Here is a 60,948-nt window from a genome sequence, read left to right on the forward strand (position 1 = left end):
CCCAGCCTCCCACTGTGAGTCATCACGCCCCATCACGGTGGCGTCCCTGCCAGCCGCGAGATGGGCAGTCACCGCGGGCACAGGAGGTGTCCCTGGAGGACACCCTCGCAGCAGGGGCCTCCCCGCAGCCCAAGGACTGACAGGCCACCACAGAGGCGGCTGCTGGCTGCGGGGCTGACCCTGGCAGTGACCTGTCCACACTCCCAGCTCAGGCCCAGGCGTGGGGCACGGGGCCTCGGGGCCCACCCGACTGGCTGACTGGCAGGAAAGCCTCGGAAGACCCCACCGACCCCCGGCCTGATTGGAGGGTTTCCCGTGCATGTTGCTGGAAATGCGGGCGGGCCGCGGCAGCCCGGGGGGCTGGGGGGAGTGCTGGCGGCCCAGCCCACAGAGTTCGAGTGGCCTGGATTGCAGTTGCGGGGGAAGCCCGGGACCCTCCAACCAGGGGGACGCCTGGACCTCTGGATCCCGAGACAGGAGACCCTGCCCGGCAGGCCTGCCTGGAGAACAGACCGACCCCCACCCCAGAGCTCGGATCAGGCCCTCACGTGGGGCCCTAGAGGGTGGGGCTCAGGCCCTGGCCCCCGTGGGGACTTCTGGGAAGCTAGGACGCTCCCTGACCCCCAGCCCCTGGGCAGAACATGGTCACGCGCACATCCCTTTACATCCTGACGCTAGGTGGGAACAGAGGGGTCAGCCCCAGCCAGGCCCTGATGGGTCCCATCCCCCTGGGGCTGTCAGTCCTGGGGCCAAGGCGGGCAGTGGCCAGGATCACGGCGGGGGCTCAGGGGTCTGCGGCCCCCAGAGGTGGCATTCCCCTGCACCCGCTCGGCCTGGGCCCCTGGGCCTGCCTGGAGGCCCCCTGCTTCCCAGCCAGGCAGTGGCGGGTGGGCTGGGGGCAGCCTGGGCAGGAAATGTCAGCTCCAAGGAGGGGTCTGGAATGCACGCTCAGCCGCTGGCAGCCCGTCCAGGACACGCACGGCGGAGGGAAGGCTCCGCTGGCCTGCTCCCAAACCAAGGGTCCACACTCTCCCCCCACGGCTGCTCCCCACCCCTGCCCCCACCAGCTCCTGGTGCCAGCGATACCGGGGTTTGCATTGGCTTCCAGCCAAACCCCGGAATGTGCCTGCTGGCTGCCCAGCAGCTGTTCCTGGAATTGGGGCGACAAAGCACCGCCTGTCTCGGAGTCGGGGCGGACGGGCCGAGCCCGCCCAGCGCCACGCATGAATAGGGCACAGAGCCCCGGGCCGAGAATGAATGGGCTCACAGACGCCCAGACACCCGTGAATGGGCCCTGGGCGTCCAAAGACGCAGTGGAACTTGGAACCGGCCACAGGGCCCGGAGACCTGGGACGTGGGGTGCAAACCACTCAGGGTCTGTACTGGTGAAATCCTTGGTGAAGGGAGAAGAGAGCCCCCCCCCCAACACTCAGACTCACAGCATGTGGGACTCGGGCACTCGGGAGCGGGTTGCAGGCCGCAGGGCCCTGACACCCAGGCGAGCGGTGGACACTTGCCTCCAAGGGTGCCTGGGGATTTGGAGGTGCGGGGGACGAGGCTCCCGCTATTACAGTCACAGGGTGTAAGAGTCAAGGCCTTTCGTGAACAGGGTTCATGCCCCTCAGATGCTCCAGGGATGGTGGAGGGTTCAGACCCCCGGAAGGGGCCTGGAGTCCCTGGACCCTTGACAGCAGGGAGCCGCCTGCCTGGAGTCACGGGTGAGCCCAGTGGGGACACCAGGACAGGATGAATGGAGTCACGGAGGCCCAGACCTCCGTGAATGGGCACTGGGCCTTCCAGTGGGGTTTAGAACCGGCCACCAGGGGCCCGAGACCTGGCACATGGGCTCCCCGAGACCCCGAAGAATGGAGATTCGGGCAACTGGAGAGAAGGCCTTGGGAACTGGAGGAGGGTGCATATCACCTAGGGCTCCCAAGGACGGCCAGGCTGTGGACAAGGGGGTGGACAAGGGGGTGGATGATGAGGGGGTGCGCGATGGGGGCAGACGCTGAGGGGGACAATGGGGGCAGACGATGGGGGGTGAATGATGAGGGGGTGGACAGTGGGGGTGGATGGCCCAGAGGTCCTGGAGACGGGGGTGGCAGGGTACCCTTCAGGTTGATGGTTGGAGTCCTTGTTACCAAGGTGATCAAAGAAGTGGGATCTAGGCCACCCAGATACTCAGAAAACTGTGGGTCAGAACCTGACGGCAGGAGCTGTGGGTTCCTGGGGCCTGTGGCTCCGTGGGAAGAGCCACACCCAGAGGGTGGTGGTGGGGGGTGAGTGGTCTGGACCCAGAACAGAGGAAAGGGTGGGGAGAGGCAGAAGCTGAGGGTCGTGGTAAAAAAGCAGTGGGAGTGTCAGTCGCTCAGTCGTGGCTGACTCTTTGGGGCCCCATGGACGATAGCCCCCTGCCAGGCTCCTCTGTCCATGGGATTCTCCAGGTAGGAGTACTGGAGTGGGTAGCTGTGCCCTCCGCCAGGGGATCTTCCTTGACCCAGGGACCAAACCTGGGTTTCCAGCATTGCAAGCAGCCTCTAGGGAAGCCCGAGGGGACGGTACCTGGCCTGATCTATCTGGATGAACCGATAGACTGGCCGGCCTAGGTGAGCAGGTGCAGAGGCAGGCAAAGGTGCCAGCCCCCCAAGGATGTGGAGACACTCAGCGTGCCAAATTCAGGTGCTGGGGTGCCAGCTGAGGCTCTGGGACGGGGCGGCCAGACCCTCCGATGGAGGAGTAGGAGACAGCCATCTCGCGGGGCTGGTGTGAGTGCCCAGGACTGTGTCCATGTCGCCCGATGCCCAGCGGGTGGGCGGCCGGGTGCCCAGTGTCCTGGTGTATATTGTCAGGATGACCAGATGACAAGGAACGCATCGTCATTCTCCAGGGAACGCGGTGAGGCCCCAGGGCTCCAAAACAGAGCCTGCAAGGACTCGCCCCCGAGGTTCCCCCAGGCTCTTGGTCTTAAGGGGACGTGGATTGGACAGTTGAGCTCTGCAGCAGAGTGGGACAGGGGGCCTCAGACACTCCACTAACGGGGTACGGGACTCGCATTCCAACCACTGGGGTAGAGGACCCAGACACCCAGACGAAAGGGGTAGGACCCTGACTCGTCTCTCGGGTGGCGTCCAGCTCTTGGGAAGCGTGGGTGCAGCCCCGGACACCTCGCCCTGCGGTGAGCAGGCACCAGCGTGGGGATGAACAGCACACACAGTGGAGTCAAGGGTGAGGGGGGCGCGCGCCGGTGGGGGCCGTGAACGGGGCGCGGGGCGTCCAGACCGCAGGAGCAGGGCCGTGGGGCTTGGCCGGCACTCAGGCCAGTGAGAGACGTGTCGGAGGGACGGTTCGGGCCCCCAGGGGGCCAGCTCATGCGTACAGGCTTTCCAGGAACCAGGCGACCGCAGAACAGAGAGCCCCAGTGTCCAGACCAGCAGGGAACGTGCCCCCTGCACCTTGGGTGTGAGAGGAGAGGCTGCCCGGCAGCGCAGAAGCCCCGCGTGTCTCCAAGAATCCCCAGGAGGGAGGAAAAGATGCTCTGATGGTGGGGGTGCCCACATGAATAGATCCCCCAAGGGAACGTGAATGGGGGCCCCAAAGCTGCAGAGGAACCAGGGGTCCCAGAGGCCCTTGGGAGATGCAATGCGGGGAGGGAGCTGATGCCGGGGTCACAGAGAACCCCTGTGTTCTGACACGGGTACTGGTGAGCAGGTCTCACTGCACACGCAGCCGGATGCCGGGTACAGGCTGCCTCAGTCTCCAGATGGACAGGGTGTAGTTCACCCAGATGCCCCAGGAAGCAGGGCTTGTATCCCAGGGAGACCCAGGCTCAGAGTCATCAGGGAGACCCTCTGCTGGAGAGGAGCTCAAGGAGCCAGCTCTGCGATGCGGACCCTCCGCGGAGGGGGCAGGCTCCTCGGGTGCCCGCGTGACACGCAAGGCCCCCCTCACACTCAGATGATGGGGTGCAGGCGTCCAGATGAAGAAGGCGCAGTTAGCCTGAGTCAAGGACCACCGGGGCACCCTCAGGCTGGGACCCAGAGGATGGGCAGCGCATACCCCAGCCCACGGAGGCCTGTGGCGAGCTGAGTGCCCGCCCCGCGCGGGTCAGCGCGGGCGGGGTGCACGCGTGCTGTCCCAGCACGTCTCATGGTTCCTTGCCAACAGCTCCCGGCTCCCCCAAGCCGGCGACTGCCATGAGTTCCAACCTCAAACATTCCCCCAGCAACCTCAAAGGAAGCATCCCGTCCAGGAGCCCCGCCAGGGTCTCCATGTGGCTCTTGGCTGCCAAGCCGCCGTCTCGGGGCCGCGGGGCTGGCCTGGGGCTGCCAGCTCTGTTTGGTTTTCCCCTTCCTGCCCTGGAACCTCAGACGCCCGTCTGGTCATGGAGGCGCCCGGATCCTGGGAAAGGCACAAAGACCCTACACAGCTGGGCTGGGGAGAGCCCCTCGTGGGGCAAACGCTGCAGGCGGGCCCGCGCCCCCGCGCCCACCCACGCGCCTCGCCCCCCGCAGCACAGGAGCCCCAGCAGGCCTCCTCTTGGCCCCAGAGCTGTTTCACTGCTCCTTCCGAGCCCCCAGCCCCGGGTGGGACAGGCAGAGGGACCCAGACCTTATACGGGGGAACACGTGCCCAGAGGGACACACACACTCCCAAGCTCCATGAGCCCCCAGAGCCACACGTGACCAGCCGGGACACACGTGTGCACATGTGTGTGCACGCATCCCATCGGTGCTGTCCCCAAAACAGCCTTGGCACCCGGGTCCAGTGTCCCAGAAGTCCTGCCCAACGAGCCCCGCGGGCTGGCTAAGCATTAACCAGCCCCACGTCCGGCCGTGGGTTGATAATGGGTTGGGAGACACCCTGACCTGGGTGGGCCTCTCAGAGCTGGACCCAGGGAGGAACCGGACCTGGAGTAACTGGACCAGATAAACTGGCCGGAGCAGAGTGCGGCTCCGCTGACCGGCCCTGCTGGGCCCGCAGGAGCAGGAGGCACTGAGGCAGACTGGAGCAGGTCTCCACCCGCTGCCTCCACAGCCGGGGCCAGAGGCTCAGACAGAGTGGGCTCCGGAAGGCTCCCTGGGCCCTGGGAGCAACGGAAGGGCCAACAGGCCCAGGCAGTCACCAGTGAGGGCGCCTGGCCCTGCTCACTTTGCTGGGTGCCAAGTGCCCCCGGGTTTGGCTCCAGCAGACCCAGAAAGTCACTCGCCTCCAAAGCCAGGCATCCTCCTGACTCGGGACACCGCCCCCCACACCCTGGTGTACACCTTTCACAAGCTGAGTGCAGCCCGACCTCTCCATTGCCCACCTGAAGGTCAGTCCCAGGGGGCTAGCACACCCCCCGGCAGGGCCTTCGGGAGGACCTGCGATGCCCCAGGGGAGCCCTGCGGGTGGGGCTCTGGGAGGGGCCCTCCTCCCAAGGGAGTTTCCCGGCCCCTGAGGGCCAGCAGTTCCGGCCCCGAGGTGGGGCTCCCCGAAGCCCTGCCTCCCACACCCTGCCACCCCCCCACCCCACCCGAAGCAGAGTTTCCAGCCAGTGGAGGCTGAGCAAAGCTGCGCGCTCGGGCGCCGTCTTCCAGAGCCCAGGGCCGAGGGGGCGGCCTGGAGGCCGGGCGTCAGGTGAGAGCACGTGGTGGCCGGGCGGGCCCGCTGCGCCCCAACATCTGGGGGAATCCTGTTCTTCTGGAAGGAGGCCCACAGGAGCTTTGTTTCCTGGAAGAATCAAACATTCCAGTTAGACCAAAGGTGGCGGGGTCAGTCAGCGCAGCTTTGGTAGGTGCCCGGCCCCAGGTGGACAGGGAGGCCCTCCCCCAGGGAGAGCTGACATGCCCGACTGGGGGAGGACACAGCGTGGAACCCAGCATCGCTCCTGCAGGTCCCAGGAAAGGCTTCCTGGAGGAGGTGGGGGGCTTGCTCAGGTCTCCAAGGCCAAGCAGGATGGGGAGGGGGCGGCAGCGGGAAGCTCATGGGGCAGCAGGATGGCTTGGCAGCTGCAGTAGCAAAACGGCTTGTGCCAGGAGGTGGGGAGGGGGACGCCACCCTGCCCGGAAGGGGAGAGCAGGGAGGCCTGGAGGGAACCCTGGAGGAGGTGGCGGGGGCTGAGACTCCACTCAGGAAGGACCCAGCCCCCGCTTCCTGGGAAAAGCAGCCTCAGCACCCGGGCGGTTTTCCCCAGCAGGGCCACAGAAGGTAGACTCCTGCAGGGACTTCCTGGCCCTCCTGAGCGGCTGAGGCACTGCCCAGGCAGGGAGGGCATCCAGAGGCCGGCACGGAGACAGGGAGGGCTGAGCAGGGCCCGTGAGGCTGCCCCTGGGCCATCTGCCCTCCCGGGGCCCCTGCGAGCGCCCACCAGGACCCCAGGCCTGGATGCCGGCTGGCGGCCCCGCCCGGCCGCTGGAGCAGACAGTGCCACCTGGTGGCCGCGTGCAGGCCGGAACCCTAACCACCGCAGGAACCGGGCAGTCCAGGGGGACCATGCGCCTGCCCAGGCCTCGGGGCCCCCACCACTCACGGCTGGTGTGCCCAGGGGCCCGTGGTCCCCTCAGGTCGGCTCCCAGGCCCCTCTTGCGGTTCTGGGGCTCCCCCTTCACCAAATCCCAGCGGCTTGAGGTCCACGACTCTCTGGCCAAACAGGAGGGGGACAGCAGCCAAGCGGGGTGCAGGCAGGGTACACGCATGCACACTCACAAGTGTGCACACACACACAAACACACACACACACGCACGCACACGCACCCACACGCACCCTCAATCAGGTAAAGGGCTTTCAGCCCCATGTGGGAGCTGGGACTCTGCGTCCACCACAGGGCAGCTCCAGGGGCCCGCGGGCCTGCGGCTCTGGGCAGCCCACCTGGGCGCTCCTCCAGGCGGCCTAGGAGGAGTCAGCGGGGCCGCCTGGTCCTGTGAGCGCCCCGAGCGCCCCCACGCTCCACCACCAGGGCCTCGCCAGCGGCCCCCGGCCAGGACTGGCTCCACAGTTGTGGGGCCCACTCAGGACTCATGCGGCCTCGTGCTCCAAACCTTCATTCTCCAAGCTGGCAGTGGCGGGAGTTAGAGCAAGCCCAGCCTCTGCCCGGAGTCCCTGCCGGCCTGACGCCCCCTCCTCATGCGGGTGGCTCCCTGGGGCTGGACTCTGCCCGCTGCGATCGGACAGCCCCTGTGGGGACGAGACAGGCTCATTTGGGAGGAAGGGGAGACAGCCGGGCTGTGCGGCCGGACCCCCGTGGCCAGGACCCCCTGCTTTGATGGTGGCCCCTCCTTCAACAGGCTGGGCCGGTGCTGGCGGGGGCCACTGAGGCCGTTCGTTAGACGGAGGGGCCTCTTCTGACCCTCCCGGCACTAGGCAGCAGGGTGGGCGGGGGACACGGAAGTGTGGGGTCCAGCCCTGACATCTGCCTGTTCCTGGGGGACTATGGCTGGGCTGGACCCTACGACCAAGCCGCCGCTGCCCCCGGGAGGAGGGGAGCCCAGGACAAGCTGTCGCGGGGAGCCGCAGAGTTTCCGGAGGAAAGCAGCGGCCTGAGAGGTGGATTGGGGGGCGTTGCGGCCAGCCTTGCAGGGCCGAGCGGAGGGTGGCCTTCTAGTGGCCTGGAGTTCTGCTCCGTCGCGTACCCGCTGCCTGCGGGTTGGGGGCTCCGATGGGCACAGCGGTCAGCATCCTCGCGACGCCACCCAGGTGCAGCCGGAGGTGGGTAACGTGGCATCTGGACCCGGGGGGCCCAGCAGTGCGTGCGCCTGCAGCTGTCCCTGGAGTGCGACTCTTGAAGCCAGGAGGTGAGGGGGTCCCAGAGGATGTGTGGGATTTTGGAGGGGTGACGGGTGAAGGGTGAGTGCCCAGTGCTGGGTGGCGCAGGGCTGACCGGGGAGGGGCACCTGGCTGAAACAGTCCCCTGGCTCCTAGATCAGGGTGGGCCTCCAGCAGGCCGCGGAGCTGAGGCCCGGGGCGCCGGGCGGCACGGCGGACCCCTGTGCCCGCCTGAGCCTGTCCCCGGACGCCGGGCGCGCGCACGAGCCGAAGGTGCACCGCGGCACGCTGTGCCCCGTGTTCGAGGAGACCTGCTCCTTCCACGTGAGTCGGGGCTGGGCCGGGGGCCGGGGCGGGGCGGCTCACACCCCTCCCGCAGGTGCCGCCCGCGGAGCTGCCCGGCCCGCCCTGCGAGTGCTGCTCCTGGACCACAGGTGCCTCTCCCAGCACCGGCCGCGGGGCGCTCAGCCTGCCGCGGGGCTCCGTGGATCTGCAGCGCCTGCTGGAGCTCTGGCGCCCGCTGGGCCCGCCCGCCCCGGGCTCCCGCCCCCCGCCCGGCTCCTCGTGCTGCGGGGGCGCTGAGGCCCTCTCCTGCTGCCTGCTGCCTGAGCAGACCGCGGAGCTGGGCTTCTCACTGAGCCGCGTGCCCGGCTCGGGCCGGCTGACTGTGGTCGCGCTGGAGGCCCGAGGCCCGAGACCGGTGCTGGCAGGCGAGCACTGGACCCGCCCCTCCACGTGGACAGAGGAAACCCAGGCCCCAGCCCTCAGACCTGGGAGGCCCCAGACCCCTTCTGTGCGCCCAGACCCCTACGTGAAGGTCCAGCCCATGCTGAACCAGAGGAAGTGGAAGAAGAGAAAGACGTCGGCCAGGAAGGGCACGGCCGCCCCTTACTTCAACCAGGCCTTCACCTTCCTTGTGCCCTTCAGCCAGATCCAGGTGGGCTGCCTGGAGGAGGGGGTCGGGGGGGACCTCACTCAGGGCCAAACTGACTGCTGTCTTTCCCCCCCTCCTCCTACACCTCGGCCTGCTTCTACCCAGGGCGTGGATCTGGTGCTGCCGTGGGCAGAGCCTGTCGGCAAGGTGCTGCTGGGCTCCCGGGCCTCTGGGCAGCCCCTCCAGCACTGGGCGGACATGCTGGCCCAGCGGCCCGGCGGCCCGTCTCCCAGTGGCGCCGCCTACAGCCGGCCAGGGAGATGGACCGGGCCCTGGCCTTGCAGTCCCACTGGCGTCTGCCCTTGCCCAGCTTCTGAGGCTGTCCCTGGGCCTGGGTCTCCCTGCGGGTTGCCCCGGGTCCCGCTGTAATAAATGCCTTCCCCCCACACCATGTGTCCTTTCTGAGCTCCGCCGGCACGGCAGGGTCAGGGTCTCCTGATACCGCCACGGCCCCTCCTGTGGATGAGGAGAGGGTCTCCTCTCATGGCTCAGCCAGGCCTTGAGGCCTCTGACTGGTGCCTGACCCCTGAGTGAGGGCAAAGGGGCCCCTCTAGGCCCGCTGGAGATGATCCTGGAGGTGGGGCCCCCTCATGTGTGATGACTAGAGAGTTAGGGATGGGTCCCTGGGGACACAGTGGCAAGAGGGAGATGTTTGGGGGTGGTGGTGACAGTGGATGAAGGGAACTCCAATTCCTGGGACCACCCCAGTTCCCCACAAAGCCCCCAAACCGACTGGATGGTGCCGGGCCTCCCCTGCACGTGCAGCAGGGGGCAGTAGATGCCTGCAGAAGCCACCCTGGGGCCTTTGGGGGCTTAGCCTGGCCCAGAAAGCAGCTCTAATCCCCACACATCTGGACGGCTTTAGCTCTCCCTGACCCTCCCCACGGCCGAGAACCCCCAGCTCGAAGGATGCCAAGTCATGGTCGTCTGGATGCCTCTGCTGGGCGGGGGCCAGGGCGGGGGGCCGCAGGCCCGGGGCTGGGATGAGGAGAGCAGTGCTGGGCCTGCCTGAGCCGCCAGGCAGGCCTGGGGCCCCCTCGAGTTAGGGAGAGCTTCCCAGGCCGGTGGCACCGAAATCTGGGGTTAGAAGGACGTGTTCCGAGCTGTGCGGGGAGCCAGCCCACAGGCACGGCGCTTGGGCAAGGCTGCATGTCCATCTGGGACCTCCCGTCCTGCTCTGGGAGGATGGTGGGGTCCCGCTCTGGAGGGCAGTCCCCCCACCCTCAGCCCAGAGTCCCCGGGGCTGCTTCAGGCCCCAGAGGCTCTGTCTGGGGTCTGGCCTTGCCCCCGGCCAGCTTGAGGCAGGGAGCACGTGAACAGTTCATGCCCAAGCTGCCCACTGGGCTAGAGGGGACAATGGACAGCAGAGTGTAAGCAGCCCAGGGCTGTTGTTTCCCGGGGGCCCAGAGGCCTGGGGAAGCCGAGGGGAATGCAGAGTGAACCCTGACTCTGGGCAGACAGGGCTGGGCCGGAGTGACCCTTCGGCTGACCCCTGAGCTGGGCCCCACAGCTGCTGAGGCCGTCACGTTGTCCTCGGGCTCCTTGCAAGATACAAGGGAGGCGATTCGAAGTCGTCACCTTGCCCTAAATAGACCAACCCAACCTCAGCACCCCCTCCCAAGACTTCTTGGCCTGGACGGCGGCAGCGGCGGCGGGGACGGGCCAGGCGGCCCGGCAGGTGGGGAGGTCCCTGTGCCCCCATTGGTCTGAGGAGGACTCCATGCCCTTTCTGAGCGGAGGCCCAGCCCGGGGGAGGCCATTTATAGCCCTCCCCCGGACCCACCAGCCCAGCTTGCCGCTGCCGGCCTGACCTCGGTGCCACTGCCGCTGCCCAGACGCGAGGTGAGGCCGGCCCGGCCCGCCGAGGCCAGCACGGGCGCATCTGGAGCGCTCCTGCAGAGGGACGTCTCCGGGGCCAGGGTGGGGGTCTGGGGTCTGGGGGCTCCGCAGAGCAGAGGGCTGCAGGGAGACACCCCTGGAGGGGGCTGGCGTGGCGTGGGGTTCCCGGACGGCACAGCGACGGCCAAGTCTCGGCTCTGGGCCGTGGGGAGGGGACTTCATGGAGTGAGGGACCCCAGGCCCTAATGGGGGGCAGTGTCTTCTATGCACTTGGGCCAGAAGCCGAAGGAGCAGAGCTAAAAATAACCAGCGCCTCGGGTGGCCACCTGCGCTGGCCAGACCCACCCTCCCGCAGGGACAGCTGCAGCAACTCCAGGCCCGTGGGGACATTTCGGGCACACTTTCTCCTCTTACTGCCCCCCCCCCGCCCCGGGGAATTCCAAGACGTGGCCCTGAAGGAGGTGGGGGTAGGGGGCGGGTTGGTGCTCCCCCCGCCCCGCTGGGTGCAGGGCAGGCGGGCAGGGGCCCTGACCCCCTCACCTTTCTCTCCCACAGGCTATCAGCCCAGGACCGCACGATGGGGGAGTAAGTGCAACCCTCAGCCCGCTGCCCCCGGGGCCCCCACCCCCGAGCGCTGGGTGGGGGTCTCCGCATGTCCCCACCTGGCCACACCGTGTGCCCACCCGCCCCATCACATAGCCCCGTGGCCCTAACCTCTCTTCTCTCTCCCCCACCCCCCGCCCGCCCTCCTGGGACAGTGAGGAGGTAAGTACTGGCTTGGGGGTGAAACACGGAGGGGATGGGACCCCCAAGTCAGAACAGGCCTGAAACTGGAGCTCCGAGGCCCTGGGAGACCGTCTGTCATCCTGTGGATGAAACTGCCCCACCCCACCCATCGAGACAGCGGGAAACAGAGGAAGTGGCCTCCCCGCCGGCCCCTCCCACGGGCCAGGGGAAGTGAGGCTGCGGCCTGGTCACCGGGGAGTCGCTTCTTCTTTCTCATGGCTGCTCCCCGCCCCCACCCCCGGAGCCCAAGGGTCTCCCCTGCCCTCCTCCCAGCCTCCCCGTCCAAAGTCTCTTCTCCAGACCCCAGGCCTTCCAACCTGAAGGGCCGCCCCGGCAAAGGGTCAGCACGCCGCACCGTGTCCCAGGCTCGTGTCCCCGCACCAGGCCCAGGCCCTGCCGTCCCTTGGGCAAGATGCCCTGGCTGGCCGGGTGGGCAGGGAAGGGTGCAGGGTGCCGGGATCCCGCGCCCCCTGCCAGCCCTGACCGCGCCTCCTCTCCCCTGCCCTGCAGAAACGCAACAGGGCCATCACGGCCCGCAGGCAACACCTGAAGGTAGGTGCGGGCCCGGGGGGGCGGCCCGGGGGGTCTGTGGCCCGGCCAGCCGCGGCCCCTCACCGCCCGCCGCCCGCCACCCGCCACCCCGCCCCCAGAGCGTCATGCTGCAGATCGCGGCCACGGAGCTGGAGAAGGAGGTGGGCCGCCGGGAGGCGGAGAAGCAGAACTACCTGTCGGAGCACTGCCCGCCGCTGCATCTCCCCGGCTCCATGTCCGAAGTGCAGGTAACACTGTGGGCCCCGTCCCTGGCCCGGACGGGCCTCCCCCAGGTCGGGAGGCCGAGCGGGGTGGTCAGGACGGGTGGAGGCCAAGCGTGGGGTCGCCCACCCGCGGTCCCCGCCGCCAGGAGCTCTGCAGGCAGCTGCACGCCAAGATCGACGCGGCCGAGGAGGAGAAGTATGACATGGAGGTGAAGGTGCAGAAGAGCACCAAGGAGGTGAGAGGCGGGGGCGCGCGGGGCCCGGGGCGCGGGGCTGCCCTGGCGGCGGGACCCAGGCTCCGCCGCCGCCGCTGCCCAGCCTCGCTGCCCGCCCCGCAGCTGGAGGACATGAACCAGAAGCTGTTCGACCTGCGGGGCAAGTTCAAGAGGCCCCCACTGCGCCGTGTGCGCATGTCGGCCGACGCCATGCTGAAGGCTCTGCTGGGCTCCAAACACAAAGTGTGCATGGACCTGCGGGCCAACCTCAAGCAGGTCAAGAAGGAGGACACGGAGAAGGTAGGATGTCCCCGCCGGCGGGGGCTCAGCCCCGGGGCCCGCCTGCGGGGCCAGACGTGGGGGGCCAGGGCGGCGGGGCGCCCGCCTGAGCCCCGTCCTCCTCCCTGCAGGAGCGCGACCTGCGGGACGTGGGCGACTGGAGGAAGAACATCGAGGAGAAGTCGGGCATGGAGGGCCGCAAGAAGATGTTCGAGACCGAGTCCTAGGCCCCTCACCCCTGGCCACCGCCCAGCGCCCCTGCAACCTCGGGGGCCCCCCGAGGCCGGCTTGGCACCTGTCAATAAAGGATTCCAATCCCCATGTCTGCTCCTCCCTGCACTGGTCCGGCGCCGCCCCAGCCTTTGTCCACAGGCGGCCCTGGGAAGGCCCTGAGCCTGGGCCTGGGCTTGGTGTGGGGGAGCCACGCGCGGGCTTTGGGGGTCCCGGCTGTCCTGGGGGGGCGGTCTCCAGGCCAGGGGCCCTCCTCCCTGCCCACCCGCTGGGGCAGCCGGGTGGCGTTGGCAGTCAGACCCCAGGCCTGGACACAGGTGGCCGGGGCCGTCTCAGAGCGACACCCTGAGATGACCGTGCGTCTTGTCGCTGTTGTCACAAAGGTCCCCTCGAGGCCCAGAGACACTGTCCTCAAGGCCCCGGTCCACGCAGGGGCCTGGGGGGCCTCCCTCCCCACGCAGGCAGCCCGTTCCTCCCAGCTGCCCCTCCCCAGACCCCAGGCCCCCAGACGGGCTTGGGGGGTGGTCCTGGACCAGACTCCTGGGGGCTTCAAGGGGCTGGGGTCTGTCTCCCCCCGGAGACTGGTGACTAAAGAAGGCAGCCCCACTCTAGGCCCAGCGGGAGGCCTGGCCCTCCTTCCTGCCCGACCCTGGCCCTGGCCACCCCTTCAGGGGATGATGTCCCTGGCATGCCCAGACGGGACTGTCACAGCAAGGCCGCCTTCAGCCTCCGCCTGAGGGATGACGGCGCGGTCCGTGAAGGCCCCGTGCTCAGATCTCTGGTGGGGAGGCCAGGCCGCAGTGGTGATGGAGCGGCTGTCGACCCTGCCCTTGCCCTCGGGAGGCCCCCGGGACTGATGCACAGGGGCCTGGAGCCTTGAGCCTCGAGGGAGGGATGTCAGCCCGCCCAAGGCCTTGGCCCGTCCCGCTGCCTGGCCCTGCTGCTGCAGCCCGGGGACTGGGCTCCATCCTGCGAGCACCTTCCTGCGGGCCCTCCTGCTACCCTGCAGCTCAGGGCGGGCCCAGCAAGCCCTCCTGCTCGGCTAACCTAGCGCTCCCGACGGCGGGCAGCTCGCGAGTGCGGAGCCCAGCGCGGGCAGGCGGCAGGCGGTGGGCTCCAGGACTAAGTGGGCTGCGGTGGCCAGAGCTCCCAGTGGCAGAGGCGGTACCCGCCCCCCACCCCGCAAAGTGAGCCCAGCACCTGTGCAGGGAAAGGGGGCGTGACTCTGTCCCCGGGGCTGGGGGCGGGGCACCCCAGGGAGGCGACCCCCACAGGCGGGACCCGACTCTGATGGTTTGGGGAATGATCTTCACCCCATGGACTGTAGCCCACCAGGCTCCTCTGTTCATGGAATTCTCCAGGGAAGAACACTGGAGTGGGTAGCCATTCCCTTCTCCAGGGGACCTTCCCAACCCAGGGACTGAAGCCACCTCTCCCCCATCTGAGTCACCTGGGAAACCCCCAGGCTCATGGGTGCTTGTTACATTTTCCAATGAACAAACGACATGACTGAGGACCATGTGAACCAAGCCAGACCGGCAAACACCCACTGCATGCAGCTCGGCCTGGCTCCACGCCCTCTGCCACCCTCTGAGGGTGACCTGTGTCCCTGCAGCCGTATGGACATGGGGCCAATCAGGGAAGCACGTAGTCCAGCAGTGGGCAAGTGGTGAGGACTCGGCCTTCTAGAAAGTTCTCTGCAGCGTGGAGAATGGCTGAGGCTGGAGGCAAGAAGGAGCCACTGTCGCTCCTGGGAGGCAGGGGGAGAGCGGCAGTGGGTGCAGAGAGATTCGAGAGGCAGAGCCCCCAGGACGTGGTGGACCAGGGAGACGGGGCACCCAGGCCTGTGCCCAGAGCGGGGGCAGGGCTGGTTCTGCGGGGGGAGGAAGCGGCTGCTCCCAGACAGACAGCTGGGCACAGGGGTTGGGGCTGAAGACGGGGTCTGAGCATCCTCAGCGCTGGGCAAGGTCCCCGACGAGTGGGGGGAGGCAGCGACTCCTGGAGCGCCCGAGCCGGCGCTGCCCGGGAAGAACCCCCGAGGGCAGGAGGAGGCGGCAAGACATGCAGGGGACGTGCCCACTGGGGGTGATGCTGGAGGTCAGGAAGTCCCAGGGGACTTGGCTCAGCTGGGCCGGGGGCCGGGTGAGGCTGGCGGAGACTGGCTGGATGCTCCCAGGAGGTTCGGGGTGTGTACGGCTTTGGGCCTGCAGCTCGCTCCATCCTGCCCCTGCGAGGGCACCCAGACACCCGGGGCCTCGGTCCCCACACTGTCCTCCAGGAAGCGAGCACGGCCCAGGGGCGGACAGCTGAGCACAGGGGCCGTGGGTGTCCAGAGAGCCTGGACCGTCTCGGCGCCAGAAAGGAGGAGGGCAGAGCGAAGACAGAGCAGACCCAAGGAGGGCAGGTGGGCGGCAGGCAGGGTGGCCGGCGAGAGCTCAGCGGTGGACTGAGGTTGGGCCTGCACTGCAGTCAGGGGAGAGGGCTGCTCCTGTTTTAGGAAAGACTGTGAGTCCCTAGGAGTAGAGGAGGCTGGAAGAGGGATAGAGACGGCAGGTGACAGAGCTGAGGATGTGCAGGGGCTCTGAGGGTCAGTCTTGAAACTTTTCTGACAGCCTGAAATAATTTCCTCCCAATTAAACCTTCTTTTAAAAATGTCAAACCAAGAAACCTCTTAAACAATGGCAAAATGGTTGTTCTTCAGTTGCTCAGTCGTGTCTGAGTCTTTGTGATCCCATGGACTGCAGCACGCCAGACTTCCCTGTCCTTCACTATCTCCTGGACTTTGCTCAAACTCATGTCCATCGAGTCAGTGATGCCATCCAATCATCTCATCCTCTGTCATCCCCTTCTCTTTCCCAGCATCAGGTGACCTGGGAAAGAGGTCTTTCCAGGTCTTTTCCAATGTGTCAGCTCTTTGCATCAGGTGACCAAAGTATTGTTGCTTCAGTCCTTCCGATGAATATTCAGGATTAATTTCCTTTAGGATTGACTGGTTTGATCTCCTTGGTGTCCAAGGCACTCTTAAAAGTCTTCTCCAGCACCACAGTTTGAAAACATCGATTGTTCGTCACTCAGCCTTCTTTATGGTCCGACTCTCACATCGGTACATGACTACTGGAACAACCATAGCTTTGACTATACGGATCTTTGTCAAGAAAGTGATGTCTCTGCTTTTTCATACACTGTCTAGGTTTGCCTAACTTTTCTTCCAAGGAGCAAGCGTCTTTTAATTTCATGGCTGCAGTCACCATCTGCAGTGATTTTGGAGCCCAGGAAAAAAAAGTCTCTCACTTGATGGTGGGAGGCCAAGGACCCAGACGGGGGTCTCGGGAGGGTTCCGGGCCCACCCTTCTTCAGCAGGTCGGGTGAGTGCGGTGGGCCAAAGAGATAAGGCGGGGCGAGAGGTGCCAGCCTCAGGGATGGGATGCTGCCAGGAGTCCACTCGGGAGCGGACAGAGCCCTGTGGACTAGGACGGGTGTCTTCCCTGTCCTTCACCATCTCCTGGAGTTTGTTTAAACTCATGTCCATTGAGTTGGTGATGCCATCCAACCATCTCATCTTCTACTGCTCCCCTCTCCTCCTGCCCTCAATCTTTCCCAACATCAGGTCTTTTCCAACGAGTTGGCTCTTTGCATCAGGTGGCCAAAGGACTGGAGTTTTAGCTTCAGCATCAGTCCTGCTAATGAATATTCAGGGTTGGTTTCCAAGGGACTCTCAAGAGTTTTTTTCCAGCACCACAGTTTGAAAGCATCAATTCTTCGGCATCCGGTGGTTTTTATGGTCCAACTCTTACACCCGTACACGACTATTTGAAAAACCATGGCTTTGATTGTTTGGACCTTTGTCAGCAAAGTGATATCTCTGCTTTTCAATACACTGTCTAGGTTTGTCATAAGTTTCTTTTCAAGAAGCAAGCGTCTTCTAAGTTCACGGCTGCTTACCAGCTGTAGTGATTTAAAGCCCAAGAAAAGAAAATCAGCCACAGCTTCTACTTTTCCCCCTTCTATTTGCCATGAAGAGATGGGACTGGATGCCATGATCTCCATTTTCTGAATGTTGAGTTTTAAGTCAGCTTTTTTACCCTCTTCTTTCACCCTCATCAAGAGGCTCTTTAGTTCTTCTTCTCTTTCTGCCATTAGAGTGGCATCATCTGTGTATCTGAGGTTGTTGATATTTCGCCAGGCAATCCTGATTCCAGCGTGTGCTTCATCCAGCCCAGCATTTTGCAGGATGCACTCAGAATATAAATTAAATAAGCAGAGTGATGATATACAGCCTTGACCTACTCCTTTCCCGATTTTTAACCAGTCTGTTCTTCCATGTCCAGTTCTAACTGTTGCTTCTTGACCTGCATACAGGTTTCTTGGGAGACAGATAAGGTGGTCTGGTATTCCCACCTCTTCAAGAATTTTCCGCAGTTTGTTGTGATCCATACAGTCAAGGCCTTCTTGTAGTCAATGAAGCAGAAATAGATGTTTTTCTGGAATTCCTGTGCTTTTTCTATGATCCAACAAATGTTGGCAATTTGATCTCTGGTTCCTCTGCCTTTTCTAAAGCTCATACATCTGGAAGTTTTTGGTTCACGTACTGCTGAAGCCTAGCTTGGAAGATTCTGAGCATGACCTTGCTAGCATGTGAAAGGAGTGCAACCGGACGGTAGTTTGAACATTCTTTGGCTTCCTGGCAATTCCAGGCCCACTGAAGCTGCCCTCCTTGCAGGGAGACCCAGCCAGGTGCCCGGGGTCCCAGGCGCACCCCTCGGCCTGACCCCCAGCCCCCATCAGGGCTCACGTGTGTGCACAGACACCCTGATCTGTTCCCCATCTCCGATGGCTCCTGTCACCAATCTGCCACCCCCGGGCCCCCACCTGCCCTGGCAGACTCCCTGCCCTTTCTGTCCCCAGGCCAGGACCCCAGGCTCCAGCTCCCCTGACGCGGGAACACGCGGCGGTGGTGGGGGGAGCTGCACCACCAAACCCCGAAGCTCCTCCCAGAGGAAAGCCCGTCCAGCGTTGCGCACGCTCGCTCGCGTGAAAGCCGAGCACACGATGAGGGTCACGGTGCAGCTGGAGACCCCGGGCCTCCCTCCGGCCTGCTCACTGCCGACCATCTCTCTTCCGGCGTCTCCCCGCTGTGCCCACACCCACACAACCCCCCAGGACGCCTCTGCTTGGGTTTCCGCAGTCGGCATCCATGTCCAGACCCTCTCGAGACACGACCTTCTCCCGCTTTCTGTCTGTGCTTGCTGATGTCACGCCTGGGTCCCCGGTGCCTCCAGGCACTCTGACTTCTCAACCCCGTCCCCAGCCTCTCTCATGGTCTCTCCACCCCTCCCCTGCCAGCCGGGGCTCCGAGGTCCTCGGAGGAGGGGCCTGGGGCCCCAGGATGAGTGTGGGCCCCTCCCCTCCCACCTGGATGGGGCTGAGAGTGACGCGCCCTTGGCGCTGAGCCCTGAGGTGCGGGGCTGTTTGTTGCAGCAGCTCCTTCCTTCCCTGACGGGCACATCCCCGAGTCAGCGTCCAGGGCACCGACAAAGGCGAAGCACAGCCCTGCAACTCAAACGGCAGGGCTCATGTCTCCAGGCCTGGAGGCCGGAACCCAGACCCTGGTGTGGGCAGGGCTGGCCCGCCTGAGGCCTCCCTCCTGGGCGTGCGGACGGCCGTCTCCTCCCCGTGTCCTCCAGGGTCGCCCCTGTGTGTGTCTGAGCCCTGACCACCTCTTCCTATAAGGACACCGTCAGCGCTCGGCCAGATCAGACGTGCGTCACCCTCTTCCTGCCTTGACCTGTCCCTGCTCTGACCACTTTCCTGATCTTGACCCCTGCTCCTCACACACCCCACCCTCTCTCTCATTCACCACCCCTGCCCCCAGCATCTCATCACCCGGTCCCTGGAGGGTGGGGTCCTGACACTGCTTTCCCCGGGGCCCTGTCTCACCTGGGCCTCGGAGGCCACCTTGTCCGTGGCCCGGCCTCCCCGGGGTGGTCTGCCTGGGCGTCTCGCAGGCAGAGTCAGTGCCCCTGGGCACTTCTGCCCCCGTCCACCTCGCCCAGATCTCCTCCCGGCCAGCACCTCGGGCTCGGGACCTGCACGCCTGGCTCAGAACCTCAGGGGCCAGAAGCCTCCTTGGTGCGCACCCCGCCCTCCCGCAGGACGCGCTATTTCCCCGGTCCCTCTTGGTGTTGCTGGAGACCCTGGCAGGCTGGGCGCGAGCAGGGGCTGAACGTAGCCTCGGCCTCCTGAAGGCCCCTCTGGAGTCTGTGTGATCGACGGCACGTCTGCTTCCTGGGTGGACCCTGGGGTCTTCCGAGGAAGGCCAGCTCTCCTCACCTGCCCCCCAGCGGGGCACAGGGGCCCTCGGGCTCAGGCACTGGGTCCCCAGCGGTGCTGTCTGCCTCGCCCATGTGGGCTGGACGAGAGGGGTGGAGGTGTGAGGAGGCGGGCCTGGGGCATTTCTGCCTGAAGGTGTGAGGTTCCAGCACATGCATGCAGAAACGGGCTGAAGGGAGCAGGGGAGGCTGGAGGCATGGTCAGCAGCTGGCTGGCCCTGGGACTTGGGGGCAGAGCCTCAAGGCAGGAGCTGGACCTCAGGAGGGGAGAGGGTGGTGGAGCGAGTTGCGGCCGAGGAGGGGGACCCTGGTGAGTGAGGGGACGCTGCCCTCCGTGGGCCCCAGAGCCCTGAGGCACCCTCGGACACGGCTGCCATGGGCCCCCACCTTCCAGGCGTGGAGACAGGGTGTCTCCCTTCCTTTTGTTTCGGCAAGTGTCAGGGCCACTTTGGTGGACGCACAGCGGGAGGCAGGGGTGTGAGCGTCCCCGAGTGGCTGCCACACCTCCCGTCCTGCAGCCCGGAGGCAGGGACCCAGCTGTCACAGGGGTTGCTTCTGGCCCCTCCCCAGCGGCTGGTGGTTTCCTGGGGCTTTTCGGTTGGAGACGCACCACCCACACCTCGCTTTCATCTTCAGTTGGCATCTCCCAACAGGCCAGTCTGCCTCCAAGTTTCCCCTTTTGGTAAGGACATCAGTCATCCTGAATTATGACCTAGTGACCTCATCTTAACTGATTGCATCTACAATGACCCTATTTCCAAATAAGGTCCCATTCTGGGGTGCTGGCCAGCGGGACTCCAGCCTACAGATTTGGGGACACAGTTCAACCCCTCCACAGGAGGGATCTGTTGTTTCTGGGCCTTCGAGGGTGGGGATGGGCTGAGAGGACACACTGTGGAGGGCTCTGGGGTCTGGTGAACCCTTGGTGGGGCGGGTCAGTCCCGAGTCCCCGGCCATGGGCGCTGGCAAAGTCCAGGGGCAGCAGAGAGACCCCAACAGTTCAGGAAAGTAAAGAAAACTGTGAGCAAACACGGGGGTGGGTGAGGGGGCATCTGCGGGCAGAGCAGCTCAGGCTGGGTCCTAGACGTTTGGAGAGCAGGGACCAGTGAGGGGTGAGCCAGGCGATGACCAGAGAGTCGGGAAAGGGGACCATGCTCTGGGAGTGCACACAGGAGACACCACCCAGGGAGGTCACCACGCTTCACGTGAAGGCTTAGGGACCGGGACCGTGCCCCCTGCTTGGGGACACCAGCCAAGCAGAGCTGGACTTCGAGGCCTGGACGGCGGGTGGGTGGGTGGCTCCGGTGTGGGGTCCCAGCCCCCACACCCTGCACCTCCGCCTCACCTCTGCCTCCGGGCCCTCCAGGCCCCTGCAACTTGCTTAACGCTTCCTGGCGACTCGTGTTTTTTTCTCTTCTCTTGCAGCAACAGATTAGAAAACAACACCCCAACCCCAGCCCCGATGCCTTCCAAACCTCAACCTGCAGCCGGAAGGGGGAAGTGAAACCCGGCTGGGGGTGGGGGCTCCGGGACGGCCGCCCCAGGAAGCGCCCAGAGCTGCAGCTCACACGCACAGCGAGGACCATGGCGGAGGCTCCCGGCAACCCCGGCTCCGAGGAGCGGCGGGAGCTGCTGGCGGAAGAAGACACAGGGTAAGGCCCGGCCGCGTGCGCGCCCAGGTCCGCACAAGCTTTTGCATCCGCACGTTGTGGGGTCACGCTTAACCGGAGGTCTGCGGCAGCGCGGGGCCGGAGGAGGCTCCAGGCTGCAGGGCGTCTTCCTGGGTTCTTGTCCCCACCCACCCCCCGGGGCAGCGAGATGCCTCCTTCCGTCTGCCTCTGCAGCTGGGCCTTGCTGGAGAGGTGGGTTCTGCCACCCACCAGTAGGATGCGAACAGGGCTCCAGGCGGGCTGGACGCCGAGGGAAGAGCCTGGGCCTCGGGCAGGCAGGGCGGAGACTGTGAGGGCAGGAGGTGGGGTGGGCCCCGTCCAAGAGGCCTGGCCAAGATGGGGTGCTCAGCCTCGGGACCCTCGAAGCCTGTGCCGGGAGCCCGGCCGGGCCCTCTCCCGGGCCGCCCCGCCCCGCCCCGCCGGGGTGAGCAGGCGGAGGGCTCCACGGGTTCTGAGCGCCCGGCTGGCGGTGGGCCGTGAGGGGCCGACCAGGGCTTCGGGCAGGGTGCGCGTGAGCACAGCCGGAGCCGGGAGGGGACGCTGGCGACCCGGGCGTCTGCAGGAGGCCGCTAGGCTCTGTGGAGCGCCCCCCACCTGAGACGGGGCGAGGAGGGGTCCCTGGCTGTGGGGGTCTGCTGGTCCCCGGGTGCGGGGGCTGGACACGGGAGCGGACAGGGCTCGCGGATGGACAGACGTCCTCACGGTCGGGGCTTGGGCAGCCGTGTGGAGAGAGACCACGGGCCCAGCGGGAGGATGGCAGAAAGGAAGGGCAGAGGGAGGGGGTGAGACGCCCAGAGCCACAGGACTGAGATGGAGCCGACCAACAGCCCCCCTACTCGCTCCAGAGCTGCTGGGGTTGGGGGGTGGGGCAAGGGAGAGCCCGCCGGCCCACTGGGACCCCCGCCGGCCGAGCCACCGCAGGCTGGGCTCCTCGCGGCCTCAGGCTTTCCTTGCAAAGTGGATTCTGACCCCAGCTCTCGCACGGGAGGCTGGAGGCAGTGGTACCCGGTTCCGTGATGATGCTTTTAGTGACGAGGAAGGGAGGCTGGAGCTGTTGGCGAGGCTCATGCACCAGCAGGTGAGGGAGATGCCCTTGCGTCTCCTCCCGGTCAAGTTCCAGGGGAGCTCTGGGGTGGGGGCCGTGGGACTGAGTCCTGGGGGGGCGGGGGCGGCTGGGCAGCAGCTGGGCAGCTGGGGTCTGGTGGGGTCAGGGTGCGCGTGCCCACCCTGGGCTGTCCGGGGTAGCCGGGGGGTGTCAGGTAGGACCCACCGCTTGCTGCAGAGGAAGGGAGGGAGGCATGACCCAGGCTTGGTGCCCCAAGGAGGCGGCCTGGCCTCCTGCGGGGGCCGGCCACACCGCACAGAGCAGGTGACGGGAACAGCTGTGTCCTTGCTCGGGAACGGCTCCTCACGTCAGCGCCGCCCAGCCTGGGCTCCCCTGCGCCTCCGGCTGCCGCATGCCCATAGAAGGGCATGGCTTGCGTGGCCTGGCAGGGGCCTGCCCGCTCCTTGGCCCCATCCTTGACCCGCCTCCTCCCAGCTGTTGGGCACCCGGAGGGGAGGGGGCGACGGAGGGCACGGCCACCAGCTCCAGGCCGGGCGGCTCCCCGGGGCCTGTGCCTGGGACTCGGAGTCTGTCGGGCGCTTGGCGGGAGGACCAGTCCAGAGACACCCCCGCCCTGGAGCTGGGCGACCCCATGACATCCACCCCCCCGGCACGGTGCGCGTCCTGACCTTTCAGAGTGAAACTGAGACCCAGGGTGGGGGCGGGGGGGGGTGGTTCTTGTTTCACAAGGTGACGGAGGGAAGCAGGGATTTTCCTGTCGGGGTAAGGGAGAAGTCCCCGACGCCCAGGCAGGGGACCTGTGGCTGGGAAGCCCCTCCCGGGGGCCCCCGGGAGGGCCAGGGTCTGCTGGGGCAGAGAGCAGAGCTCAAAGACGGCCGCGATCTGTCTCCCAGCCCCCACTGGCCGCCCACGGCAGAGCCTTCAGGTCTGTGGGTCCAGGGCAAGCCATCCCCTCAGACTGCCCAAGCACAGGACCTGCCTCCTCAAACCGCCCCAGACGCCTTGGAGGCCCATGGGCACCCCAGCCGTCCCCGAGGCCAGGCCGGAGCATGCGGGTCCTCCCTGCACCCGCCGCCACCCGCAGGCAGCGTCCCGGGCCTCTCCCCACCTCCCCCGCCCCCCCAGCTGTAGCCCTTGCGCCTCCCAGGTTGGCTGGGACAACAGGGTGGCCTGCAGACCCCTGCCCCTTCCCCGGCCACGCTCTTTGTCCACAAGCCATTGGACTACGTCCTTCCACGCGTGGAACCATGTGCCACGGAGCGGCACTACCCACGCCCCGGGGCGGCCACTGCTGCCCCAGCCACACGGCCCTCACTGCCCCACAGTCTGGCCTTCCCAGCCCTTCCCCGTTCTGGAAGGTGCCGGAATCATCTCGGACTTTGGACAGGACCCTCCTCAGCCTCCCTGGCCACCCCACTCCCTCTCCAAGCTTCTGAAGTTTCCTCTGAACTCACCTCCGTGGGTGGCCCCTAACCCAGGTTCCCTTTGCATCCACCACTGCCCATGGCAGGGCCCGTGTAGAGCTCCGGTCTGTCCCCTCCTGGGGACAGGGGCAGGCCCTGGCTGACCGTGACTGGGGTGGGATGGGGTGAGCAGGTCTCCCTGACCCCCAGGCCACTGTGGCCCCTCCCGGCCCGCCAGATAGGGTGTGACCCCCGCCCAGGTGACGCTGCCCCCTCACTGCTCCGTGTGCCGAGGTCAGGGGGCAGGCGGGCAGCAGGGGGACAGCTTGCAGGACCCCTTTCTGGGCCATCTGTACCTACAGGCCCTTTTCAGCCTGCCCTCTGCGCTGCAGGGTCTGCAGGACAAAGGCTGCTGGTCCCCACGGGGCAGCGGGCAGTGGATGAAGGTCTGAGCTGGCCTGGAGGCCTCGGACATGTCCGTCCGGCCGAGGGAGCCGGGCTGGGAGGGGCCCGTGGCGCCGGAGAGGCCCTGGGTGGGGACCCCCGGGCACCCCACCACTCTCCCTTTGCCCACTTGCCCTCCCAGCAGGCCTAGCGCCGCCTGGTACAGCTGGGCATGCAGCCTGGAGCAATGAGAGGCACCACAGCCTGCTCAGGGGGCGGCCGGGCCCAGGCAGCGTCAGGCACCCCCCAGCCGCGCGGGCTGGTGGGGCGGAGGGATGGGGGCCACACACTGGGACTGCTCTCCCGGCCTCCGGCCCAGATCCGGGGGCGGCAGTCAGAGCTGGGTCAGGCCTCAGGACCCCCAGGTGGGCCTCATCTCCTCCTCCCCCAGGTCAGGGGTCTCGGGCGCCCGGAAATTTCCCAGGGGAGCGGGAAGGCTGAGCTCAGCGCAGATGATGGATGCCTTCCTCCTGCGCCTCCTCCCGCCTCCATCTGGACCCTTCACATCCCCTCCTCGGTGCGGGGGAGGGAGAGGACCTTCACACACACTTGGGAAGTCACTGCAGGGCCCACCCTGCCGACTTGGGAAGCCGGAAACCCTTCCCTGCCTCCCCACCCCCTTCCTGGTCCCCATCTGCCTCCTCAGAGAACAATCCTGGAGCTGCCGGGGCAGAACCAGGGGGGTCTTGGGGCCAGGATGGGCGGCCCTGCCCTCCCCCCACGCCCCCAGCCCCGGCCCGCCTCTGCCCCAGCACCCCTCACAGGGCCCAGAGCGAGAGCCAGCCCGCCTCGGGCAGCAGCAAGAAGCCCCCCGGGCTGGCCCTGAGTGTCACCTTTGCCTTCCTCGGCTCTGACCCGGGGCAGGGGGTGGGTGGGCTCACCCCGAGCCCCAGGGCAGATGGCGCCAGCTGCTGGGACTTTCTGGGGTGACTGCACCCCAGCCTGAGGTCTCAGTTTCCTCAAGTGCACAGTCATCGCTCACTCACACCCTGAACCAGCCTCGCTGAGCGCTGTAAACTAAGGTGCTCACTGCCCAGCCAGACAGGCCAGTGCCAGGGCCCCCTTTCCACGGGCAGAGCTGAGGCTGGAGGGCAGCTGGTCGCCAGCTCTGAGCGTCTGCTTCCTAAGCCTGCTGTCCTGCAGGAGCCCAGGCCCCCCAAGACCCAGCGAGGAGTCGGGGGGACCCAGAGTGGGCTGGGCTGACCTCGCAGGCCCTCGGAAACCCCACACACTGGTGCCCCCTGAGTTTCCTGGGATGTGGAGAGCCAGCCCGACTAGGGCACAACTCAGGAGACACCCCGGGGTCCGCCCTCGAAGCAGACACGGGGTTGAGCACGCGCAGGGGGAGCAGGTCCTCTCCAGGGCCCCCTGGAGCGGTGCCCTCAGCTTCTCCCCCAGACCCAGCCCCAGCCCTGTGCATCTCGGGGTCCCCTTCCCACAGGCTGCGCAAGGCCTTCTTGGAGAAAGGGAGTGGGGAGGGGGCCTGGGCCACGAGGCCACCAGTGAGGGCAGTTCCCAAACCTCCCCAACCCTGAGCCAGACTCCCGCCGCCGTGATGAGTGGAGACCTAGCAGGGAGGGCACAGGCGGGCGCAGGCCCCGGGAAAGCTCCGCCAAAGGGAGCCCCTCACACCTCCCCTGACACCCGAGAGCAGAGGGAGGGCGCCGGGCCAGCCTGCGAGGGTGTGGAGTTTACAGGAGATAAGGGGATGGGGAAAATCAGGCCTCCTCACGCTGCTCGGCCAGCACGGCCCCGCAGTGCCAGACACAGGCAGATAAGGGGTGGGGGGTGATGGGAGAGGAAAGCCCTGGCCCTTTCCTGGGGTCAGGCCCGTCTGTCCACACTCCGTCAGCTCCCCGCCTCCGAGCCAGGAAGGTGGGAGCGGGTGGGTGGAGGAGGCCGTCTGGTCCCCCTGGCTGGCGGGGAGGGGCTGTCTGGGAACCTGGGAGCTGGGTGCGCCTCGCCCCGCAGGAGCCTGGAGCAGGGCCAGCGCCGGGGGCAGGGGGACGCAGCGGTCAGCAGGCAGAGCTGGCAGGGAGCGGGGGCGCAGAATCAAGCAGTGGTGGTGGGTGCAGCCTCGGCCTCCCCACTGTCCCCCGCGAGAGTGAAGACCAGGAGAGGGTCGCCGCCTGACTCTGTGCCTGGGAGGTGGGGGTCTCAGACGCTGCCCCTTTCCACCCCCAGGGGGAAAACATAAGCCCCTCACTCCAAAGTGGTCTGTGTGCCTCCGGGAGAGGAGCCTGCTCTGCGGATGGCTTCCCTTCTGAGGTCCCAAGGCTGCCCAGGCACCTTCTCCTCTTCAAAAACAAGTGGGACTTGGGACAGACGGATCCAGCCAGTTGATTCTAGAGGGATCTGGAAAGACATCGTGGGTCTTTCTCCTGGTCCCAGCCCCTCCCCAGATCCCAGCTTCATGGGATTCCCACCACAGCACGACCCTGGCCCCCTCCCCGTGCAGGACTGAGACGCACACACGGCAGATGAATACTCAGGAACACTGCTCTACGGGGGCCACCCAGGAGCCCCTGCCGCTGAGACCGCCGGCCCTGACCCCTCTTACACACTCCGTCCCTCACGGGCTCTCACTGTTGGATACACACTTTTAAAGAAAAATTCATTGATCTGGCTTTACTGGGCCTTAGTGGCAGCACGCAGGATCTTCAGTGTATCGTGTAGAATCTTTTGTTCTGACGCATGGACTCTCCAGGGCAGCGCGGGCTCCAGGGCCCGGGGCTCAATAGTTGCAGTCTGGGCTTAATTACTCTGCGGCATATGGGATCTTAGTTCCTGAACCCGTGACCCCTGCATTGCAAGGCGGGATCTTAACCACTGGACCACCAGGGAAGTCCCTGATGCAACTTTCACTGAGATACAGCTCTGTAAGCATGTGTGTGTGTGTGTGTGTGTGTGTGTGTGTGTGTGTATTGAGAATGTCTAAACAAGAGGACAGATCCCTCGCTCCCCAGACCCTATTTAAGTTTTGTCGTGGCACTAACCTTACTGGGGAGAGGATATGGGCCTTTATCTTCTTTAGCCACAAGTTTATGAACCATGTCTTAGTCCCAGAAGAAAGAAAAAAGATAAAAAGACTCAACAAGAGAAAAGTATAAATGAAATGAACGGTAGATGAAGAAAGGTAGGAAGTAGGAACAACTAGATGATGGATGGGTGAATAGATGGCTAATAGGTGGGTGGAGGGATGGACGGATGAGCGAGTAGATGGATGGATGGTGGGTAAAGGGATAGGTGTGTGGATAGATGGGCGGGCGGATGGGTGGATAGATGTATCAGTAATGACTGAATGGATGGGTGTCTGGATAGATAAATGGTGGGGAGGTGGGGAGGTGGATGGATGGATGGATGAGTAGATGGATGGAGGGATGAGTGAAAGGATGATGAGGGGTGAGGAGACACATGGATAGATGAAGGGGTGAAAGGATGCACAGAAGGATGAAGGAGGAATGATAGGTGGATGGATGGAGAGGTGGATGGATGGATAGGTGGGTGGGTGGGTGAATGAATGGATGAGTGAATGGGTGAATGGAAGGATAAGGGGTGGATGAATAAATGGATGATGGGTAAGTGGATGATGAATGAATAGATGGATGGAAGGACAGATGTACAGACGGATGAGTGAATAGGTGGATGGATGAATGAATGGGTGAGTGGATGAGTGGTTGGTTGGGTAAATGGGTGGGTGGATGAATGGGTGCAGAATGGTGGGATGGCTGGCTGGCTGGATGATGGTTGGATGAGTGGATGAAAGAGTGGGTGGCTAGATGGAGGTAGAAAGGAGGGATGGTTGGATGAATGGATGCGTGGCTGATGGGTGAATGAGGGGATGAAGAGAAGGAATGAATGAGTGATTTATGGATGAGAGAATAGTTGGATAGGTGAATGGATGAATGAACAGATGGGTGAATGAATGAGTGTATGATGAGTGGATGGATAGAAGATGGGTGACTATAGATTAATTCTGGGTAGATGGATGGATGAATGGATGGATGGATGGATGAGTGAATGGGTAGATTGATAAATGTATGACTGGAGGGATGTTTGGATGGATGGATGATGTGTGAATTGATTGGTGGGTAGGTAGATGGCTGGATGGCTGGATGTAAAAATGGATTGATAATGGGTGGATGGATGGATGAATGAATAGGTGGACAGATGGAAGTTGATTAAATGGATGGATAGATTATGGGTGGATGAATGAGATGTAAGGGTAGATGAGTGAATAGATGGATGATGGGTGGATGAGTGTATGGATGGATGTGTGAATGAATGGATAGGTAGATGGATGATGGATGGATGAGTTTGCGGATAGATATAGGAATGGCATTAGTGTATGGGTAAATAAATGTAATGTTATAGATAAATAACTGGACAGATAAATGCAGATGGGTATACATAATTGGTAGATTTTTATGAGTGGACAAATTTAATTCAAATGACCATTATGTTTGCTACTGTGGGAAAGAATCCCTAGAAGAAGTGGAGTAGCCCTCTTGGTCAACAAGAGTCTGAAAAGCAGTACTTGGGTGCAGTTTCAAAAAGGACAGAACTATCTTGGTTCATTTCCAAGGCAAACCATTCAATATCCCAGTATGCCCCAACCACATCTATGCCTCAGCCACTGATGCTGAAGAAGCTGAAGCTGACTGGTTCTGTGAAGACCTACATGATCTTCTAGCACTAACACCAAAAAAAGACATCCTTTTCATTATAGGGGATTGGAAGGCAAAAGTAGGAAGTCAAGAGATACATGGAGTAACAGGCAAGTTTGACCTTCAAGTACAAAATGAAGCAGGCAAAAGGCTAATAGAATTTTGTCAAAACAATACACTGGTCATAGCAAACACCCTTTTCCAACAACACAAGAGACAATTCTACACATGGATATCACCAAATGGTTGATAACAAAATCAGATTGGTTATATTCTTTGCAGCCAAAAATGGAGAAATTCTCTACAGTCAGCAAAAACAAGACCTCAAGCTAACTGTGGCTCAGACCATTAGCTCTTTCCTGTAAAATTCAGGCTTAAAATAAAGAAAGTAAGCTATGCAGGTATGACCAATAGGTCATTCAGGTATGACCTAAGTCAGATCCCTTATGATTATACAGTGGAAGTGACAAATAGATTCAAGGGATTTGATCTGATAGACAGAGTGCCTGAAGAACTATGGACAGAGGTTCATAACATTGTACAGGAGGCGGTGACCAAAACCATCCCAAAGAAAAAGAAATGCGAGAAGGCAAAATGGTTGTTTGAGGAGGCCTTGCAAATAGCTGAGAAAAGCAGAGAAGCTAAAGGCAAAGGAGAAAAGCAAAGATATCCCCATCTGAATGCAGAGTTCCAAAGAATAGCAAGGAGAGATAAGAAAGCTTTCCTAAGTGAACAATGCAAAGAAATAGAGGAAAACAACAGAATGAGAAAGACTAGAGATCTCCTCAAGAATATTATAGATACCAAGGGAACTTTGCATGCAAAGATGGGCACTATACAGGACAGAACGTTATGGCCCTAACAGAAGCAGAAGAGATTAAGGAGAGGTGGCAGGAATGCACAGAAAACTGTACAAAAAAGTTCTTAATTACTCAGATAATCACGATGGTGTGATCACTCACCTAGAGTCAGACATCCTGGAGTGTGAAGTCAAGTGGGCCTTAGGAAACATCACTACGAACGAAGCTAGTGGAGGTGATGGAATTCCAGTTGAGCTGTTTCGAATCCTAAAAGATGATGTTGTTAAAGTGCTGCACTCAATATGGCATCAAATTTGAAAAGCTCAGCAGTGGCCACAGGACTGGAAAGGTCGATTTTCATTCCAGTCCCAAAGAAGGGTAATGCCAAAGATTGCTCAAGCTACTGGACAATTTAGCTCATTTCCCATGATAGTAAGTTTATGCTCAAAATCCTTCAAGCTAGGCTTGAGCATTATGTGTACTGAGAACTTCTAGGTGTAACAGCTGCGTTTAGAAATGGCAGAGGACCCAGAGATCAAATTGCTATCTGTTGGATCATAGAGAAAGCAAGGAATTCCAGAAAAACATCTACCTCTGCTTCATTGACTACAAGAAAGCCTTTAACTGTGTGGATCTCACAACAAACTGGAAAATTCTTAAAGAGATGGGAATACCAGACCACCTTATCTGTCTCCTGAGAAACCTGTGTGCAGGTCAAGAAACATCAGTTAGAACCTTACACAGAACAACTGATTGATTCAAAATTGGGAAAGAAGTGTGTTAAGGCTGTATATTATCACCCTACTTACTTAAGTTATTCAGTTCAGTTCAGTCGCTCAGTCGTGTCCGACTCTCTGTGACCCCATGGACTGCAGCACGCCAGGCCTCCCCGTCCTTCACCAACTCCCGGAGTTTACTCAAACTCATGTCCGTTGAGTCAGTGATGCCATCCAACCGTCTCATCCTCTGTCGTCCCCTTCTCCTCCTGCCTTCAATCTCTCCCAGCATCAGGATCTTTTTCAATGAGTCAGTTTTTTTGCATCAGGTGGCCAAAGTATTGGAGTTTCAGCTTCAGCATCAGCCCTTTCAATGAATATTCAATACTGATTTCCTTTATGATTGACTGGTTAGCTCTCCTTGCAGTCCAAGGGACTCTCAAGAGTCTTCTCCAACACCACAGTTCAAAAGCATCGAGTCTTTGATGCTCAGCTTTCTTTATAGTCCAACTCTCACATCCATACATGATAGGCAGAGTATATCATGCAAAATGCTGGGGTTGATGAATCACAAGCTAGAACCAAGATTGCTGGAAGAAATATCAACAACCTCAGATATGTAGATGATATCACTCTAATGGCAGAAAGCGAAGAGGAACTAAAGAACCTCTTGATGAGGATGAAAGAGGAGAGTGAAAAAGCTGGCTTAAAATTCAGTATTTAAAAAACTAACATCATGGCATCTGATCCCATCAACTCATGGCAAATAGGAGAGGAAAAGTAGAAGCAGTGGCAGATTTTCTTTTCTTGGGCTCCAAAGTCACTGTGGATGGTGACTGCAGCCTTGAAATTAGGAGATACTTGCTTCTGGAAAGAAAGCTGTGGCAAAGCTAGACAGTGTATCAAGAACCAAAGACATCACTTTGCCAACAAAAGTCTATGTAGTCAAAGCTATGATTTTTTCAATAGTCATATATGGATGTGAGAGTTGGACCTTAAAAAAGGCTGAGTACCAAAGAATTGATGGTTTTGAATTGTGGTGTTGGGGAAGACTCTTGAGAGTCCCTTGGACTGCAAGGAGATCCAACCAGTCCATCCTAAAGGAAATCAGTCCTGAATATTCATTGGAAGGACTGATGCTGAAGCTGAAACTCCAATTCTTTGGCCACCTCATGCGAAGAACTGACTCATTTGGAAAGACCCTGATGCTGGGAAAGATCAAAGCCTTAAGGGGAAGAGCGCAACAGAGGATAAGATGGTTGGATGGCATCACCGACTCAATGGACATGAACTTGAGCAAACTCTGGGAGTTGGTGGAGGACAGGGAAGCCTGGTGTGCTGCAGTTCTTGGAGTTGCAAAGAGTCAGACACAACTGAGTGACTGAACAACAACAATGTAAAGATAAATGTAGAGATGAATAAATAGATGGTTGGTTGGATGAGCTGTTCCCTGGTAGCTCAGACAGTAAAGAATCTGCCTGTAAATGCCAGAGACTGGGGTTTGATCCCTGGGTCAGGAAGATCCCCTGGAGAAGGGCGTGGCAACCCACTCCAGTATTTTTGCCTGGGAAATCCCATGGACGGAGGAACCTGGGGGGCTACAGTCCATGGGGTCACAAAGAGTCAGACATGACTGAGTGGACATGACTTAGTGAATGAGAGATGGATGAATGAATAGATGAATGAAAATAATAGTAACTACCATTGATTGAAATTTACTATGTTCCAATAACTGTTTTAGGTATTAACTCATTTGGATGGTCTTATGGGCAAAATAATGGATAAATATGTATGTGTGTCCAGTTCTTTGCATCCCCGATGGACTGTAGCCCACTAGGCTCCTCTGCCCATGGAGTTTTCCAGGCGAGAATGCTGGAGTCGGTTGACAATTCCTGCTCCATCTTCCAGACCCAGGGATTGAAACCACATCTCCTGCATCTCCTGTATTGGCAGGTGGATTCTTTACCACTGCGCCACCTGAGAAGCCCAAATATATACACAAGAGGAGGAACATATATATTTTCATGTACAGGGGGATGTGTGAAGTGCTAGGCAGGAAGATGGGTGGACATGTGGATGGATGAATAGGCAGATACATAAATGGATGTGCGAATGGGAAAGATAGTGAAATATTGATATTTAGATGAATATGAGTACAATAGGATATTTAGAGAGATAGAAGGACGTATAAAAGAATGAACAAATAGTTCACCAGCTGAGTAACTGGGCAAATGGATATACAAATTGATGGATACATGGATAATAGTAATTAACATATGTTCAGTAGTTATTTTGTTCAGAATGGATGGATGCCTAGCTAAATGATTCTTTTAAGGTTTTACATGCTTTACATGTATTAAGGCTTTTAAAGAAATGCGCGGATGGACTTGTGGGGGATGGATGGATAGGTGATGGGTGGAGAATGGATGGATAGATGATGGATGGATTGAGTATGGATGGATTGATATTGAACAGAAGATGGATGGACAGATGAATAGATAGATGGATGGATGACAGATGGTGGAGGACAGATGGATGGAAAGATGATGGACGGAGGATGCACGGACAGGGGGATAGATGGACGGATGGAGAGAAAATGGTGAAGCTGACGTCAAATGCTCTGCCCTATTTTTCCTGTTGGGACGTGCCCTGGTTGTGAAACTGTGAACCCTCACCTCGGCATTTAGAGTTCTACTCTTGCTATTAATCCCTCCCACCCATAAGTCTGATAAGTAATTGTGCAATTCTATTTCAGTTTCAGGGACAGGAGACTCCCACCACCCCAAGGCAGCCGTTTCCCCTGTGGAAATATTTTTCCTTCTTTTGAACCGAAATACGCTCTGGCACATTTCATTCCTGGCTGTCTGTGCCTGGGATTACAGAACTAAGAGCAAGGGGCAAGGAGGATATGGCCAGTTGAGATGGGGACAAAACGTAAGCTTCCTTTCCCGGGGTAATCTGGCTCAGCCTGCAGCCCGTCCCTGCCATCGCCCCCCCAATCCCTCCTCCTCATCCCACCAGCATCCGGGGGTCTCTGCATCTCTGGCTGGGGGCTGGGATGCGCAGTGGGCACAGCGGCCTCTGCAGCGCACCCTGCGAAGTGTCTGGCCCCTCCTGGCTACTGCAGGGGGAGGTGGTGGGTCACGGGCTGCAGCCTGAGGCATGGGGGCCAGTCTGAGCCAGAGGGACCACCGCAAAGTCTCCAGCAGGCAGCACCACCCTGAGGACCCGCGGGCCACGTGGAGTCTCTCCGAAGGCTGCTGCCTCCTCCAACACACGGGGATTCACCCCACGCCCACCCACTCTCTGGCCTGATCCCAGCCTCGCTCTTTGCCCCCTTGCACGGCCACAGTGCTCCCAGCCCCGACAGGCCGGCGCAGCCAGAGGTCAGACGAGTTAGGCAGGCAGAGGCCGCTGAGTGGCGCTGGGGTGGCCGGCGGGCTTGGTTCTGGTTCTACCGGGCCCGGACCCTCTGACCGCAGGTACCAGTCCGAGCCTTGGTCTTCCCACCTGGGGCATGGGTCTACGGTGGCATCTGCCTCTCGGGGCGGTCGAGGGCGTGGGTGAGCCCAGCCAGCTGCTGGACGCGAGGCAGCCCGGCCCGGAGCTGGCCCTCGGCAGCCCCCCGAGGGCGAGCCGGCTCGGGCCCTCCCCGGTCCGGACACTTGCCCCATGTGCTCCGCGGTGAGTCACCCGGGGCGCCTCAGCCCAACCGGAGGAACAGTGGGCTGGGCTGCTGCTCTGGGGCCTCGGCCAGAGCCTGGGGGGCAAGGGGGGCTGCCGGCCAGGCCACCGCGCTGACCTTGTGCCACTGGCCACTGGTGGGGAGCACGGCTGTCCCGCCCCGACGGGCGAGCCTGCGGCGGCCTCAGGAGCCTCGGGGCCCTGAACCGCCCCGGGGCCGTCGGGCAGAGGCTGGGGTGGGCAGCAGCCTCCCCACCGGGGAGCAGACAGCATTCCTGGGGTGCCCCGGCCTGCCCCTCGAGGTGATAACAGGAGCAGGGAACTGGAAAGAAACAACGGGAACATGGAGACCAGGGGAGGGAGGGGAGGAGGGAGGGGAGGAGGGAGGGGAGGGGAGGAGGGAGGGGAGGAGGGAGGGAGACAGAGACAGAGACCGAGACACCGGAGGGAAAGAGGAGGCTGTGGGACGGGGGGGCTGGCGGGCATCAGGCGGAGCGCTGGGCCTGGCCTGGGGCGGCCGGGCGGCGGGCGAGGGCCGGGAGCACCAGGCCAGGGCCAGGCCCGGGGAGGCGGGCGAGGGCGGGCGCCGGGCACCAGCGGGCGGCGGGCCTGGGGCGCGGGGGGCGCGGGCGCTGCGAGGCGGAGGGGAGAGCAGGAGGGGCACCGGCAGGCGGGGGGCGGCCGCCCGCCCGGCACAGGCCTCCCAGGTCTTGCTCAGGCCCCAGGCTGCCGGGCGGCGAGGGCTTCCCTCTGACATTTTTACTAGTCTCAGAAGGAGTGGGGGTGGGGGGTGGGGGGGTGGGGGGTGGACGAGGACGAGGCGGGCGGAGAAGGGGGCTGCGGGGGACCAACGCGAAGCAGCTGCTGGGCGTCCTGGCACAGGAACGGGGCCCGGAGGCCTGGAGCCCGCGAGGCCGCAGAGACAGGGCCATTCGGGGTGCCCGGGGCAGCCAGTGGGCAGCCCAGCCAGGAGACCCCCAGGGGCCAGAGGGGCCAGGACAGACAGACGGACGGAGGGTCACAGACCCGCAGAGAGAGAGAGGAGACGGGGAGGGGGTGTCAGAGCCGGAGACCAGCCGGCCAGGCACAGGTAGAGGCAGAACAAGAAGGGGGTGGGGGTAGAGAGAGGAGGGGAGAGGGTCCAGGGCAGGAGGAGCCGGGCCAGCGGGCAGCAGCCTCTGAAGAAGCAGCCACAGCCTCCGGCCCCAGGGCGGGGGTCAGGCCAGGTTGCCGGGCAGCCGGGCACCCACCAGCATCATGAGCAGCTCTGCGCTCCTGAGGAGGAGTTCTAGCAGACAGGGCCTGGAGAGCCTCCTAAGGTAGGTCGCTCCGCCCAGGCCGGGGCGTGGAGGGCAGGGCAGGGTGCCCGTGGGTGCCACCCACGGAGGACGGCTCCGACCCACGCGTGTGGGCACCCGCCTGCCCGCCGTCTCCGCCGCCGCGGCGTCCTTCTCGGCTGCCAGCTGCGTGCCCGCGCCCCGGTGGCAAGCACGGCCCCCACGCGGCGTCCCCCGCCTGCTCTGGTCCTGGGGGCCATCGGGTCACCCCTGATGTTGCCGTGGGTGAAGCTGGACCTGGCCCCGCGTTCAGCGCCCTGGCCGGCCCTTGGTGCACCACCTGGGGGGCAGGCGTCGCGGCGTCTGCCTCACAGAGTCCTGGAGAGAGGGCAGAAGTGAAGGGCTGTGGGTGGGCCTGGGGCCCCCGCAGTGCTGGGGGCCGCGCCTCACGTGCCTCTGAGCCACCTGCAGTGCCCTTCTCCTCCTCCACCCTTCCAGGCACCAAGGCCGGGGAGGAAATGCGGCTTCCTCCACCCAGCCCGCCTCTGCCTCTCCCAAGCTGGGAGGACCTCCTGCTTCCACAGGGCTGCTGGCCTGCTCCCCACCTCCTCTGACAGCGTGGTGCTCCCTGGGCGGACTGCTCGCTTCTGGGGGGACGGGTGGCCCTTAGCACCCCAGGTCCACCGCGGCCCTGACTTGGGACGGAGCAGGGGTGCGGTGTGCAGGTCGGCTCCGCAGCGTCTGAGCGGAGCCGGGAGTCCCGGCCCGTCCCGCTCCGGCTTATGGGGTCTCTGCAGACACAGTCATGGCGCTCTCCCCGTGCCGCCAGGCCAGGGTTGGGCCCATTCAGAGTGTTTGCGGGGGCCGCTTTGCCCGCCGAGCAGGCAGACCCCCAAGGGTCTGGCCCTGGCTTCACACCTGCCCATTGCTGGCTCTGCTGGGCTCCCCGGCGCCAGTCACCCTCAGGCGTGTCTCAGGGGGGACTCCCGGACAGCTGGGAGGAGTCACGATTGTCCCCCGTGCCCAGCTTGTGGCCCCAGCGTGAAGGGGTGCCTGCCGGGCCTGGAGGCCCAGCAGTGCCCTGTAACAAATGGGGAAACTGGGGCCAGGAGGGGCGTTGGGCGTGGCCGGGGGAGCCCCGGGCCTGCCTGTGTGTGCCTGTCACCCAGGTGTTGCTTTGCTTCGTCCCCAAACCCATTGCCAGATTGCGGCCCTGGCTGAGCCGGGGCACACGAGGTGCTGCTGGAGCTTGGACGGGGCGGCGGGGCTGAGGGCACAGGCAGGCCTGGCCGTGAGCCCCACAGACCCGGACGGGTGAAGGCGGGCCTGTGGGTGACCAGCCAGGGCAGGGACGGAGGGCAGCCTGCCTCCGAACCCCCTGAGAACGCCTGCCGTCAGGGGCGGGGGGAAGGGAGGTGCCTCGTGAACTGTGGCGGAGAGAGTCTGTCCACCTGGCCGACGGGCACAGGCCCGCACGCCCTCTAGGCCCCGGCCCAGTGCGCGTGGGCCCTGACACCCGCTCACCCACGTGGATGCCACTCCCCACTCCGAATCTAAGAGGCCTCTGGCTGGCAGGTCCGCACCCTTGGTGGGCAACAGAGCCAGACTCGCAGAGGCTGTGCCTAGCCGCAGGTGCCCTTGGGATCGGGGAGCCGCCCGCCTTGCCAGGCGGGTCACCCTGGCCCTTCACCCGGGACGCCTGGGTGAGGGGCCGGGGGCGCAGAGGGCCCCGTTTATCACTGTGACGGGTGCTGGGAGGGTTTGCTGGGCCAGCAGCGGCCAGGGTGCCTGGCAGCTGAATCCACCCGGATCCTCAGTGAGGCCGGGGTTATCCTGGGCTGCGGCTGCGAGGCTGTCCAGAGAGCCAGCAGGAGGCCTCAGGCTGGTGGGCCAGGACCCCAGGGCTGACCCCTCTCCCCCGCTGTGCCCCATGCCCAGCTCTGCCCCTTCCCAGGTGGCAGGGAGTTACCCCCACCCCCTCCAGCGGCCCCTGGGGGTCTCAGTCCCCACCGCAGGCCCATCTCAGGCCTGGCCCGTGCAGGGGACCGTCGGGGACAGCCACGGTCCCTGGCCCCGCGCCCTTCCAGAGGACTCTGGACTCAGGGCATCCTGCGGGCCACTTCAGTCGTCCAGGGCCTGGCCTTGTAAGGCGGGGCCGAGCTGATACAGGGCAGGGTAGCCCCGGTCTGCCCGGGGAGGCCCGTGGGGTGGGCCGCCCGCTGCGCTCAGCGCACGTCCGTCTCGGACGTGCCAGTCATCCCCGTGCCCGGCTCTCCCGCCTGAAGAAGCCTGGCCCAGGAGGCCTTGAGGGGCGGCCAGAGGGCAAGGAGCGTGGCCACTGCTTGCCGAGCTGGCCCGAGGGCACTGGGAGAAGCCAGGCCCGCAAACCACAGCGTCTGTGGGGCGGGACTGCCTCAAGCCCACCCAGGGCCCCGCGTCTGGGGGTGGGCGGCCCCCACCCTGGCAGGGCTGGGTGCCCGGGGGGTGGTGCTGTTGTGGGTCTGGGTGCTCTGCTGCTCAGAGCGAGTCCTGCCCCGGGAGCCTGGGCGAGCCGGCAGGAGGGGGTACGGGGAGTGAGCTGCCCAGCCCCATGGGCAGGCGATCAGGGCCGGAGCCCAGAGTGCCGAGGCTGAGGCCAGGCTCCAGCCCTGACCTGCACACCCGCTGGGGTCAGAGCAGCCAGCCAGCGTGCCGGGCTCCTGGGCCCCAGACGTGGCCGGAGGGGACGCGGCCCCCGGGGGCACCGCCTCGGGCTTGGAGCAGCTTGGTGCAGGGTGGCGGCAGGGGGCTGACCCCCTGCAGGTGAGGGTTCAGGACGAGAGCCCTGGGCGGCCTGTGGACTGGCGGGGCAGTGGGGCCCTGGCCACGCACAGCCACTGAGGGGGACGAGACCCCGGCCCTCCCAGGAAGGCGAAGGCACGGGGCCGTGAGGGCTGGCCGCTGCCCACGACCCGCAGGGCAGTTCTCAGCCCGTGGAGGTGAAGCTGCAGCCGGGCGCCGCGTGCCCTGCGGTCCCAGGGCTCCCGTCCTGCTGGGTGACGGGAGCAGGCAGGAGCGGAGACAGGCCGGGCAGGGTGGGGGCAGCGGGACCTCCATGAAGACAGAAGGAGTGAGCGGGAACAGGAGGGGTGGGGGGACAGGGCCGTGAGCAAGAGGACGGGAGGCCGCAAAGGAGACGGATGCTCGAGGGGTCCCGGGAGCCCCGGGCCAGGCAGTATGTGTGCCGGTGCAGGAGGTGGGGGCGACCCTGGCAGCCCGGGAAGAGGGGCAGGGGCAGGCAGGTGAGAGCAGGACGGGATGGGGGGGACGGATAGGAAAGCCCACCCTGGGGAGGGCGTGGCGGCCAGGGGGCCTCCTGGCCTGGGGTGAGGCTGCCTGGGTGCTGAGTGGGGCCTGTGGAGTTGGGACCCCAGCTGTGTCTCCCCAGGATGCGGGACCCCCAATGAGTCTGCGCCTCAGTGTCCTTGCCCGTGGAGCGGTCACTTTGCCCCCTAATGGGACCATCCCGGCAGAGCCCCCAGCTCTCAGCGGAGCCCTTGGTGGGCAGAGGACCAGGGCAGGTCCCGCAGGCTGGCAGAGGCTGGCCCCAGGCTCCCGTCTACGTGGATGGAGAGGCTGAGGCTCGGGGAGGTGGGGTCTTGCCCCTGCCCAGGGGCACGGGCCATGGGATCTGCAGGGTCAGAGGACACGCAGTGGGGATGGCAGGGCCAAGTGTGCATTAGGGCCGGTTTGGTGGCAAAGCCCCCTCACGCCCTGAATGATCCACCCTGAGAGGGTCGGGGACGAGGCGCCCTTTGGAGGAGGGGCTGGGGGCCGGGCAGGGGCTCTGGCGGCAGAGACAGTGCGGAGGCATCGCCAGAGCGTCCCGCTGCTCCGCGTGCTTGGGGCCCCAGGGCCCTGCGGGGGGGCCGAGCCAGGAGCAGACAGACAGGCGGCCCGTGCCAGGCTGTGCCTGCCCCCAAGGTGGGCAGCCGAGTTTAAATGACAGGCAGACCCCTGGACTCTGCCGAGCACGTGAGCCCCTTTAGCATCGACTGCGGGCAGAGTTGCGTGTGGGGGCGTTGGGGAGTGGGAGCTGGACCTGTGGTCCCGTGCAGGAGGAGACGGGAGGGGGTGGCAGAGGCTCCAGCCGGTGCCAGCCACCGGTCGCGTGTCCCGGAGCGTGCCAGAGCCTGGCCTCGTGAGCGCTCCGAGGTCTGTGCCAGGCAGTCCCAGCTGGCTTGGGAGCGTCCGGCTCTCCTGGAGGGCTGTCCAGCGCCAGGAGGAGACCGGGCCGGGCCCGGGGCTGCAGCTGGAGCGGCCGCTCGGTGGGGGTGCCGGGCGGGCGGGCGGCCCCCCGGTCCCGTCCCCCGAGGCAGTGTGTAGGCGTGGGGGTGGGCAGGGCGGCTCGCTGGTGTGAAGGGTGGGGCGGGGGCGCCCGGGGAGGTCTCCTGGGCTGCCTCGGCCCCGGGCCAGGCCCCTGCAGCGCTGTGGTCAGTGACTCGGAGGAGAAAGGAGGGACCCAGGCGCGCGGGGCACGGGGCAGAGGAAGGAGCGGCCTCAGCCCCGCCGGGCCACCGCAGCCCAGATGGGCAGGCTGGTGAGAGCAGACGGGGGCAGAGGCGTGGGAGCACCTCGGCACGGAGGCTGGGCACGGACCACATCACGAGAGGTAGGGCGTGCGGCCAGGGGAGGTGACGGGCTGGGTGCCGGGAGCCCAGCCTGGGGGCCAGCCTTGGGCACCGAGGGCAAGCCTGGGGTCCGGAGGCGCAGGGCCCGAGTGCCCACTTCCCAGTCTTGTCGGGGTCTTCCAGGGTCATGTGTGGCCAAGCTGTCGGGGTGGGTGAAGCCCCCATAGGGAAGGTCACAGATGCCCCTTGATGGGAGCCTGGCTGCCTGGGGGCCCCGGTTCCCATCAGAACAGGACACCCTCACCATTTGGATGTTCGGGTGGCTGGTGGGGGTCTGCCCGGCCCGCCTGGACAGCTCTAGGGACAGCGGTGTGGTGGGCAGGCCTGACCTGCAGTGCCCCCCACCCGCCAGCGTCAGAGCCTGGATCCCCGGGAGCTCTGTGGGTCCTGGGTCTGGGGTAAAGGGTACGGCAGGAGCCTGAGGTAGCAGGACAGCGGGCAGTGGCTATGGAGGGGGGCTGGGGTCTTGTCCAGAGTCTGGGGCCAGGCACCACCGGCTTGCAGGGGGTGGGCAGCGGCTGGGCAGCCACCTCCCCAGGAACGGCAAGCAGCTCCAGATGGGGGGCTGCAGTGGGAGCAGGGAGCCCCGGCCACAGGCACAGAGACCCCTCCTGGAGGGGCGAGGACCAGGGAGCAGCCCCCAGGAGGTGCCAGGGCCGTGCGTCCCCCGGGAGGGGTGGGCCTCCCCCTGGGCTCCGGGGAGGATGGGCAGGGAGAGGCAGGGCCTTGGGGGGGGTCGCAGCTCCGAGGGCCGCACCCGCCCATCTGCAGGCCCCTTGGCCGCGACCCCCAGTGTGTCTCCCGGGCGGCCACTGTCCACTTGCTGCCCCGCCCCCTCCCAGGGCCTCCTCCTACCACGGCCTCTTGTCCCTCCAGGCTGAGTGCAGGCACGGGGGTCCCTCATCCGAGAGGATGCCCCCCTAAATGAAGCTCAGAACAGGGGTCCTCTTCTGAGGCCCTGGAGCCACGCTGTGGAGCCAACATGAGCTTTCCTGCATCCTCTGAGGGCAGGGAGGGCATCTCACCCATCGCTGGGTCCCTAGGACCTGACAAAATAGAGTGCTGGCAAAAGAAGTGGGGAGGGAGACCCTGACAGGCTGGGGGGGTGGGCTGCACTGGCTGAGGGAGGTGATGGAGCAGGTGGCAGATGCTAGGGTGTCATCTGGGGGTCCCGGCCGGGGCGGGAGGCCAGGGCAGTGCTGGGCGGCTGTGGTCCCCTCACCCATCTTCCCAGGGAGACCACAGGCCCTGCAGCCTCACCCCTGCCCCATCTTCAGCTGTAAGCGGGCACTGAGTCTGCTGAGACCTGGGCAGTGGGGCCAGCAGAGACGGCCCAGGTGCCAGTGGGGTGACGGCCTAGAGGAGGCGTGGGGTGGGGACGTGGCCTGAGGGGCCCCTGGGGGCTGGAAGGCGAAGGCAGGGGTGATCCTCCTTGGTCTGCCCGAGGGGCTGGCTGGAAAGTCATGCAGAAGGGGGTCCGAGCCTTCGGGGGCTCTGGGTGGGCAGGCAGCCAGGGGTCCCCCAAGCGAGAGGCCCCCACGTGCTGCCCCACTGCTGGAGGATGGGCGGGTGACAGGCAGGGAGGCTCCACCTGGACCCTGAGAGGCAGCGGTGCCCAAGGACAGGGGCCAGGGCCAGGGGGAGGGGGCCAGTGCTGGGGGGAGGGGGCCAGTGCCGGGGGGAGGGGGCCAGGGCCGGGGGAGGGGGCCAGTGCTGGGGGGAGGCCAGTGCCCGGGGGGAGGGGGCCAGGGCCGGGGGGAGGGGGCCAGGGCTGGGGGGGTCTTTGGACCGGGGGTGCTGAGGGGGACGGGGCCAGTGCTGGGGGGATCTCTGGGCTGGGGGGTAGCGGGCCCATCCACAGGCTGCTCTGGCCTCGTCCCCAGGTCGGAGGGCCCTCCACTCCCTTGAGGCCGGAGCAGCCGTGGTCCTGGGGAGGGCAGGTCGCTCGCTGTCTGTCCCTGGGCCGCCCGAGGGTGCTGCGGAGCCCCTGCAGGGCTGGCCTCTCTCCTGCGAGCTTCGGGCTCCCAGAGGTTGCAGCTGTGCCCCCTCGCCCCCACGCCCAGAGGTGCGGGCTGGATGCCCTGGAGACATAGCAGCCCCTCCTGCACCCCCAGTCTGCACCTCTGGGGTGCCATCCTCTCTGTGGTTGTGGGAAAGCTAGTTTGCAAGCTGATGCCCCCTCCTCCAGGGAGGCTTCCCAGATGTGACCTGCCCATGGGGCCAAGAGGACGTGGTGCAGGGGGTAGTGTGGGGTGTGCAGCCCAGACCTCTGAGGGCACTGCGGCCTCCTTCTTGTGGACACGGGTCTGCTGCGGTGCCGGCTGTGGGGAGCAAGAGCTGGGCCCGCCTGGCCAGGGCTGACCTCAGTTCTCACCTTGCCAAGCAGGGTCAGCATCCCTTTTCACAGCTGGGGAGCCGGAGGTTGGGCCTGGGGTCTCGCTTTGGGGAGGAGGGCCAGTGAGGCAGAGCCCTCCCCAGGCGGCCTGGGCCCTCCTCACCCCAGGGCGGGCAACAGCCCCCCTTCCGCATCCCTGGGGCCCCCTCAGTCACGCCAGGGATGGCCGCAGGCTCCCCACCTTAGGCCCCTGCCAGCACCTTCCCGTCTCCTGCTTGAAACCCTTGGTCTCCCAGGGCCCACAGCTCAGCCTCTGCGCTCGATCTTGCCCGGGCCACTCGCGGCCCCCTGCCCCTGAGTCTTGCTCCGGGTCTTGCCCCCCGGTGTTGGGGGTACAGCCGTGGGGAGAGTCAGGAAGAGCTGGCACCCCGCACCCCAGCAGAGGGGGCACCGCGAGGCCCCCAGTGGTGGCTGGCGGTGCTGGCTGGGCCTCAGCTGTGGACAGCAGGCCCTGGTGGTGCCCGTGGGGCGGGCGGGGCCAGAGGGCGGCAGGAGGGGCTCTGCCCGCGGTCGCCGGGAGCTGGATGCCCCCAGCTGGTCACTCTCCCAGTTCCCCTGGCCGCCGAAGGGGTTACTAATCCCGGGGTGGGCCAGGGCACCCTGTCTGCCTCCTTCCCCACTGCCCTATCTCTCCGAGATCCCAGGGACCCCTGGGGGTCAGCGACCCCAGGCTGACCCTCCCAGGCTCCTGCGTGCCCCCTCCGGGGAGCTCCGGGAGCCTGTCCCTCCTCCCTGCAGTCCACCCGCCAGCTCCCCACCACGTCTGCCCCTTCCCCGCGGCCCAGCTGGGCCTCCTTCCCAAATGCTGGTCCGACACCACCTGCGCTGCTGTGGGCTCACCTGACGCCTGCCCCCAGGGACAAGGGCACCGCCCCCCAGACACCCCACTCCCCTCCCAGGCCCGGCCACTCAGCTCTCCCGCCCACCCTATCTCTGCTCTTCCCACAGCCTCCGAGGTCCAACTCACAGACCCCTGCTCATCCTCCAGACCCAAGTTCAAGGTCACCTGCTGAGTGTCCCTGAACAGGGGGCGGGGCTGGCCCCGTGGGGTGTCTCCCTGGTCTAAGGCGCCCAGGCGGGCACACACACACCCAGGAAGGTGCTGCTGGGGGTGGGCCAGGAGGGGCTGGACCCGCGCCAGGACGGTCAGGAGGGTGGGGGCCCGGTTACCCGCCGCTCCGTGCCAGCCCCACACCGGGGCGGCCGCCCACACCCTGCGCCACCCGCGTGCTCCTGGCTCAGCCCTCCCGCTGCTGCGGCACGGGTGAGTGACGGCCGGCACCCTGGCCCCCGCGGCCCTCCGTGAGCTGCCTTGGTGGGGCCTGCACTGCACCCAGGGAGTCGTGGAGCGCGGGTGCTGCCCAGCCTCCCGCCCCCTCCCGAGCCCCCCGGCTGGGCCCCGTGCAGTCCCCCAGCCTGGAAGCCGGGCCGAGTGGCCTCTGGGTCCTTCCACACTGTCCCTGCACGTGTGGGCTCTGTGGTCACTCGAGGCACCGGCTGCTCTGTGGCGTCCACCGGGGCGAACGAAAGCCTGGGGAAGGGAGATCCTTTCAGGGGACCGGATGCCCTGCTGGTCACAGGCACACGGGCTGACCGTCCCAGGTCCCCAGGACTCCCGCCCGTGGTGTCCAGGGGACAGTGGTCAGGAGGGTGCCCTGCGGGTCTCCAGAGGGAAAGGCCCTCCACGTCGGCCTGGCCCAGCCTGGCCATTCTCCCTCAGGCCCCAGGCCCCCAGCTAAGGCCCTGGTCCTTCCCGGGACTCTGAGCCGAGCTTTAGGCTCTGGGAGATGGGCAGAAGGTGTGGGGGGTTAGGGGGGACAGGAGCTGCCTGCAGGGGGCAGAGCTGAGACGGGACAGAGGCTTGACGTGCCTTCTGGAGCCGCCAGGCAGGATGGGAGGAGGGCGGTCAGGATGCTGGGGAGACCAGAGCAGGCCTGGCACCGCCGACGCCTTGGTGGAGACCGGGGGGCTGTGGAGGAAGGGGAGGAGGGGCCCCCGAGGCGGTGGACGTGGCCAGCGGGGCCAGCCGCTGGACTTGGGGACCCCCGCTGAGAACGGGGACCCGCAGCTGGCTCACGGGGCCCTGCACATGCTCGTGAGCCTGGAGGGGCGAGGCTGTTCAGTGGAGCGTGACCGGGCTGGGGAGCGGAGGCCCGCTCCGCGGCCCCTGGGGCTGAGCCCTGGGCGCGCCCGGAGCCAGAGCAGACGCAGGAAGGAGATAATTGCGTTTGTGCAGGAACACCAAATCCCTCGCAGCTGCACGCGGGCCGAGCCAGGGCCACGGGCGGCCGCGCCAGCATCCTGACAGCTCCGCTTGGCGTGCCAAGGGGTCTGGGCCGCCGGCCGGGGGCGCCTTCCCAGGCCAGAGGCCCCCACCCCACCCCAGGAGAGCCGCCCCCCTCTCAGTTCCCAGAACGCGGCCCAGCTGCAGAACAGCAAGGGGGTGAGGTCATGGGAGGGGCCCCAGCCCGTGACTCACATCCTGGGGCTGAGGGAGGGGGGCCGGAGGGAAGGGGCCCGCGCCGCGGGTCAGGGCCCGGGGCAGCGCGGCCTCTCCCCCGGCAGGGGCTGTGGGGAGCCCCCCAAGCCCCTACCCCACGTCCCCCACTCTGTCCCCTGCCTGAGGCTGGGGAGTCACGTGCAGACCGCCGGGAGCTGGGCTGACCTTCGGAGGGGCCTCTTCTCAGGAGCGCAGTTCTCAGAAAACATGCCTTGGCCTCGGGCCAGCGCCGTTGTCAGGACGATGGCGGGAAACAGTAAACACGCGCTGGGGCACCCTGGCTGGGCCCGGGGGCCCGGCCGGGCCTGCCACCTGGCCCTCACCTGGTTCCCAGGCCTGGGTCTGCCACATGCAGACCCCCAGTGTGGGGCGCTGGGACCCGCGTGTGACTGTGGGCCTCTGCCCACGTGGGAGAAGGCGCACCCATGTGTGCATGTGTGTGGTGTGTGTGTGGCAGGGAGGCCCGTCTTGCTGGCGGGCCTGGGACCAGGGTTGGGCGCAGGCGGTGTGGGGCCTGGTGGCCGGGACACACGGCCCGACTGTGGGTGAGCAGTCTGCGTGGTCTCTGCGCTTAGCTGTGCCGGCGAAGGGTCCCCGAGGCTCGGGGAGGGGGCTGGAGTTACAGCCTGAGAGAGGCCCCACCTGGGCACACTCACCCCCCACCGGGGCCCACGCGTACACACTCAGCCCCACATGAACACGCCGTGGGCGTGTGTGCACACAGCAGAGAGGGGGCCCGTGGCTGGTTTCGCCCCTCCAAGAAGCCCCCCGCCCCGGGTGCCTCCGGGAGACGGCTGTGGACACCTCTCCACCCCACGGCGGGGGGCCTGGTCCCACTGCCCGGCCCTGCTCGCCTCCCACCGTTGGCCTGGGGGGCTGTGGGTGCTCACAGGAGGGAGGACCCCCAGACCCCGGGTCCCCCCATCCTCAGGATCACCCAGGCTCTTCCCCCCTAGACAGGACATGGCCCCCAGCCCCCGCCTAGGGCCTGGAGCGGGAAGCTGGCTCCATCGGCAGTGTGATGGGGCCAGGTGTGGGGGATTAGGGGCTCCCTGGAGCTCGGGGGGGAGTCAGAGGCACTTCTGAGGCGCGGGGGTGGGCGGGCGGGGGGCGCCGAGGTCTGAGCGGGAGGCTGGGTTTGCACGGCTGGGGTCCCCTGCGGCTGCAGCGGGGGGGAGTGGGCCTGGAGCTGGGGCTGTGGAGGGGCCTGGCTTTTGTCTAGGAAGCTCCGGGGAGACCTAGGAGAGATTAGATCATGTGTTGGCAGGCCTGCCGAGACCACAGAGCCGGCCCACCCTGGCCAGGGGACGGGGCTCTGAAGGAGCGGGCTGTGGGGTCAGGCGGGGGACACAGCAGGAAGGCGCTGAGACCCCGGTTCGGGAGACCCGGGACCCTCCTCTCCGGCTCCAGGGGAGCCGGGGCAGGCAGGCTGGCCGCGACCTGCGGTGCACGCTGGGTGCCAGCAACTCGAGAGCTGCTGGGCCAGGGCTGGGGTGGCCAGGCCCCGGGACCCGGGCTCAGGCCTCCTTGTGTAGCCTGGGTGAGGGACCTTGGGAATGCTGGGGGTCAGCAGGCCTGCGGGAGGAAGCTCCCCGGGGCCCGGCTCCACATGGGCCTCAGTTTCTCGTGGACAGCGCGGTCTGGAGTGAGCCCGCATGGGGTTCTGGGTTGGAGGGCGGCTCTGGGGGGGCTGAGGGCTCAGGCCCTGGCTGAAGGCAGCCCCTCCCAGGTCCTTTAATGGGGCCTCTGTCTCCCAATGCCTTTTACTCTCGTTGGGGTGGGGGGGCAGGCAGGGATGATCGCCCCCTGCCCAAGACGGCCTCCTGAGGGGCTGGGCTGCCTCTGGCCTGACCCCCACCCGGGCTACCAGTGCCCGACAGTCACGTGACTCAGGGAGGCGGAGGGGCAGCAGCTCTCCGCACCTCTGCCGGAGGTGAGGTGCCCGCCAGGCCCTGCCTGCAGCCAGAGCTGCGCTGGCCAGTGTCCGGCTGCGATGAGGGCCAGGGAGCCGGGCTGCTGGCAGGGGCAGAGGGTCTGGCCCCATCCCTGGGGCTCCCCAGGCCCATCTGACTGTGAGCCCCTCGTCACCAGGAGGCACGTGGACCTCCAGAGGCCAGCTCCACTGGCCGAAGGCACCTTCCTGACCCTCTCTCCTGGTCTCTGCTTTAGAAACGGGGAAACTGAGGCCTCGAGGGTCCCCAGCTGGCCTGCTGGGATGGGAGGCGGGGGCGTGGGCCCCGAGGTCACCCCTTCTCATGTCCCCAGGCTCGCCGCTCAGTGGAGTGTGGAGGATGAGGAGGAGGCCGCCCGCGAGCGGCGCCGGCGGGACAGGGAGCGGCAGCTTCGGGCTCAAGACGAAGACGAAGGAAGCCCATCCCCAGAGCAGTCGGAGCAGGAGAAGCTGTGAGCCCCCCTCGCCGGCTCACCCGTCCCGCACCACACTGCTGGGCAGAGGGGGCCCCGGGCTGGAGGCCCCAGAGCAGAGGGGATGAGGAGGCAGGGACAGGGCCTTCCTGGAACCCGGGCACGGTGGGGATGTCTTCAGGGTGAGGGTCACTGCAGCGCTGGGGGCCAGAGAACTCTGCTGGACCCCCTCCAGCCCCTCCTGGAGGGGCCCCCTCCCCTCCAGCCTCCTGGGGCCCTGACTCAGCCCTGTCCCCCTGCACAGTCCCCCTGCTTGGACCGATTCTGAGCGCAGCTGTGGGGCCCTGGGCCCCAAGCCCCCGGCCCCGCTCCTCAGAGCCAGTGACTCACGGAGGCCACGTCCAACTTGGCGGCCGAGGCCGGCTCGTCCCCTCCCGGGGCCCGGGAGGCCGCTGTGGCTGGGCTGGGCTGTTTTTCCAATAATGCCCCCCCCTCCTCCTGGCCCTGTTTTGTTCCATTTTCTCTGAGTCAGCAGCTCTGGGTGGGGTGGTGTGCTGTAGCGGTCAAGGCCCTTCGAGCCAGGTCCCCATCCTAGCAGGCAGAGACCACCGCGGCCGGGGCCCGGCCTGAAGCGGGGCGCAGGGCGCGGGGCTCACCCCACTGCCCAGGGAAGGAGCCTGGTGCCGGCCCCTGCTGCCTCAGCTGGGGGAGCAGAGGGGGCTCCTAACCCACACTTGGGGACCCCAGGCTGAGGGGGGAGGCTCGGCCGAGCACTTGAGGAGCCCTAAACTGATGGGGAAGACCCAGCCCAGCACTTGGGGACCCCAGACTGAGGGAGGAGGCTCAGCCCAGCACTTGGGGACCCCAGACTGAGGGGGGAGGCCCGGCCCAGCACTTGGGGAGCCCCAGACTGAGGGGGGAGGCTCAGCCCAGCACTTAGGGAGCCCCAGACTGAGGGGGGAGGCCCGGCCCAGCACTTGGGGAGTCCCAGACTAATGGGGGAGGCTCAGCCCAGCACTTGGGGAGCCCCAGACTAATGGGGGAGGCTCAGCCCAGCACTTGGGGAGCCCCAGACTGAGGGGGGAGGCCCGACCTAGCACTTGGGGAGCCCCAGACTAATGGGGGAGGCTCAGCCCAGCACTTGGGGAGCCCCAGACTGAGGGGGGAGGCCCGGCCCAGCACTTGGGGAGCACCAGACCAATGGGGGAGGCTCAGCCCAGCACTTGGGGAGCCCCAGACTAATGGGGGAGGCTCGGCCCAGCACTTGGGGAGCCCTAGACTGAGGAGAAAGACTCAGCTCAGAAGCTGGGGAGGCCTAGACTGAGGGGGAGGAACACCCCAGCACTTGGGGAGCCCCAGACTGATGGGGGAGACCCAGCCCAGCAGTGGAGTGCTGCGTCTGTGCAGACCAGGGTCTCCCATGCTTGGCGCCCAGGGTCTGAGAGCCCCCGGCCCCACCTCCAGCCTGGCCCTGAGACCCTGCCTGCTCTTCCAGCCTCAGCCCCAAGCCCTCAGAGGCCCCTGAACTGGACGAGGATGAGGGCTTTGGCGACTGGTCCCAGAAGCCGGAGCAGCAGCGGCAGCAGCACTGGGGTGCTGGGGAGACCACGGATGCGGGGGACCCCCCTGGGGGCGAGAGTCCGGAGGGGACGCAGGAGGACGACAGGCAAGTGGAGGTCACAGCCTGGGGGTGGCGGGCTCCCTCCAGCCCCCTAACCCGTGTCCGGGCCGCGCCCTCTGCGCCCCTCCCCAGCAGCCCCCCAAAACGCCCCTGCGGCCGTGGGGGCAGGAGGAGGAAGAGAACGAGACGGGGGCGGCGGGTGGGGCTCGCTCTGGGCTCCCAGGGCCCCGGCCCGTCCAGACCAGCTGCGGCCCGCTCAGCACGTGTGCAGCCTGCTGACGTCAGGGAGGCCCCGCGCCCCCGGGCCCCTTCCTCCCCGGGGGCGGCGCGCGCTGTTCCCACGGAGGGGAGCAGGTATTTCCAGATGTGCGGCCTCGAGGCGGCCTGGGGGACAAGCTTTCCAGATGCGCAGCCGCTGAGCTGGGGCTGGTGGGGGGAGGGGGCCTTGCCCCCACCCGCCTCGGGGGGCTCTCAGCCGGGCTTCGGGCCCTCGGCCGTGGTCAGGGCCCGGATGGGCTCGGGAGCGCTGTGCTTGGGGCCCTGGCCCCCTCCCCAGGCCATCTGCGGTCCCCCCACCCCAAGGTCCCAAGCAGCCCAAGCTCTAAGACCTCTCCCGTCCCTCCGTCAACCCTAGTCCTCCTGCAAGCAGCCCCCACACCCAGAGCCGGCCGGGCCCTGGTCCTGCTGTGGCCCTTCGGCCAGGACCCTTTCCAGGCCTCAGTTCCCCACGGTCTCTGGGGGCCGGGTGCACCCTGCATTGCTGAGCTGGGGCGGGGGGCAGCAGGGAGGCCCCTCTCCTCTGGTCGGAGTGGCCGCCGAGCCGGCTCCCTTTGTCCCCGGCGGCCTGGCCTGCCAGCAGGGGGCACTGTGGCTCTTCCGCGGACCCTCCTGGGCGCCAGGCCTCCCTGCCCCCCGCACCTGCCTGGCCGCCCGCAGCCGGGGCTGAATGGGCCTCTGTGAGGCTGCTGCTGGCTCCAACCCGGCGCACCTTGGGTGGTGGGTCTGGGTCTTGGCTGGCACGAACACCAAGGGGCCTGAAATCATGGAAAATGCGAGAATTTCCCATCTTCTTCTCCAGGTTCAGTCCCGCTCAAATGCAGGCCTGCACGGGCTGCCAGCGGCCGGCCTCTCCTGCCCCCAGCCAGCCATGTCCGGCCCGCTCCTCTGGGCTGTGGTCCCGGCTGTGACCCCAGTTCTTGCCCTGTCTCCCACTGCACCAGCTCCCAAACCCCCCTCAGCCCCCTCCTCAGGCCTACTGGACGCCCAGGCCTGTCGCCCCTACACGGATCGGGCAGGAACAGGGGCCCCTCCTAGGCCAACCAGGCAGACACTGACAAGCAGGACACGGGCCCGGCCTGGGGCCTGGGAGTAGCCTCAGTGAGCCGGTGGCCCTCTGTCCACGAGGCAGTGGGCACTGGTCACCATGGGGCAGACGCTGAGGTCCTTGGCCTCACTTCCCCAAAGATGCTGGGGTCTTGGGATTCCTTGGCACTCAGCTGGTCTGAGGGCCCCAACTTACAGACGGGGAAACCAACGCTCAGACCTGGGGAGACCCTCAAAGCAAACCATCAGATGACCTTTGACTAATCGGATTGCCTCCCCCACGACCACAGGCCCCACCAGAGCACCTCTGGGACCCAGGGTGCCGACGAGCTGAGCCCCGCTGAGGTCCGTCTGGAGGAGCTGCATCTGAGCCCTGACTTGGAGCCCCGGGAGGGGCTGGCCGCAGAGGCCCCAGAGCCCAGCGGGCCCGAGGAGCCCGTGCAGGGCAGCCCAGGGCTGGCGGGGACCGAGGAGGCAGAGGTGCAGGTGCGGGGGCTCCCCACAGGTCTGGGTGGCACTCCAGCCCTGGGCTGGCTCTTTCTCTGCTGCCTGCAGGCCCTGTGGGCCTCATGGGACCGGCCCAGAGGGAGCCGTCACCCCCACCTGCAGACAGTAGCCCCTGCAGCCCCCGAGGGCGGTGAGGCTGGTGACCGAGGGATGGAACAGCATGTTCCCAGACTCACCAGCTCCCGCGACAGAGAATTCAGAATCAGAGCACGTCAGGCAGGAGAGGAGCCGAGGAGGCCCAGGGAGGGGCAGCGTCCGCTGGGGCCCTGGGGGGGCAGGAGGGGGGACGAGGGGACAGTGGTCCAACCCTAACCCCAGACATTCTGCTCCCAGCACCAGAGCTGCCGACAGCCCAGGACACCCAGCCCCCTGGTCTTGGAGGGGACCGAAGTGGGCTCACCTCCCCTGAGCCCCAGCACCAAAGTAGGTTCCGCCCCATGCCTTGTCCTTTTTCCTGCATGGGCTGCTGCCTGTGTGCCGTGCGGTGCTTGGCAGGGCCTGGGATGGGCATGAGCTGGGCCGTGGGACGGGGGGTGGGGCACGGGGCGCAGCTGTGGGGCGGGGGCTCTGGGCCTCGCTCCGGCTTTCAAGGCTCCATCTCCGCCCGCCCTCCACAGCTCAGCGACAGAACCGAGTCCCTGAACCGCTCCATTAAGAAGAGGTATGTCTGGCTGCTTCCCAGGCAGTACCCAGGTTCTCCAGGGGAGGCAGGACCCAGGGTTCTCTAGGGGAAGCAGGACCCAGGTTCTCCAGGGGAAGGCAGGACCCAGGGTTCTCCAGGGGAGGCAGGGCCCAGGGTTCTCCAGGGGAGGCAGGACCCAGGGTTCTCCACGGGAAGGCAGGACCCAGGTTCTCCAGGGGAAGCAGGGCCCAGGTTCTCCAGGGGAAGCAGGGCCCAGGTTCTCCAGGGGAAGGCAGGACCCAGGGTTCTCCAGGGGAAGGCAGGACCCAGGTTCTCCAGGGGAAGCAGGGCCCAGGGTTCTCCAGGGGAAGGCAGGACCCAGGGTTCTCCAGGGGAAGCAGGACCCAGGTTCTCCAGGGGAAGCAGGGCCCAGGTTCTCCAGGGGAAGGCAGGACCCAGGGTTCTCCAGGGGAAGGCAGGACCCAGGTTCTCCAGGGGAAGCAGGACCCAGGGTTCTCCAGGGGAATGTAGGGCCCAGGGTTCTCCATGGGAATGTAGGGCCCAGGTTCTCCAGGGGAAGGCAGGGCCCAGGTTCTCTAGGGGAGGCAGGACCGAGGGTTCTCCAGGGGAAGGCTGAAGAGGGGGCCCAGGGTTCTCCAGGGGAAGCAGGACCCAGGGTTCTCCAGGGGAAGACAGGGCCCAGGTTCTCCAGAGAAAGCAGGGCCCAGGTTCTCCAGGGGAAGGCAGGGCCTAGGTTCTCCAGGGAAAGCAGGGCCCAGGTTCTCCAGGGGAAGGCAGGGCCCAGGTTCTCCAGGGGAAGCAGGGCCCAGGGTTCTCCAGGGGAAGCAGGACCCAGAGTTCTCCAGGGGAGGCAGGGCCCAGGTTCTCCAGGGGAAGGCAGGACCCAGGGTTCTCCAGGGGAGGCAGGGCCCAGGGTTCTCCAGGGGAAGCAGGGCCCAGGTTCTCCAGGGGAAGCAGGGCCCAGGTTCTTCAAGGGAAGACAGGACCCAGTGTTCTTCAAGGGGAAGCAGGACCCAGGGTTCTCCAAGGGAGGCAGGGCCCAGGTTCTCCAGGGGAGGCAGGACCCAGGGTTCTCCAGGGGAAGCAGGGCCCAGGTTCTCCAGGGGAGGCAGGACCCAGGGTTCTCCAGGGGAGGCAGGGCCCAGGTTCTCCAGGGGAAGGCAGGACGGAGGGTTCTCCGGGGGAAGGCTGAAGAGGGGGCCCAGGAGGTGGAGATCTGGGGCCCGAGAGACCTGTGGCGGGTGCTCAGGGTGAGGCCAGAAGCTGAGGGCGGGGCCCTGGGCCAAGACCCTTCTCTCCCCAGTAACAGTGTGAAGAGGTCCCAGCCGGCCCTGCCCATCTCCAAGATTGATGAGCGGCTGGAGCAGTACACCCAGGCCGTTGAGGTGGGCACAGGTGCCCTCACTTTCTGCGGGGTGCTTTGTCCCTTCGTGTGCCCTTTCCTTCATCCAACCAGTGTCCCTCCACTGATCCTACTGCCCTCAGCCAACTAACACCCTTTTATTCAACTAACCTTCTATTTGATCTACACTACTCCACCCTTCCACATTCTTCCATCTCGCCCTTTATCCATCCAACCACGGTTCCTCCGTCGATCCTACCCCCACCCCGCATCCAACTAGCACATTGTTTATTCAGCTCTCTTCCATCCAACCTACACCCCTCCTTGCAATCAACACCCCTTTATCCAACCAATGACCCTCCAGCCAACCAATACCACTCTGTCCAGCCAACATCCTTCCATCCAACACTTCTCTATTCAAGCAATGGCCTTCTATCCAAGCAACACTTCTTTGTTTAACCAATGTTCCTCTATCCAACCAACACCTCTCCATCCGACCAATGTCCCTCCTCTAATTCCACATCCCTCTATCCAACTAACACCCTTCCATTCAATCTGCACCCCTCCATCCAACCAATACCCATCTAACCAGTACCCCTCCATTCAGCCAGTGTCTTTCCACCCAATATTTCTTTGTTCAATGTATGTTCCTCTATGCAACCAATGCCATTCACCCCAACCCACACCTCCATACAACCAGCGCCCTTTCACCCAACTAACTCCCGTCCACCCAACCGTCAATCCATCCAAGGCCCTTCCGTTCAAGCCCTGCTCCTCCAACCCCGTGCCCGAGCAGAGCGAGGATGGCCCTGTCTCCTCTGCAGACCGCGGGCCGGACCCCCAAGCTCACCCGCCAGCCCTCCATCGAGCTGCCCAGCATGGCTGTGGCGAGCACTAAGAGCCGCTGGGAGACGGGAGAGGTGCAGGCTCAGTCGGCCGCCAAGTCCGCCCCCTGCAAGGTAGGCGTCCCTCCTGGGGCGGGGCCGGGCCCCTAGGCACAGCAAGCGCGGGCCATCCGGGCTGAAGTGTGGGCCGCAGGGCCCGTGGTCGCAGGGCTGGTCCCAGGGGAGGGCTGGGGGGCGGCTTCCGGGCCTCGTCCGTGGGCGCTCCCCGCAAGGAGGCACGCGGGCCGGCCCTGCGGTCCTGGAATTGTAGCCGGCCCGGGGCTCCCAGCTCCCCCGGTGGGGGCCCCCTGTGACGCGGCTTCCCTCTGCCCCCAGGATATTGTGGCCGGAGACATGAGCAGGCGGGATCTCTGGGAGCAGAAGGGAGGCCCCAAGACTTCGTCCACGGTCAAGGTGCGTCTGAACGCGGCTGACGCCGGGGGCGGGTCGAGCAGGTGGGCGGGGAGCGCGGCTCCTCGGCGCCCTTGGGAGGCCTTCCCGCGGCCGGCGTTGTCTCCCTCCGCGGCGCTCACCTTGGCCCCGGACTTCCCGGCAGAGCACCCCGTCTGGGAAGAGGTACAAGTTTGTGGCCACCGGACATGGAAAGTATGAGAAGGTGCTTGTGGACGAGGGCCCGGCGCCCTAGGCCCATCCGCCTGGTGAGTCCACAGCAGCGGCCCGCGTGCCATGTGTTGTGTGTGAAATTTGCCGCCCTGGGCGCCAGGTGGCCGGGGCCAGGAGGAGGCTCGTGAGGGCGGAGTGCCCGGCTCAGGGCGGGCCGGAGCCTGCCCCTCTGGTCCCCCTGCCCACCCCCGTCCTTCTGGGGTCCTGCCTCGACCCCGGCAAAGCTCGGACTCCCTCCTGGGAGGAGCCATGATTCCCAGTCTGCGCCGCTTGGGCAGGGGAGGCCTTCCCAGGCACTGTAGGGCGAGCGTGGCCAGAAGCGGAGTCCCGGGGCTCGGTCCCGCCCGTCAGTGGGCGGAGGGTCTCGGCGGGCCCTCCCTCTGGTCCCGGCGGGAGCTGCTCCTGTGGCTACCGCGCCCCATCACCTGGTGGAGGCAGAAAGCCGACGGCGGCGTGGTCATGCACAGTTTTATTAGTGGCCTGGATCCCAGGATCCATGTACAGCACGCGGCAAGTCCCCCTGCCAGCCGCCTCCTTCCCTCCTGAGTCCTGCCCGCCACACGTCCGTGTTTCTCTCCCACTGCTGGTCAGAGCCCCAGCGCTGGTCCTGAGTCAGACCCCGTCTGAGGGCACAGTGGGGGCCCCCTTCCCCACCTGTCCAGGCCTTGGCTGGACCTTGCCCACTGGGCCAGGCTGTTCTCCCCCAGTCTTCTCATCCAGCCTTGAGGCTGAGACACCCCCTCCCACCCCGTCTCATCAGCAAGTGCCCCCGGAGCTTGGCCCTCAGTCCGGGGGGAGCAAAAGCCACAGCAAAGGGCAGCAGTGAGGGGCTGGCTCACCACCCCCACCCCGGCCTCAGCCTGCTCCCAGCGCTGGCCAGGGCCCCGTCCTCGGGCGGCACGGCAGTCCCACTGCCAGGGAAGCCCACGCAGGCGACCCCGCCCGAGCCCCCAGCCACTACCCGCCCCCACGGAGACACAAGTCTCCCCCCGCTTTCTCGGCAGAAGGGAGCGGCCCCAGAGTCCTCCTTGTCCTGGCACATGTCAGGACTCACGACCCAGAGCTCCCGGGATTCACCCTGGCCCTACTTCCTGGAGCCGGGCAGACCCTCCCGAGCACCACGGCCCCTCCAGCCCCGCGGGTGACCGCCCCCTGCAGCCCCTGCCCCAAGCCCCGTGCAGACGCCCAGGTTGGCCCTGCCCTGTGAGGCTACTCAGACAACCCTGACCTCAAGGCGGCCTCCTGAACTGTCTGCCTCCCCAGAGGTTCACCCCAAAGCCCCCACACTCAGACCTCTCTCTGCCCCTCCGCACCGTCCAAACCCGCCTCCTGGCTACCCGCTTCTTCCCGCCGTGCTGCTTCCTGCTCCCGTCTGCCCCAGCGCCCCTCCAGACCCCAGGCCGCCAGGCTCCCCTCTTGAACTGTTTCAGTTTCCCAGCTGGACACTCAGCCCCTCTCGTCCACCCCACGGCCCTGGGGTCTCCCAGCCATTCAGTGGAGCCCCCAGCCGGCCGCCGTCCGGTTGAAGTTCTTGGGCTGGGGGTTCAGGACCAGGACCGGGGAGGTCACGGGAGGGGGTCGGGCGGCCACCTCCTGCAGCTTGCGGGCGTTGAAGCGAGGCCGATAAAGGAAAGGCAGGCGACTGAGGCCGGCCAGGGTGGGTGCCCCGGCTCCGGGCCCCGCCTGGCCGCCGCGGGACGCGGCCACCGACATGTGGTAGAGCACCGCATCCCACATCTTGGAGGCCCGGGAGGCGGGGGGCCGGGGCGCTGGGCTGGCGAGGGCGCTCCCGCCCTGGCCCACCTGCCCCGGGCTGGGCTCCGGCCCTGGGAACTGGGGCTCCTCCGACTCCTCCAGCAGCTGCTGCTTCAGGCGCGTCCAGCCGCTGAGCTGGGGCCTGGCTGCGGCTCTGGGGGCCAGGCAGGGCTGGGGGCCTGCCGACGGGGTCGGAGGTGAGGCGCCGCAGGGGCTGGAGGCTCTCTCGGCCTCAGCAGGGCCAGCCGCGGGGGGCTCCTCCAGGCGCCCAGCTTCGGGGGTCCCAGAGGCTGGCCTGAAAGGCGAGGGCCCCGGCGAGCGGTAGGTGGGGGCGACGGGCACCACCACCCGGGTGCCAGCCTCCCTGGGCACCGAGGCCTGCAGGCCAGGGGGAGGCCTGGGCACTGGGGATGCCGCAGGCCGGGGGCTGGCCGCCTGCGTCCCAGTGGGCAGTGGGCGGATGTGGGCCACAGGGATCAGGGGCTGAGCCCCAGGAGGGCGGGGGGCCGTGTACTGATCCTGGGGGGCTGCCGGGGGGGGCTCGGGGGTCCCGGCCTGTGGCGATGGCGCCAGCCGGACGTGCACTTGGCTGACGTGGCGGCCCCTCGCTGCAGGGGCCGAGACCTGGGCGAAGCCGCTGGGGCACCAGGCGAGCTCCGGGGCTGGGGCTGCGAGCTGGGGGCCCGTGGCCCTGAAGTGGGAAGCCAGGCTCCTGCGCTGGGCGAGGCTGAAGGAGAACGTGGACCTCTGTGTGGGGGAGGCCACGTGGTGGATGACAGGTGTTGGGGGGCAACGGGGCGTGGCAGCCACAGCCTGCAGGGCCTCAGCCGGACGCGGGGCCTCTATGGGACGTGGGGCCTCTGCTGGACGCAGGGCCTCGGTGGGACGCAGGGCTTCAGCCGGACACGGGGCCTCCATGGGACGCAGGGCCTCTGCTGGACGCGGGGCCTCTGCTGGACGCGGGGCCTCTGTGGGACGCAGGGCTTCAGCCGGATGCGGGGCCTCTGCTGGACGCGGGGCCTCTGTGGGACGTGGGCTCAGGGCCTCCTGGTCGTGGCTGGCCTCGCTCACAGGGGACAGGGAGGTGCGGAAAGCCCCGGGTTGGGCGGTGGGCCCACCCCCGCCCATCCTCTTCCGGGCAGCCTTCCTCAGCAGCTTCTGCAGGCGCAGGTTGTCTTTTCCCGGCTTGGGCAACAGAGGTGGTGGAGGTCCGGGGTGCCCCGGGCGACACGGCCCAGCCGTCCCAGGGGCCACGGAGGCGGCCGAGATGAGCATGGCTGCTCCCTGGGGTGGGAAGGAGGCGGCGGTGAGCCGAGCCCTCTGCCCGCAGGTCCCGTCCCTGAGGGGGGCACAAGGCCCCCTCGTCTGCAGGGGGGCCCCCAGGTGCTCTGCTCCCTGAGGCCAGGTGCACTCGGGGCAGGAATGTTCGCAGCATTGATCAAGGGGGTGGCCCCGACATCACCCCCAGACTAGAAGTGAGCCCACCGTGGCCCGAGGTGCCTGGTGGGAGGCAGCAGGAACCGGGCTGGGAGACCCACAGGCAGGCGCCAAGCGGGGGCACGTGCTGGGCCGGCCGCCCACAGAGGCAGGAGGGGCGGCCGCCCGCAAACGTGAGGGCCGCCTTGCCGTCGCCGGGCCAACCACAGGCGCGTCCGCTGCGAGCCGCGGCGAGGTGGCGGCCAGCGGCCAGGGAGGCAGGGGCAGCGTCCCGAGAGGTCGGCTGGCTGGGCGGAGGCGGGAGCAGCTCCCTCCGAGCTCCGGCTAAACGGGACGTTCCCACAGGCCTCCCGGCAGGCTGGTCCCGGCTAAGCCGCCCACCCCGCTTTGTGGGCGCCACGTGCTCGCAGGGACGTTGACGGATGGTGGCTGGGCAGAGCGGGGGCTGCGGGCTGGAAAGGAGGGAGGCCAGGGCTGTGGCCGTGGGGCCGCTCCATCAGGCAGGAGCTGGGGGGCCCAGGAGGGGGTCTGCTCCCGGCTGCTGCCCGCGACTGGAGGACCGGGACCTCCTCGGGAAGGGCGGGGTGCCCAGGCCAAGTCCCTCCACTCTGCGCCCTGAGCAGGGTCCAGGCGGCAGCGTCGGGAGCAGGCCTCCAGGCTGCAGGGGGACCAGGGAGGCTGCTCCTGGCGGCCGGAGGGGTTGGATGGAGCCGGGTGGCCCCCGGAGAGAGGCAGCGGCCCTCCTGGGACTGCGCCTGATGCCCCCCCCCACCTCCCCGTATGTTTCAGCTTTCCCAGGAGCAGGGCACAGGCCAGCAGCACGTCCTGCCTCCGAGTCTGCACGCCCAGGGGAGAACCTGGTCAGGTCCACCCTCCCGCCCCCCGAACCCGACCTTGCTGAAGAAGCTGCTTCTCACACCTGCTCTCGCCCCGCAACCCTGGCCGCTCTTGCTGCGGGGCCTGCCGACCTCGCCCTCCGACGTGGCGCTCACTGCCACCACAGTTCCGGGAGGAGAGGAACTCTGGCTGTTGGTTGGTAAAGGGACCCTCTCCAGAGAAGCCACAAGCTCCCAGGGAAGGCGCCGTCAGTGCTGGGAGCGGCCACGTGCCGGAGTCTCCAGGTCAAGAGCCACAACCCCTGCCCTGCCCGCACTGTCCCCCCGCCCCCCGCTGTCCAGTAAAGCTCCCATGTGTCTCCACGTGCTGGCTCTCTGGGGCTCGCTGACGGGGCAGGGACGAAGCGCGGGGGTCTGGAAGGGCCGTCGGCCCTGCCCAGTGGTAGGGTCCGAGCCTCTGCAGGTCCTGTCCTGCCCAGTGGCCTTCTGCGCGTGAGTCTCTGGGCTCTGAGGGGCGTGGTGGCCACAGTCAGGGTGCACACGGGCTCAGTCCTCCTCTGGGACATCTGTGGCACTCGCCCCGCAAAGTCTGCAGCCCCCGAGACTGTGTACACGTCGCTCTGTGCCCCTAAGCTGTGCGTTCTCTGAGGACGAGACCTTCCTTAGGGTCATCCTCATCCTGGTACCCAGGAGATTTGGTGGATGTGTGGATGATGGATGATGGATGATGGACGGAGGGTTAAGATCCATGGATAGATGGAGGGATGGATGGATAGGTGGATGGAGGGATGGAGGAAGGAATGGTTGGAAGGAGGGTTAAGGCTGATGGACAGATGGAGGGAAGGGGAAGGGAGGGAGAGGTAGGTGGATGGATGAGGGGATAAGGTTTGTGGACAGATGGATAGGAGGAGGGAGGGAGAATGGACGGAGGGAGGGAGGAAGGTATAAATGGATAGATGGATAAAGGGATGGATGGATGGATAGATGGGTGGAGGGATGGATGGATGGATGAAGAGATGGAGGGATGGATGGAGGGATGGATGGATGGATGGATGGGGAGGGAGGGAGAGGTAGGTCGATGGATGAATGGATGGAGGGAGGAATGGATGGGTGGATGGGGAGGGAGGGACGGATGGCTAGGCAGATGGATGGATGGATGGATGGATGGAGGGACAAGGTTGATGGACAGATGGATAGAAGGAGGGAGGGATGGGTAGGCGGATGGACTGGTGTGGAAACAGCAAGAGAGGTGAGGCCCCCTTGGGTGACAGATTTGCACCACGTGCACGGACAGGCCTGTGGCAGGGGCAGGCTGGGGCTGTCCTTCCGGCCCATGTGCGCCCCCCCGGCCTGCGACCCCCTGCACTGCGGGGCCCTGCTGCCCTCCATGTCAGGGGAGCCCCTTTGATGAGCAGGCCCCCGGGTCCTTTGGTACCCCAGGCCTGGGTCTGCTCAGAGCCCGCTTTCTGAGGCGTCCTGAAGGGGAGCAGGAGTACGGGCGGGCCGGGGGTGCTGGAGCCTGGGCACGGCACACACGGTCTGTCGCCCGCGGCCCCTCCACGGGGGCGTCCAGGGCTGTGCCCGCCAGCTGGGGGCATCTCCTAGGGAAGGAGGGCTTCTTGTCCACCGACCGGATGGGACATTAGCTGAGGGCCACAGGCAGAGGCAGCCCCTGGGCCTCTGGGCAGCGAGCGGAGCCCCGAGGGCCGAGGGGTGGATGGGGCCGGGCAAGAGAAGCAGCCGGTCACTCAGCCCGCACCCAGCCCAGCCCCTCTCGGGGTCCTGGCCTCGGGGACAGGACTCCAGGGCCTGTTTCCTCTGCTGCGGCAGCATTAAGTCCCCGCCTTACAGAACCTGGGGTCAGGGCCTGCCCACCACAGAGGTCGAGAGGCTCGGGGGCCACTGCCTGGGCTCTGGCGCTCTGCCCTCCGTCTTGACTGCCTCAGTGCCCCCCACCCCCAGGCAGCCCCTGATCCCCAGCTACGGGCGCAGATGCCAGCCCCACACAGCGCAAACCAGCGACCCACTGTGGAGCCCGCAGAAGTGCTCAGGGTGTGTGGGGGTGGCCACCCAGGCTGGGACGAGCTCACCCCACAGTGCTGCGTCAGCGGCTTCTATCTGGGGCCTGGCAGAGCCTGAGCCCGCAGGCTGGGCCGACTGGGAGCTCAGACCAGTGCTGGAGTGGGCGCCCAGGTCAGCTCAGGGCTGCCAGGCGCAGTTCAAGGTCTCTGGGCCCTGCCACCCCCAACCATGCACACGCGGGGGCCCCTGCCCTCCCCCGTCCCCTGGGCGTCAACCCTGCAGGAACCTGAGGGGGCGCCCCCCCCCCCACCACAGCCTCCTCCTGCTCCGTGGCTCAGCTCAGCTTTGTAGGCTTGAGAAGCCCACCCCAGCCCACCGCACTCTGTCCCCAGGCCAAGGCCCTGCCCCGTCAGCCCTCAAACTCTTCCTGGGGCTCAGGTCATTCCCTTGCTGCAGCCTCGGGCTGGGCCGCCCGGTCCGTGCCTCCAGCCCAGATCCCCAGGCCCGGGGGGACCCAGCCCTGCCCCCTGCTCCCAGCCCAGGCCGGCACACGGGGTGTGGATTACCTGTCGCAGGCCCCGGGCAGCCGGCAGCCGGTCCAGCAGCACCCGCTCGACGCCGTCCTGCTGAACCCCGGGCCTGGCGCCCCGAGAGGGAGGTTGCCGATACCCAAAATAAAACCTGCCGCATCCCTCTGACCTCAGCGCCCGCTCTCTGGCAATGCCCGCTCATGGGCGCGCTCCTGCCAGGGCCAAGGCCGCTGAGCGGACAGCCACCCTCCTCTGCTGGCCGAGCAGGGTCACTGCAGGGCCAAGGAGTGCCCCCCTGTGGGTAAAGATGCCCCAGGCCTGGGCGAGGTGTGGCCGGCTGCTCCGGGCACTGGCGGCCGGTGGGGCTGGACGCACGTGAGCCCCTACTGTGCTCCCCCAGAGTCTCCCTGCATCTGTGTACGGGGGGACGTGGTCACTGTCAGCAGAGCACGGGGTGCCTGCCTGAGAAGGGCCGTCAGCTCCCACCATGGGGAGCAGACGGGGCAGGGGGTCCACAGGAGGAGCCCGGGGCTCTCATGCGGATGTGTCTTTACGGCTGAGCCCACTGGACATAGAGTTGGTCAGGTTATCCCAGGGTCAGCGCTGTGTGTGGCCTGTCCCAGGTCCTGGGCCAGAGGAGGGATTCAGAGACCCTGCGA

The 60,948-nt window shown here is 65.6% G+C and overlaps 4 protein-coding genes across 14 annotated transcripts; 3 read left to right on the forward strand and 1 right to left on the reverse strand.

The window, feature by feature from the left end:
• Positions 1–7,519: 7,519 nt before the first annotated feature.
• On the forward strand, positions 7,520–9,063 carry SYT8 (synaptotagmin 8; the record flags this gene model as incomplete). Its single annotated transcript, XM_043452359.1, is given in 6 exon segments — positions 7,520–7,709; positions 7,712–7,770; positions 7,898–8,065; positions 8,121–8,678; positions 8,781–8,885; positions 8,888–9,063. Coding segments are annotated over 6 exon segments (1,185 nt in total), but the record flags the coding sequence as incomplete, so codon positions are not given.
• A 1,346-nt stretch (positions 9,064–10,409) lies between these two features.
• Positions 10,410–12,870, forward strand: TNNI2 (troponin I2, fast skeletal type). Its single transcript, XM_043452358.1, has 8 exons — positions 10,410–10,517; positions 11,070–11,099; positions 11,273–11,279; positions 11,811–11,852; positions 11,951–12,079; positions 12,202–12,291; positions 12,394–12,570; positions 12,681–12,870. The coding sequence occupies exons 2-8, from the start codon at positions 11,092–11,094 to the stop codon at positions 12,774–12,776; spliced, it is 549 nt and encodes a 182-aa protein (XP_043308293.1). The 5' UTR covers positions 10,410–10,517; positions 11,070–11,091; the 3' UTR covers positions 12,777–12,870.
• Positions 12,871–20,609: 7,739 nt separating this feature from the next.
• Positions 20,610–58,100, forward strand: LSP1 (lymphocyte specific protein 1). Of its 11 annotated transcripts, none has more exons than XM_043452761.1 (11): positions 20,610–20,761; positions 46,667–46,804; positions 48,261–48,431; positions 50,000–50,195; positions 50,550–50,639; positions 50,834–50,877; positions 52,163–52,244; positions 53,026–53,160; positions 53,422–53,499; positions 53,642–53,744; positions 57,691–58,100. In XM_043452761.1, exons 1-10 carry the CDS (start codon positions 20,694–20,696, stop codon positions 53,729–53,731), a joined length of 1,092 nt encoding a protein of 363 aa, XP_043308696.1. In that variant the 5' UTR covers positions 20,610–20,693; the 3' UTR covers positions 53,732–53,744; positions 57,691–58,100. The 11 variants fall into 11 exon arrangements, with proteins under 11 accessions (XP_043308696.1, XP_043308692.1, XP_043308697.1 ...); XM_043452757.1 differs by lacking the exon at positions 20,610–20,761 and adding an exon at positions 33,378–33,559; XM_043452762.1 differs by lacking the exon at positions 20,610–20,761 and adding an exon at positions 34,047–34,878.
• LOC122430763 (proline-rich protein 33-like) lies at positions 55,201–60,457 on the reverse strand. The gene is made up of 2 exons (XM_043451580.1): positions 60,326–60,457; positions 55,201–56,748 (listed from the first exon to the last, which is right to left on the reverse strand). The coding sequence occupies exon 2, from the start codon at positions 56,737–56,739 to the stop codon at positions 55,201–55,203; it is 1,539 nt and encodes a 512-aa protein (XP_043307515.1). The 5' UTR covers positions 56,740–56,748; positions 60,326–60,457.
• Between the last annotated feature and the right edge of the window lie 491 nt (positions 60,458–60,948).

This window comes from Cervus canadensis, chromosome 29 (assembly GCF_019320065.1).
Source record: "Cervus canadensis isolate Bull #8, Minnesota chromosome 29, ASM1932006v1, whole genome shotgun sequence".
NCBI lineage: Eukaryota > Metazoa > Chordata > Mammalia > Artiodactyla > Cervidae > Cervus > Cervus canadensis.

What these genes read in the sequence shown, in the direction of transcription:
- TNNI2 (XM_043452358.1), top strand. An exon ending in CCCGCAGGCAACACCTGAAG is followed by an intron (nt 11,853 to 11,950) that starts GTAGGTGCGGGC and finishes CCCCGCCCCCAG; the next exon opens with AGCGTCATGCTGCAGATCGC. An exon ending in TGCAGAAGAGCACCAAGGAG is followed by an intron (nt 12,292 to 12,393) that starts GTGAGAGGCGGG and finishes CCCGCCCCGCAG; the next exon opens with CTGGAGGACATGAACCAGAA.
- LSP1 (XM_043452758.1), top strand. Translation starts at nt 44,609, where the DNA reads ATGCCTTGGCCTCGGGCCAGCGCCGTTGTCAGGACGATGGCGGGAAAC. An exon ending in CCGAGGAGGCAGAGGTGCAG is followed by an intron (nt 50,196 to 50,549) that starts GTGCGGGGGCTC and finishes TTCTGCTCCCAG; the next exon opens with CACCAGAGCTGCCGACAGCC. An exon ending in AGACTTCGTCCACGGTCAAG is followed by an intron (nt 53,500 to 53,641) that starts GTGCGTCTGAAC and finishes ACTTCCCGGCAG; the next exon opens with AGCACCCCGTCTGGGAAGAG.
- LOC122430763 (XM_043451580.1), bottom strand. Translation starts at nt 56,739, where the DNA reads ATGCTCATCTCGGCCGCCTCCGTGGCCCCTGGGACGGCTGGGCCGTGT.